The sequence below is a fragment of the Oncorhynchus clarkii genome, chromosome 10 (genome assembly GCF_045791955.1).
Source record: "Oncorhynchus clarkii lewisi isolate Uvic-CL-2024 chromosome 10, UVic_Ocla_1.0, whole genome shotgun sequence".
Taxonomy (NCBI): domain Eukaryota; kingdom Metazoa; phylum Chordata; class Actinopteri; order Salmoniformes; family Salmonidae; genus Oncorhynchus; species Oncorhynchus clarkii.
Window position 1 is genome coordinate 32,315,850 of NC_092156.1, and position 53,005 is coordinate 32,368,854.

The following is a 53,005-nucleotide window of genomic DNA, read 5'->3' on the forward strand; positions in this document are numbered from 1 at the left end:
GCGATTGGAAATTGCTCCCAAGGAAGAACCAGACTTGTGGAGGTCTACAATTTATTTTTCCTGAGGTCTTGGCAGATTTCTTTTGATTTTCCCATGATGTCAAGCAAAGAGGCACTGAGTTTGAAGGTAGGCCTTGAAATACATCCACAGGTACACCTCCAAATGACTCAAATGATGTCAATTAGCCTATCAGAAGCTTCTAAAGCCATGACATTATTTTCTGGAATGTTCCAAGCTGTTTAAAGGCTCAGTCAACTTAGTGTAAGTAACTTCTGACCCACTGGAAATGTGATAGTGAATTATAAGTGAAATAATCTTTGAAATTACTAGTGTCATACACAAAGTAGATGTCCTAACCAACTTGCTAAACTATTTGTTAACAAGAAATTAGTGGAGTGGTTGAAAAACTAGTTTTAATGACTCCAACCTAAGTGTATGTAACTTTTCGACTTCAACTGTAAACTGAACAAGTTCCACAGACATGTGACTAACAGACATTGAATATGTCCCTGAACAATAGGGGAGGTCAAAATCAAAAGTAACAGTCAGTATCTGGTGTGGCCACCAGCTGCATTAAGTACTGCAGTGCATCTCCTCCTCATGGACACCAGATTTGCCAGTTCTTGCTGTGAGATGTTACCCCACTCTTCCACCAAGGCACCTGCAAGTTCCTGGACATTTCTGGGGGGAATGGCCCTAGCCCTCACCCTCCGATCCAACAGGTCCCAGCCGTGCTCAATGGGATTGAGATCCGGGCTCTTCGCTGGCCATGGCAGAACACTTACATTCCTTTCTAGCAGGAAATCATGCACAGAACGAGCAGTATGGCTGGTGGCACTGTCATGTTGGAGGGCATGTCAGGATGAGCCTGCAGGAAGGGTACCACATGACAGAGGAGGATGTCTTCCCTGTAACGCACAGCGTTGAGATTGCCTGCAATGACAACAAGCGCAGTCCGATGATGCTGTGACAAACTGCCCAAGATGATGACGGACCCTCAACCTCCAAATCGATCCCGCGCCAGAGTACAGGCCTCGGTGTAATGCTCATTCCTTCGACGATAAACGTAAATCCGACCATCACCCCTGGTGAGACAAAACCACAGTGAAGAGCTCTTTTTGCCAGTCCTGTCTAGTCCAGCGACGGTGGGTTTGTGCCCATAGGCCACGTTGTTGCCGGTGATGTCTGGTGAGGACCTGCCTTACAACAGGCCTACAAGCCCTCAATCCAGCCTCTCTCAGCCTATTGCGGACAGTCTGAGCACTGATGGAGGGATTGTGCATTCCTGGTTTAACTTGGGCATTTGTTGTTGCCATCTTGACCTGTCCCGCATGTGTGATGTTCGGATGTACCGATTTTGTGCAGGTGTTGTTACACGTGGTCTGCCACTGTGAGGACAATCAGCTGTCCATCCTGTCTCCCTGTCGTGCTGTCTTAGGCGTCTCACAGTATGGACATTGCAATTTATTGCCCTGACCACATCTGTAGTCCTCATGCCTCCTTGCAGCATGCCTAAGGCAAGTTCATGCAGATGAGAAGGGATAATGGGCATCTTTCGTTTGGTGTTTTTCCAGTGTCCTAAGTTTTCATAACTGTGACCTTAATTGCCTATCGTCTGTAAACTGTTAGTGTCTTAACACCGTTCCACAGGTGCATGTTCATTAATTGTTTATGGTTCATTGAACAAGCATGGGAAACGGTGTTTAAAACCATTTACAAATTATCTTTGAAAGACAGGGTTCTTTTTTTTTGCTGATTTTGTCTTGGAGGTGCATAAAAATATGTATAGTATGCTTCGTATGGTTACGAGGCCAGGCAGCACTACTCAACATATTCAAGACATTACATAATAACCACGTTATTGAAACAGGAGTAATAACGCCATGTAGGAAGTGAAGAAATAAAAGTGACCACTGGGATAAAACAGTTGGAAGATGGAAGTGCATAGGCCTACAGTACAATAAGCAATTGTGAGAATGGACACATTTCCCTTTGCTGTATAGTTGTCAAGACCGGTTCATTATGTTTGATTGATTTGTCTTTAATAATATCCATTAAGCAGTAGACACCATCACTCAATGATCACTCATCACTTCATGACACTAAGATTGTGATATTCCCATTAAAGATGGTAAACCGGTAAGATATACAGCAAGCTTTATGGTTTATATGGCCTTGGATCCCATATCAAAGGTGTGGCAATTCTTACATTCTCCAATCCTCAACAGAGCGGACAGCTGTATTCAGCTGAAGTCTGACAACAACAAAAAACATCAAATTACTTCATTAAAACATGCTTTATAATCAAACATTTTCTATATGAATAAAGACAAGGGTACTCTTAATATAGCCTAAATTAAATGACAATAACATTTCCTCAAAATAATTAAGGCTTATAGCGCCCTCTTGTGACTCATGAAAATCAATTTAATCATTATGGTAGGCCTAACACTGCAATGTGATAAGTTATATACAATAAGAACATTGGGTCTTTTTATAACTTTTTATTATTTTTTTGGACAAATATATATGAATGTTTAACTCTTAAGGAGACAGTATTTGGATAATTCTTTACAGAAAATGAACTCTCCTAAATAGACAGAAAACCTAGGAAATCATCATAAAACATCTACATGATAGAACTAACCATTTCGATTTGTGCCAAGGAAGAGAATGATACAACTTATTCATTGACAGTGAATTGATGCACGTGATTCTTAAATTCAGTCCAATGTTATTTGGTGCTGACAAAAATAAAAGTTATTTCAAAAAGCCTGATGGGACTGTGTCATTTTCAGACATCTGAATTCTTATGGTTTATTGGGTTGACTGTTAGTTATGCATAAAGGCACACACGCATTGGTAACCCGCAGGTGAGCATTGCTATTTTTGGCAAGACATTGGTCCCATTAGGCAGTACAATTATCCAAACAACTTAAACAAAAAATATATATGCTTGCAGGAAAACAAATAAAATGATCAAAATATTTAGATCATTCATGTATGCAGGGAAATGTCTTCTAGTAAGTTAAAAACTGTATTGAGACCTAAATTAGGTTGGATATTTACTCAAAGATACAGTGGGTCAGCAGTATAGGACACCAACTCAGAAACCTGCTTTATGCTAATGAGAGCTTGAGGGAACACCAACTTTTTACAGAGGATGAAGTTCAGAAAGAGACCTGGTCTCCTGCTGTATGAAACCCTGGAGGCTTCTCTTTCCCTGCCTGAAGGTACTCTCCCTCCGGGAAAATGGTAATATGACAAGGAGCCTTAGGAGGGTTTCAACGTTACTAAAGCTCCTAATGTCTGATGCCTTCAGAGTGTCGAGTACAGTGGCTGGAAGATACCCAGACATGGGATCCAACCACTTCTCTCTCCAAGACTTCATCTCTGTGTGGAGTGAGGCTATGTCAGGCATGTCATCTTTATACATGCGGAAAAGGTGGGCATTTACACTGCTGTTTTCCACCTTTGACATGGCATAAGGCACAATCTCCAGGCACCTCAGGGTACTGAGGACCTTCTCTGTGAAGAGCTCACTGACCTCAACAATGGAGTGCTCTACCACTTTCTGACTCACCGCCATTTTGTAAAACTGACTCAGGGGTTCTAGTAGCCCAGAGTGCAACAGCGTTATCTGCAGCTTGGAAGCTAAAGCGACAGCTTCCTCATACCAGATCTTATGATGTGTGTCGATATCGCTCTTCAATTCATTGAGGGAAGTTAGGAGGTCAGGCAAGCTATTCATAGCTAGCAACACATCTAGAGGTTTGCCCTGAAGAGATTGGCTCAGCTTTTTGGTCAAACTCAGGACATTCTTCAGCACGACAGCCGAGAAGATGAACTCAAAACTTCTGACTTTATTGAAGTACAGCAGTGCTTGGCCACTTCCTGAGCTACTCTCCTCACTTTTCTGCTCATTCAAGCACAGCATCACTACCTCAAGAAGCTCTACCATCAACTCATGCATTTCATGACTTTTCTCCCAGTTCTTAATAAGCTTGTCCCTATGCTCATTACCCTTCCCCTCATCATGTTGGAACATGGCAATGATCATGTCCTCCAGTTTGGTCTGTCGTTCTGTGTCCTCTGTGAGCCATTGTAACATGTTTTCTACAGACGCTGCACAGTCTGCTGCTGCCACTGCAGGAGATGACCTGGCTAGCCACACATTCAGAGAGAGAGCAGCGCTGACTGTTCGCATGGCCAGGGGGTATTTCTGGGATATTACAGCAGAAACAGCCCTCATCTGAGACCCTACCTCACCTACACTTAGCAAAGCTTGCCCTCTACAGTACTCCATGTTGAGCCCCAATTTCTCTGATAAGGCTGTTTCAATAGCATCAGCCAAGACAGCAGTGTCCTGGCTGAATGGGATGAAAGCTACAGTCTCCTCGCACTGAGTGTCCTGTTTTTCCAAGTACCTGATGCACAGGGGGACGTAGAGCTGTCCCTCGATCTCAACTGCCCGTTCCGTTATTATTGTAAAGAACTGTGAGTCCCAGAGTTCCTTGAGGATTTCCTCACGCACAGGTGGGTCGTAGAAAGACATGGCCTGCTTCTGACCTATGACCCCATCCTCTACTATCACAATACTGTCCTCTGCCTTCACGCCGTCCTCAGCTAACACAATGTCCACTGCTTTTACATCGTCCTCTGCAAACATGACTTCCTCTGTTATCACGCAGACTTCTACTTTCCCGCCGCCCCCGGCACCCACAACGTCCTCAGCGATCACAATGTCTGCCTTTATCACAGCATCTTCCACTTTCACATAGTACTCTGCCGCCTCCTCTGCCTTCAGCTTTCCTGCAGGGAGTTGATCTGACGTACCAGCTTGGTGTTCCTCAACTGCCTGCTCATGTCTTCCATCAGGGTTTACATCCAAAGCTCTAAAATCTAAAATGCACACAGTTAAACCACCTCCCCCTTCCCCTCATTTGCTTTATGATATCATATTCTACATTAACCTTGTCATGAATGTTCATATGATTTAACATTTTCACTTACCACTTTCCAGCTTCAGACCTTCAATTTGTTTCTTCACCTAAATCATAAAACAGAAATCAGTACATTTACAACATAAAGTTTAATATGTATGTCTTGTCAAGGGGTGAGTGGTGTTGTTGATGTATTATTTCCTGTTATTATATATCTGTAACTGAAAATGTATTTATAAAATATTGGAAAAATTATGCATACCTATACCAATAAAAATCTGTCATAAATACATCAGCATTGGAATGATAAAAGGAGTATTGCTGTTAATGTACCTGCTCAAGACATGGGCTGCTTTCTGGGTCAACTTCGATGCACTTCTCAATGACCTCCCCTAGTCTTTGAACAGTTGGGTAATGCATAAGAAGCATCACAGTGTCTGTTTTACTGCCCTTGCAGACGGTGTTCTTCAGCAGAGCCCTCATGGAGTTCAGGGTGGTCTTCATCAGGTCCCACTCCATACTGACGCTCGGTAGAACAGCCACCAGTCTAAGCAGTCTGGTCACTGTGGGATGGCATTGAGACTCAGCGTGAAGCAGTATCTCAGAGATAGAAGCTGGTGGTGAGAGGTCTTGATATTTCTCTTTCCAGACAGAGGCCCAGTTACTGATATCCTGCTCTACTGTGTCAGGGTCAGGGAGGTCAGACAGGTAGAGACTGTATAGCTTGTCTGTTGACTCTGCGCGAATTGGCTCTGAAATGGGCTGTGGATTGCAGGTGGGGAGCAGAGACAAGATCTTCAGGGCTTTTAAGTGACTGTCGGAGAAGTTGTACTTCATTTCATCAGCGAGGCTTCTCAGTAGAGGAGCACTCAAGTTGTCCCTGTAGTAGATCTCTGGAGACCCATAAGAGTTAGCTTTCTCTGGGAAACATACTTGCTGAGGGGCCACCTTGGATGCTAGTTGGAATGCTTCCTCAAACCAAGGTGAATGTACAGTGCTTATGTTATCCAGCATCTTGTTCAGCGTTTCAATGATTGGTACTATCTTCTCCACTTCACAGATGATGTCAGCAGGGTTACCACAGCGGAAGACAGTGCTGCAGTTCCGAAGAGGAGAACAGGCATTCTTCAGGATCACAAGTGTGATGACAAAATCTGCATCTCGCAAAGCAGTGGCGAGAACCTGTGCATGTAGCGACATAGTTCCGGCATCATGGGCACTAACTGAATCCAAGCAACTCAAGACTCCCTCCAATGTGTCGACTAGGAGATCAAAAAAGTCCTCCCTCTTCTTCCACCTGGAGCAACAAGTTTCTGGAATCTCATCCAAGGCCTCCCGAGGTGTATTCAGTAACCCATCCACAGCCTGTGCTAGCTCTGCCTCTAGACCAGGTGACTGGTCAAAAAACAGTAGGAGGTCTTCCACAATTCGCAGCATCTTTGTGACAGGTGGGCAGTGTACGCTTCCTGCTAGCCAACAGGCAAGACCACAAGACTCACTGGGTGTGATGACAGACAGAGGATAGCTCTCAAGGAACTCCAAAGACATCTTCTTCAGGCTGTGACAACCTGAGCCCATGCGCATGATTGCTTGTCCACGACACTGACTCATCGGCAATCCCCAGTCTTCAGTTAGAGTCGTAGAGAGATTCTTGGCTTGAACATCAACGTCACAGGATTCAAAAAATCGCAAAAAACCAATGAGCTCTACCTTGGGGGCACATTGCCCAACATATCTGACAAAGACAGGCAGATAGCTCTTATTAGCAATTACAACAGGTTTATCTGTGATAAGAGAAAAGAAGGGGGACTCCTGTATTTCTGAGAGTATGACTTCCCTGATGGATTTTGTAAGAAGCTGTACCATTTCCTCCTCTCCTATTTTACATGTGAACTTCCCATCTCTTCCAAACCAGTGGCACATGCCGAGATCCTGGATGAGAAGGTCTTGATCTTCTTTGGAGAGTTCGGAAAGCTGGCACTTATTTTTCCCCAAACGTGCAGCCTGTCTGAACACTGCTTCTAAACTCTGTCGATTATCTCCAGTGTGCCCATTCTCATCCACTGCTTTCATTTCTTGGTCTTTTTTCTTGTCAGAAGACTGTTGATTCTCAAGCTCCTCTGTTCTATCTTTGTCATGATCCACTGAAAATATGAAAACGGTGAATTAGTCAATTGAATTGACTCCTCTACCATAGAGTTCAGGTCATTAAAGTGGAAAAATAATTGAGAATAAAATTAAGGTGATTGTAAGGTGAATGAGAACAAGTGTTTCTCTTGATAAAACGTGGGCCCATCCCTATTACCAACATATACTAAATGGTAACAGTGTCATTACATAGTTATTAGCTAATAAATACTTAATGATCACATGGGGATTAACTGAAACAAAGCTTTGCCATCACATACCTTCCATGTTGGCTTCAGAGTTCTTCATCAGACTTTTGGATTCCTTATCCTGTGAATTTGATTTTCAATAGACATTATTAAAAGGAAATCATTTATTTTAAAAGGACATCTCTGTATAGGATGCTCTGAAAGACTGCATAAAATATTAAAAACAATAATATTCATGGGGGGGGCTCCCGGGTGGCGCAGTGGTTAAGGGCGCTGTACTGCAGCGCCAGCTGGCCACCAGAGACTCTGGGTTCGCGCACAGGCTCTGTCGTAACCGGCCGCGACCGGGAGGTCCACAATTGGCCTAGCGTCGTCCGGGTTAGGGAGGGCTTGGCTGGTAGGGATGTCCTTGTCTCATCGCGCACCAGCGACTCCTGTGGCGGGCCGGGCGCAGTGCGCGCTAACCAAGGTTGCCAGGTGCACGGTGTTTCCTCCGACACATTGGTGCGGCTGGCTTCCGGGTTGGATGCGCGCTGTGTTAAGAAGCAATGCGGCTTGGTTGGGTTGTGTATCGGAGGACGCATGACTTTCAACCTTCGTCTCTCCCGAGCCCGTACGGGAGTTGTAGCGATGAGACAAGATAGTAGCTACTAAAACAATTGGATACCACGAAATTGGGGAGAAAAAGGGGTAAAATTCAAAAAAATAAATATTAATGGAAATGTATTTTGAAAACTTACCAAGCAGAAACCCTCTAAAGCCTGGGGAGTGACCTTCAAGCACTTAGTCACCATCCGGTCCAAATCTCTGCTGAAGTTGGTTCCCACCTGCAGCATGGCCAGACACGGGGACCTGTCCTTAGAGCTGGTGTTCCTCAGGTATTCCTGGAACATCTTGTGGCGCATCGCTTCCCCACAGTTCTCCAGTACTGTGCTGGGTAACACAGACATGATCCTCAGCAGTGTATTGATGTTCCCAAAGTATTGCATGAGTGGCAGACGGAGAGTCTGAAAAATGGTGTCTGGGATGGTCACTGACGCAACTTTGGTCTTCCACTTCACCCTCCAGCAGCACAACTCTGTGAAGAAGTTGTCAGAGTCAGGCAGATCACTGGCGTAGAGAGGAGGCTTTGACCTCAGGATCTCAAACATGTAACTCACAGTCACAGAGCAGGGAACCAGGGATAAGAAGTTTAGGGCCTCCTTGTGGTCCTCAGAGAAATGATCCTTAACAGCATTGGTGAGGTTGTCCACTAGGGGCACACTCAGTGAATCTTTGTAATACAGAGCTGGCTTGATCATGCTATCCCTGGCCGCAGATGAATTATCAGGCACTTTTATCTGCACAACCAGACTCTGGGCAAGGGCACAGGCTTCGTCGAACCAATTCTGGTGAAAGACCTTGATGTTTGTTTTGACCCTGTTGAGAGTAGCCACTATACCACTGATCTGGCAAAGCTGTGATGCTGCGCTAAAATGATCCTTCTGGAGTCCTGCACTCAGCTCCCTGGTAAAGGACGAGGCATTCTTCAGGGCTACCATGGGAACAATGAAATCAAAGTCCCTTATCAAACGCAGCAGTGCTCCAGCTTTTAGAGAGAGTGAGGATTTCCATCTCTGTGGGTTGGTCTTGATTTTCTCCAAACATTCAACAAGGGGCTCCAGCATCTGCACAAAGACTTCATAGGAATCGTGCTTCTCCTGCCAGACGGTACAGAACTTACCCTGCAATTCTTGAACCTTTTCATAGCTTTCCCTAAGACCAAATGCAATGACATGATCCAGCTGTTTCTCAAGCATAGGCGTGCTCCCAAAAAACATCAACACCTCCTCAAAAACATCCAGGGCCCGTTTGACTGACGGCACAGGGGTGGATTTTGACCACCATGTGTTAAACGAGTAACAAGAGCTGTGTGTGCATATTGCAAGGGGGTACTTTTCCTGGATTTTACAGGCAAAGGCTTTCAGCTTGTAGGAGACATCACCGGATCCTAGGTAGGCTTGACCTCTGCAGTAACACAAATCGAGACACCACTCTTTGGTGACAATTTCCAATATGCGCTCTGACATGGCATCGCAGTCAAGATCCACATCCAGAAAACCCATGAGCTCCAATCGCATGACATCAAAACTGTCCACAAACCTGAGGAAGAGGGGAAGATATTTTTTCTCCCCTAACTTCACAACGCGGTCGATGAACAGAGAGAAAAAGGAAGTGCCAACTTCCAAAAGTATTCCCTCCCTGACTGCATCCTCGCATACTCTGAGAACCTCTTTCATCTCAGACTTCGATACATATTTCAATGTGTCTTCAACCTCGCCATCCTGTTCAGCAGAGGCCTCACCAGGCTGTCTGCTCTGGCTGTTATATGCCGCTGTCACAGCAGCCTGTAGAGCAGATTTGAGCGCCTCCTTATTAGTCTCTGAGGCTACGCATTTCGGTTGCTCCACTCTCTCCATCTCTAAGACCATTTCCTGTGGTTCTTTTTGTGTTTCATCAACATTCTCCTTTAGAGTGTGTTTTCCATCATTCTCAGAGACTGGTTCTGAAATAAAGCAGTCAAGAGCATGAGCCATGAATGATGAATGAATAAACATGGGTATTAAGGCAAATATTTTTATATACACCATGGTGCAATAAATACTACATAATATATATGAATACTATTATTTCCTTACCAGCTGCAGAGTGCATCTCCATCACCTCATCATCCTATGAACATAGACAATAAAAGCATTAGCAAAATACAGCTTTTGTTCAGTTACCGGGACCTACAAATGCAAATATTAGTAAAATAACAACACAAAAATATTCAACATCCACTTAGAGTAACTTCATTTTATGTTTTTCAAATTATTTGAAATCTTCAGTTTGTGTGATTGCTAGGCAAATACTTTTATATTAAAATAAATTTACCATATGCAACAACTGCAATATGTCAGGATGCTTCTCCACATAGGACTCCACCATGTCTTCAACATTGAAGTGCACATCTTGATTGACATAGACAAATGCCATGTTGCACAGTCTCTGATCCTCCGGTGTGGCTTTCAGGTAAGACTGGTACCGCTCCAGCACCATGTTGTACTGCCCATAGACGTCTGCCTCTGCGTTCACACAGGGGATGGTGCCCAGAACTCTCAGCAGGCTCTGCACATTTGGGTAAAATGCAATGTCTGGGATTTTCAGTGTTGCAAACACTGTTGTGGGTAGGATCCTCCGCTTGCTAGCATGTCTCCACTTCACCTCCCAGCAACCAAGCTCATCGTAAAACGTGTCGGGTCGAGCGAGGTTGTTCAAGTTCGCATCCGCCACTTTATCCCTGCGGATACTGAAATTGTGGTCAGCCATATAAGACGGCACCAACGAGAGCCATCTCAGAATCCGAACCATCTCAGTGCTAAACACCCTCTTTACCTCCGCAACAAGGTACTGTAAGATCTGCCTGCTCAGAGTCTCTCTGTAGAAGTCCTCCAGAGAGGTTTCAGTTGCACCTGCCTCACCAGTATCAGGTGAGCTCTCCTCCGGCCTAGCGACCTCCACTCCCAGCTTTTTAGCCCTGCCCACTGCATCAGAAAACCACTTCCTGTGGAATATTGCTATTTCCTGCAGATGTTTGTTGACCAGCTTTAAGGCGTTGGAGATTGTGTACTGCAAGGTGCTGCTGATGCTGATGGCTCCCCTGAGACTCGGGTTGAGGATGCTCACACAACAGAGGGTATTCTTCAGGACAACCAGGGTGATGAGGAAATTGAAATTCTTTAGGATCGGCTTGAGCTTGGCCATCTGCTCACAAATAGCAGTGTCTGCCTTTGCAGCCGAGCACACCTCATTGATGCAGGCGAGGAATGGTTCAAGAATGTCCAACATGGTGTGGAAGGCATCAACACCATACTCCCAGGTGTTCTGGCAAGCCTCTGTGATCCTGTCCACTTCACCTTTAAGGTGGCCGTAAGATGACTTGATCTTCCCTTCCAGTCTTTCCCAAAGATCTGGGGACCCTCTAAGCATTGTGGCGACCTCCTCCACTGTGTTCACAACCTTCTGTATGAAAGGCATGGGCATGGAGCGGATGAGCCACATGTTAAAGGCGTATGGGTCACTAGGTGCTAGCACTACCTGAGGAAACTCCTGCAAAATCCTGCTGGTGAGATCCTTCATTTTCAGACATAGAATGCCTGTGGTCAGGTAGGTGAGTCCTCGACAATGATCCATCCGCAGCCCCCACTTATTCCGTATTTCTGAGAGCAGCATGTAAAACAGACCCTCAGAATCTGCATCACAGGGAAGGAACCCCATGAGGTGTTTCTGAGGGAACCCTGCCACAGTGACGGACCTGATGAAAACTGGGATCTGATCTTTTCCCTCTATGTTTGTGACATCTTGCAGCAGAATGGAGAAAAAGCGTGCCAACCTTAAACTGTTCCGGATCTCCTCCCGCATGAGGTTCTCACTGAACTGGAGGACATCTTTCTGGTCAATTCTTTCAACACAGATGGGGTTGAGAGACTGTTGTCCCCTGTGGCCTCCCATCGGCTCATCAGTGTTGGGGTTTGCATCGTTCCCTATGCTGAATCCAGTGAAGGCAAGAGTTTCCTTGAAGTAGACTTTAAGGATTTCCTTTGCTTTGGAGTTGGAGACATCCTTTCTCCTTTGGTCCTCTTGCGGTAGATCACATGTTGCACTATTCTCTCCTGGCTTATCTTTCACCTCAGTTGGAGCATCTTCTGAAGTAAAGGAGAAAACATGGACATGCGATTGAAACAAATTTATTGAATAAATAAGTTGAGACATTTCTACAAATATCCTATTAAAAGGGTGTACTTTTCTTAGAGGGCTATCCCAATACAGACCACATGACTATGCACTGCCATGAAGTTGTGAACCAATTACTTAAATGTCATTTTTGGTAGGAAAATGGATGGCTAAATATGGGAATCTTAAATTGTTATGGTAAAACAAACAAGAAAAATATACTGATTTACCAAACCAATCACCTTTAGCTTTCTTCGAGGTTGCAAACTCCGCCTCACTCTAAAGGAATAAAATATATAATTAGCTGTAGACTGGAGTTAATGCAATAGGATCAGATTATACACTGATCAGGTTAGGATGACTATATATACACACACACACACACTTACTGAGATCAGGTTAGGATGACTATATATATATATACACACACACACACACACACACACACACACACTTACTGAGATCTGGTTAGGATGACTAGATACAGACACGGAGATCAGGTTAGGATGACTATATGGGGTACAACATTGTGTGGTTTAAACATGACAGAATACTTACAGGTTCTCTTATTCTCTTATTCCCGTTGCGGCCTGATGGATTGTTCAAATGTGTTGTAAAATCAAATATGGTTGGCATAGCACCCTCTTTCAAGGATGTTCTTAAAGTGCTCTGAAAAAGAAACAAGCACATTCTTATTATGACTACTTTATTGCCACTGTTGCATGCCTGCCAGTAAGAACCTCCAGGGAGAAGCATGACCTTTTAATACGGATAAAACCTAGTTTTCAATGTTGACCTACCAGTGGCCTTCAGAAAAACCGAGTGCATTATGATTAAGCTAGTCCCAACAAAGGTATACATGACTTAAACCTCACATCACACAGCATGTGGGAGACATATTCTACTAGTTTTTTATTATCCTAAGCACGTGAGAAGACGTTATTTTGGGTGTGCAAGAGTTTGTGTTCTGAATCCATTAACAAAAAACAATATGATATATTGCACAAGCTAGTTTAGCTAGCAAGCTCGGGAGGCGTTTCAATGGCGCAACTTAGCTAGCTTGCTAATGAGCAATAGCATAACTTTAAATGTACAGTTAATAAGGGATTGCACACTATTTAAGCCTACATCCCAAATCTGCTCATTGGGTCTATTGGCTAATGCATAGATGAGTCACCTCCTGAATAGATAGTCTAACTCAAGTCCCCTCTGAACAATATAACAACGGAATGAAAGTATAAAAGGAATGCTTTTTGGAAATACAAATGGTTTCTTCAGTAGATACTTACATCACAACAGATCAAGGAAGGCTCAAAATGATTTGCACATATTTTGAAGGAATTGTGCAACTCCTCAGGGGTTTTTGGCTCCAAGTCAGTTCGATGACAATTATTCAACCATTGTTTACATCTGAAAGGAAGAATTAACAGGTTAAAATTTCATATCTGCAATATGGATAGGCCTGCCCCTAGCCCATGTTATTCACCTTGATGAACGAGGTCTATCTACATATCACTAGCAAATCATGTACCTGTTTAGCAAAAATGGAAGGTATATCCGTAATCAGTAGAACATTGTGCTTAAAAAGGCATCACCAGACTGATTTGTTCTTGCAATGTAGTCTGACATTTCAGATTTACATTTTAGTAATTTAGCAGACACTCTCATCCAGAAGATGTTCTCATTGCAAGTTAAAGCGTACTGTTTGCTAGCTTGATATGTGTAGTAATGTTATTCTAATCAGAAATGTATTTGCATTGTGTTCTGGATAAAGTGCAGAGGTTTGATGGCACAAGCGGGGAGCCCAGCCAACAGAGAATTGCTGTAGTCCAAACGGGATATGGTGAATGCCTGGATTTGGACCTGCGCAGCTGCTTGTGTATATTTGTAAACAACGGCTGGTTCACGAAATCTAATATTAAGCAAGTCTCGAGGTTTTGCTCGCCTGAGTATCTCATGATAAGCTGTAGACCACATTATTTACCAAGAGAGTTTATCTATATTTTTTCATAGCTGTCTATTCACCACCACAAACCGATGCTGGCACTAAGACCGCACTCAATGAGCTGTAGGTCATAGGCAAACAGAAAAACGCTCATCCAGAGACCGCGCGCCTAGTGGCCGGGGACTTTAATGCAAGGAAACAAATCCGTTTTACCTAATTTCTACCAGCATGTTAAAATGTGCAACCAGAGGGAAAAAACTAGACCACCTTTACTCCACACACAGAGACGTGTACAAAGCTCTCCCTCGCCCTCCATTTGGCAAATCTGACCATAACTCTATCGTCCTGATTCGCGCTCACAAGCAAAAACTAAAGTAGGAAGCACCAGTGACTCGGTTAATAAAGTGGTCAGAAGACACAGATGCTAAGCTACAGGACTGTTTTGCTAGCACAGACTGGAATATGTTCCGGGATTCTTCCAAAGGCATTGAGGAGTACACTACAGTTACTGGCTTCATCAATAAGTGCATCATTGACGTTGTCCCCAGTGACCGTACGTACATACCCCAACCAAAAGCCATGGATTACAGGCAACATTCGCACTAAGCTAAAGGGTAGAGCTGCCGCTTTCAAGGAGCGGGACTCTAACCCGGACGCGTATAAGAGATCCCGCTATGACCTCCGATGAACAAACAAACAGTCAAAGCGTCAATACAGGACTAATATTGAATCCTACTACACTGGCTCCGACACTCATCACATGTGGCAGGGCTCGCAAACTATTACAAACTACAAAGGGAGGCACAACCTCGAGCTTCCCAGTGACACGAGCAGGCCAAATTAGCTAAATTACTTCTATGCTCCCTTCAAGGCAAGCAACACTGAAGCATGCATAAGAGCATCAGCTGTTCCAGATGACTGATCACGCTCTCCGTAGCTGATGTGATTAAGACCTTGAAACAGGCCAACATTCACAAGGCAGCAGGGTCAGACGGATTACCAGAACTTGTACTCTGAGAATGCACTAACCAACGGGCAAGTGTCCTCACTGACATTTTTCAACATGTTCCTGGCTGAGTCTGTAATACCATGTTTCAAGCAGACCACCATAGTGTTCTTGGGCACAGGGACTAAGTTAACCTGCCTAAATGAATGTAGCACTCACATCTGTAGCCATGAAGTGCTTTGAAAGGCTGGTCATGGCTCACAACAACACTACTACCCCAGAAACCCTAGACCCACTCCAATTTGCATACCGCCCAAACAGATGATGCAATCTCTATTGCACGCCACACTGCCCTTTCCCACCTGGAAAAAAGGAACACCTACATGAGAATGCTATTCATTGACTACACCTCAGCGCTCAACAGCATAGTGTCCTCAAAGCTCATCACTAAGCTAAGGACCCTGGGACTAAACACCTCCCTCTGCAACTGGATCCTGAACTTGTGCCACATCTGCCACGCAGATCATCAACACAGGGCCCCTCAGGGGTGCGTGCCTAGTCCCCTCCTGTACTCCCTCTTCACCCATGACTGCATGGCCAGGCATGACTCCAACACCATCATTAAGTCTGGCAATGACAACCGTGGTAGGCCTGATCAGCGACAACGATGAGACAGCCTATTTGGAGGTCAGAGACCTGGCCGTGTGGTGTCAGGATAACAACAACTCTCTCAACGTGATCAAGACAAAAGGAGATGATTGTGGACTACAGGAAGAGGAGGACCGAGCACACCCGCATTCTCACCGATGGGCTGTAGTGGAGCAGGTTGAGGGCTTCAAATTCCTTGTTGTCCACATAACCAACAACCTATCATGGTCTAAAATCACACCAAGACAGTCGTAAAGAGGGTACGACAAAGCCTATTCCCCCTCAGGAGACTGAAAAGATTTGGCATGGGTCCTCAAATCCTCAAAAAAAAAAACACAAAAAAAAAGAAGCTCAACAGCTCCACCATTGAGAGCATTCATCACTGCCTTGTATGTCAACTGCTCGGCCACAGACCGCAAGGCACTACGGAGGGTAGTATGTACGGCCCAGTACATCACTGGGGCCAAGGTTCCTGCCATCCAGGACCTCGATACAAGGCGGTGTCAGAAGAAGGCCCTAGAAATGGTTAACGGCCCCAGCCACGGGCCTCCCGGGTGGTGCAGTGGTCTAGGGCACTGCATCGCAGTGCTAGCTGTGCCACCAGAGACTCTGGGTTCGAGCCCAGGCTCTGTCGCAGCCGGCCGCGACTGGGAGGTCCATGGGGCGACGCACAATTGGCCTAGCGTCGTCCGGGTTAGGGAGGGTTTGGCCGGTAGGGACATCCTTGTCTCATCACGCACTAGCGACTCCTGTGGAGGGCCGGGCGCAGTGCACGCTGACCAGGTCGCCAGGTGCACGGTGTTTCCTCCGACACATTGGTGCGGCTGGCTTCTGGATTGGAAGCAGTGCAGCTTGGTTTGGTTGTGTTTCAGAGGACGCATGGCCTTCGACCTTAGTCTCTCCCGAGCCCGTACGGGAGTTGTAGCGATGAGACAAGATAGTATCTACTAACAATTGGATACTACGAAATTGGGGAGAAAGGGGGGTAAATTCAAAAAATAAAAGACCCCAGCCACAGACTGTTCTCTCTGCTACCTCACAGCAAGCGGTAACGGAGCGCTCACAGGGTCCAAAAGGCTTCTTAACAGCTACCAACCCCAAGCCATAAGTCTCCTGAACAGCTAATCAAATGGCTACTCAGATAATTTGCATGGAATTGGGACTTTAAAAAAATCTGTTCCCAACAATCTGGAATTGCATGCTGCAAAGTGTCAAACATTTTAGGCCATGCAGGGTTTTCATTGGAGCTAGACAAAACAATGAATTCCTTTCTCTTGAGCAATTGTCTTGTCCATTTTTGTGGCAGAGCTGCAGTGAGTTGGTTATACTTTCGTATTGAGCACATACACACCTTGCTTGTGTGACAAATTTTACCATCCTTATTTACAATGCCATTCATAAACCTACCTTCCTTATAGTTTTCCCCCTCTATCAGTACATTGGAGTTTAGCCATATTATGTTATGTAATATTTGTTCTGTCTGGAGGATGAAATTGTAATTGTAACCAACTCTGTGTGGCTTCAATTAAAACACGGATCCATTATCAATCCACCAGAAATTGTTGGCTTTAAATCTGTATAACATAAAAGGGCTACATTATGAACATTGGATGTGCTGCTGGAAAACCAGTTTGGATTTAGATATACAGTGCCTTCGTAAAGTATTAACACCCCTTTACTGTTGAACATTTGTATTGTGTTAGACAGAATTTAAAATGTATTAAAATGTAGATTGTCACTGCCCTAGACAATAGCCCATAATGTCAAACATGGATTTTAAAAATGCATTATATAGATTTTTTTTTTTAACTATTAAAAAATGAAAAGCTGAAATGTCTTGAGTCAATAAGTATTCAACCCCTTTGTTAGCAATCCAAAATAAGTTCAGGAGTAAACATTTACTTAAGTCACATAATACATAATAGATGCATCTATAATAATAGATGCATGGACTCATTCAGTGTTCAATAATAGTGGTTAACATGATTTCTGAACGACTACCAGGTTCAACCACAAAGACCAGGGAGGTTTTCCAATGCCCCCATTGGTTGATGGGTAAAACAAAAATGATAAAGACATTGAATATCCCTTTGAGCATGGTGAAGTTATTAATTACACTTTGGATGGTGTATCAATATACCCAGTCACTACAAAGATAAAGGTGTCGTTCCTGACTCAGTTGACAGAGAGGAAGGAAAACGCTCAGGGATTTCACCATGGTGAGGCCAATGGTGACTTTAATACAGTTACAGAGTTTGTCTGTGATAGAAAACAGAGGATGAATCAACAACATTGTAGTTACTCCACATTACTAACCATATTGACAAAGTGAGAAGAAAGCCTGAACAGAATACAAAAGATTCCAAAAACATGCATCCTGTTTGCAACAAGGCACTAAAGTAATAATGAAAAATGTGGCAAAGAAATTAACTGTCCTGAATACAAAGTGTTATAGTTGGGGTAAATCCAATTAAACACATTACTGAGTACCTCTCTCCATATTTTCAAGCATAGTGGTGCCTGCATCATGTTATGGGTATGCTTGTAATAGCTAAGGATTGGGGAGTATTTCAGTATAAAAATGAAACCGAATTAAGCTAAACGCAGGCAAAATCCTAGAGGAAAACCTGGTTCAGTGTGCTTTCCACCAGGCACTGGGAGATTAATTCACTTTTCAGCGGGATAATAACCTAAAACACAAGGTTGAATCTACACGAGTTGCTTAACAAGAATACAATGAATTTTCATGAGTGGCCGAGTTACAGTTGACTTAAATCGGCTTGAAAATCTATGTCAAGAATAGAAAATTGTCTAGCAATGATCTTGCAGAATTTTGAAAAGAATAATGTGCAAATATTGTACAATCCAGGTGTGCAAAGCTCTTAGAGACTTACCCAGAAAGACTGTAAAAAAAACTGTAATCTCTGCCAAAGGTGATGTATTGACTCCGGGCTGTGAATACTTATGTCTATTTCATTTTCAATACAGTTGCATAAATTTATAAAAACATTTTTCCACTTTGTCATTATGGGGTATTGTGTGTAGATGGGTGAGAGAAAAAATAAATATTTAAATCAATTTTGAAATCCGGCTGTAACAAAATGTGGAATAAGTCAAGGGATATGAATAATTTCTGAAGGCACTGTAATTTTGGAATAATGGAGGCTTTAGCAGTTTAATGCCTTAACATGTTCAACATAATAAAAAACTGGTTTTCCCCAACTCCTAAAAAATATATGTATACTATAGTAAGCGCCTATTAAGTAACAGGTTTCATCTTAAAATCACCCATAAATCCCCCTTTGAGATGGGGAGTGTTTTGAGTGCAACAGTGAGTTGCAATTGAAAGCATGCTTCACAAAAAAAGATGAATTGTTAAAATATTTCTAGTCTGACTATCTATGGGTAAAACTAACAGGGTTAGTTATCCACCAGAAAACCTCAAATTGCCAAAAAGAGTAGAACTCACCTTCTTTTATGCGATGATTTGACAATTAGATGTTTAATGTTTCTTTTGAAAAATATATTTTAAAAGGAATAGTTTCACTATATTAAAATGAGTTCAGTTGACATAACAGGGTTGACCTTAAATTTAAGGAACAGATGGAAACGCTAATCACAATAGATAAATAATAATCTTGAGAAATGACTGTCAAATCAACAAAATAACTATGGCTTTACAATGATGGATAAATGCTGCGGTTAAGTGGATTAAAATCGTCAGAAGTCACAGAGGGTGCACGGAGGGACATAAAAAAAATGTTTTACAGCTAATTTCCTGCAATCCTACACATTTTGCCATAGGGTGGAGAGAAACGTCTGCAGTTTTCAATATTAAAACTGAGTGAGACTGACTAACAAAATCAAATGGGGGAACCCCGGCCGGTATTTCAACCATGATTACAAAGTTCTGGTAGCTGGCTGCTAGACTAATTTACCAATCTCAAAAATGTTAGCTGACATGGTCTAATTGAGTGACCATCAGTGAACGTAACAAGAATAAAACAGATGACGCACAACCAAAGTTCTAAATTGCACCTTGTGTATACTAATATTCTAACTTGCTACTATTCTAAGTTGAGAACCCGACTGAATTGTTTTGTTGTTGTTTTTTTACCCAAGGGCCTGGTCTATACTTTGGCGACCCTTGGGGCTGTCCCACGCAAGATTTCTGTCCCCAACACTAAAACTAAATAATAAAAACAATACGTATTTTTATACAATTGAAAATAAATTTAAAAAAAACAGCAAATCAGCTCTGAAAACAAACTGAAACTAAACTTAATATCAAATAAAAATAGAAAAACGAATAGAAAAAAATGACAACCTTGGCCCCATGAACTTACTTCTGTAATATTCCATTTCTAATCACTATTTTCGGGGGACTTACATTCATGAACCTCACAGCATATTTGGACCATAATCAACATGGGGAGGTTGTTATTACCTGCTAGCTACATCAAGCCAGATGGTCTGCTAGCCAATTGTGTTATTTACACAATTGCAAGAGGAAGTTGTCAGATTAAAGTTTTCATAACTTTGTGGGCTCAACAGAGACTACCCTCCCACTAAAATAGACGTTTCATGGATCCTTTGATAAATAATAGTGTATCCGATTCCTCAACCAGAATGTAGCCTTTTAGCAAGCTAATTGGCTAGTTCCATCTTTGACATTAACTATTACCATCAACGCTAGCACAAGCTAGGTTAGCTAGCTAGCTGACTCCGTACTGTTTCAATGCCAATGAGGAATACAACGATACATTTAAAAAGTAGCTAGAGTTAATAAGGGATTGGAAACTATTTAACATAACTTACCCCTCCGGGTCCAAAGGGAATCTGAAAAAGGGGACGTCTGATTTATCTGTGTAGATATTACAATTTGGTGCGGCACAGCGCTTGGGCATTTTGGGATCCATGCACTCACTGGTCGTTCAGAAGTCGTGCATCGTGGAATTAATCAGAAATCCACCCGTTTTTAATCTTTAGCTCAATATTAGCACAACGTCTTGAAATTAACTTTGTAGCTAAATTCATTATTTAATTCCGGAAAAAGTTGATTTGTTGCGTGGTGTAGTTAGTTGCCTGTGTGTTCATAAATCAGGAAGAACATCAGTCTTGTCAGCCACACGAGAAAAGTACTTCCGGGTCACGGAATTTCGAAAACGTTCCAAATCAAAGTTCTCTACGTAGTGGCAGAAAAATATAATGAACATGTAATTATTAAGTTGAATGAAAACTAATAATCTTAACATTAATAATGATTCTTATTTGTTAATATTTAAGTGACATTTGCATTAAATGTGTGTTTTAAAACATGTTCCAAGGTCAAATATATGCCCCCAAAGCAAATTGTGCATACATTACATATTGGCTTTTAGAGAATTTAAAAAAAGTGTGTGCCTATGTAAAAGTGGGTTGGGGAGTACTCAGTGGGGACTGTAAAATCTATATATGGGGCTCTGAATAATATGGAGTGTTGCTGGATATGTACAACAAAAAATAAGAAGGTAACCTGCCTAAATGACTGCTGCCCCGTAGCACTCTCATCGGTTGCAATGAAGTGCTTTGAAAGGCTGGTCATGGCTCACAACACACCATCATCCCGGAAACCCTAGACCCACTACAATTCGCATACCGCCCAAACAGATCCACAGATGACACAATATCAATCGCACTCCACACTGCCCTTTCCCACATAGACAAAAGGAACACCTATGTGAGAATACTATTCATTGACTACAGCTCAGAATTCAACACCATTGTGCCCACAAAGCTCATCACTAAGCTAGGGACCCTGGGACTAAACACCTCCCTCTGCAACTGGATCCTGGACTTCCTGAAGGGCCACCCTCAGGTGGTAAGGGTAGACAACTCGCTGATCCTAAACACCCTTAGTGGTGCGTGCTTAGTCCCCTCCTGTAGTCCCTGTTCACCCACAAATGCGTAGCCAAGCACAACTCCAACACCATCATTAAGTTCGCTGACGAAAACAGTGGTAGACCTGATCAGCGACAACGATGAGACACCCTATAGGGAGAGGGTCTGAGAACTGACAGGACAACATCCTCTCTCTCAATGTGAGCAAGACAAAGGAGATGATTGTGGACTACAGTCAAAGGAGGGCCGAACAGGCCCCCATTAACATCGACAGGGCTGTAGTGGAGCAGGTCGAGAGTTTCAAGTTCCTTGGTGTCCACATCACCAACAAACTATCATGGTCCAAAAACACCAAGACAATCTTGAAGACAGCATGACACCTTTTCCCCCCTAAGGAGACTGAAAAGATTTGGCATGGGTCACCAGATCCTCAAAACGTTCTACATCTGCACCATCGAGACCACCCTGACTGGTTGCATCACCGACTGGTATGGCAACTGCTCGGCATCCGATCGTAAGGAGCTACAGTATAATCCAAGATGGCGCAGCAGTAAAACGTGTTTGTTTTTGTCCCATGTAAATATTGTCTTTTTCGTTTTTTTTGTAAACATTTCAATCTCTTTTTCCATTTTCAAAATAAATATACATTCCTGCAACCCGTCTCACCCAATGTGATAGATCAGCAATTTTTTTTAGACCTTATAACTGGAACCTCCATCAGGAAGCTGGCTAGCTAATTAGCTACTAGATATTTAGTTATTGTTAGCCTCTGCTAGCGGTCTTTACCTTTGCTCGGACTCCTGCCGCTTTAGCCTGTATAGCCCGGAAAATACCTGCCAGTCTGTACAGCGCGATACCAGCCATGAGTATATCGGACTGCTCTTTTCCACTACATCACCGGATTCCTGTCGCAAGCTCTGAACCATTACACCGGATGGTCATAGCTAGCTAGTTGCTACTGAGGAGCTATTGTGGCTAACGCCCTTGTCCAGAAGCATGCACCAGTTAGCCCCGAGCTAGGCCCATCTCCCGACTAGCAAACGAAATACACCAACTACAACACTTCTCTTGCCTATTGGCCTGGACCCTTTGTCGACACGGAGCCCCGCCGATCCATCACGACTGGTCTGCTGACGTAACTCGGCCAATGTGCTCTCAACCGGCCTCTGCGTCGTGGATGTTTGGTGATGATCCATCTGCTAGACTGTCAATTAACACGAACCAGAACCCCCAACAGAAGCTAGCCAACTAGCTGGAAGTCAGTTAGCCACTGCTAGCGGTCATCAGCTAACCTTAACCCGGTCAACTCCTGCCAGTCTGCACAGCGCGATTCAACCCAGACCATACAGGACTGCTATTTCTACACTAAATATCCATATCTCTGGATTCCTACCTCAAGCTCTGAACCTTTTCACCTGGATCATCGCAGCTAGCCAGCTGCTATCCAAGTGGCTACTCCTGGCTAATGTCTCTGTCCCGAAGCAATAACGAGTTAGCCTGGAACTAGCCTCATGCTAGGCCCATCTCCCAGCTAGCTGAAGAGGTCCATAAGCCACCCCTTGGGCTACAATACCTATTTTGCTAATTGGCCTGGACCCCTTTTACTGCCGACACGGAGCCCCACCGATCCAACACGACTGGTCTACCGACGAAATCCACCGAGGAGGTTTCAACAGGCTCCTCCGTCACAGCATCCCCTGAAGGCCCATCCCCTAGCCTCCTAGCTGTGGTCCGCTAGCTGTCGAGAGCATATCAGACTTTTAGCTTAAGAGGTCCATCAGCCAATTTCTTGGGCTACAATACCTGTTTTGTCAATTGGCCTGGACCCTTTTACTGCCTACACAGAGCCCTGCCGATCCATCACGACTGGTCTGCCGATGTAACTGTCCGAGGGGGCTACAACAGACTAACGTCGCGATGTCCCCCTAAGGCCTTTCTGCTATCCCCGGCCTGCTAGTTGTCTGAATCGCTGTGTATCCAGCTCGCCTAGCTACTCATTGGTCTCTATGATCACTTGGCTATGCATGCCTCTCCCTAATGTCAATATGCCTTGTCCGTTGCTGTTTTGGTTCTTGATTAGGGTCTTATTTCACTGTAGAGCCTCCAGCCCTGCTCAATATGCCTTACCTACCCCTTTTTTCCACCTCCCCCACATGCGGTGACCGCACCTGGCTTAAATAGTGCCACTAGAGACAAAACCTCTCTCATCGTCACTCAATGCCTAGGTTTACCTCCACTGTATTCAAATCCTACCATTCCCTTGTTTGTACATTATGCCTTGAATCTATTCTTCCACACCCAGAAACATGCTACTTTCACTCTCTGTTCAGAACACACTAGACGGCTAGTTCTTATAGCCTTTAGCTGTACCATTATCCTACTCCTCGTCTGTTCCTCTGGTGATGTAGAGGTTAATCCAGGCCCTGCAGCGCCTAGCTCCACTCCCATTCACCAGGCGTTCTCATTTGCTGACTTCTGTAACCGTAAAAGCCTTGGTTTCATGCATGTTAACATTAGAAGCCTCCTCCCTAAGTTGGTTTTATTCACTGCTTTAGCACACTCTGCCAACCCGGATGTCCTAGCCATGTCTGAATCCTGGCCACCAAAAATCCTGAAATTTCCACCCCCAACTATAACATTTTCCGACAAGACAGAACTGCCAAAGTGGGCGGAGTTGCAATCTACTGCAGAGATAGCCTGCAGAGTTATGTGATACTATCCAGGTCTGTGGCCAAACAATTCGAGCTTCTACTTCTAAAAATCCACCTTTCCAGAAACAAGTCTCTCACCGTTGTCGCTTATTATAGCTACCCCTACACAAATGGTGCCAAGAGAACTGGCAGCAGTTTTAAGTGCGCCCAACCAATTGTGCTATTATGTGTGTGTGTGGGGGAGGGGGGGTTGTACATAAATGTTTCTGCAACCGTATCTTACGGCAAAAAAAGAGATTCTGGATATCAGGATCACTCACCTCGGATTAGACAAATATTATTTTCTACAGCAAGGAGGACGCACAGGACATTCTCCAAACACCCGACAGGGCCAACATCGACGTTATTTGCAAAGTTATTTGCATGTACAGAGGACAAAGAGCCGGATGCCTCATCAGGACCCGGAGAAGGCAAGAGAGAAAGCTGCCATTACTGTCAATACTACTCAGTTGTAATTGACAACTTATTCTCAACTGGCCTACCTGGTTAAACAAAGGTGAAATAAAAAAAATACAGAGGGTAGTGCGTATGGCCTGTGACAATGAACAAGCATGAATGTTCATTCAAGAAAGCCCCTTCTTTTTAATGGGGGTGAGGGGTGCTGTGTGATTATTAAATATACTCTAAGGAGGTAGGGTTTTGGATGTTTTTGGAAGATGGGCAGGGACTCTGCTGTCCTAACGTCAGGGGAAGCTGGTTCCACCAATGGGGTGCCAAGACAGAGAAGAGCTGCCCTCTCGTAGGGGCGGGAGGGCCAAATAAAATAAAATGTTATTGGTCCATACACATATTTAGCAGATGTTATTACAGGTGTCATGAAATGCTTGCTCCAACAGTGCAGTAGTATCTAACAATACACACTAATCTAAAAGTAAAATAATGGAATTAAGAATCTAAATATGACAAACAATGTCAGAGTCAGGAGTATATATATATATATATATATATGTGTGTGTGTTGGCATGCCTAAGACCAGGGCTGGCAGATTTACTACTTTCTTATATAAAAAAGTAGTACTTTTTAGTTTTGATTTGTCCCCCCTAATTAGTTTACATAATTTTAACGTCATGTACTATGCAAAAAAATTTATATCATACGCATAGCATTTTAAGGCAAATTCCGTAAAGCGGAAGTCAAGCTACTCTAATTAGGATGAAGACATTTGCAAAACGAAAATCATCACACTGCTAGGTTTAATGGGGCATTGAGGGTTCTGACCGTTCTTACTTTACCTCAATGGTACTGACAAATAGGAGTACAGCTACGACCGGAAGTTACTTTTTCGTAGCGATTAGGATAATTAACGTGGCAGGTTAGAAGACTTCTTATTTAGGCTACGGTTAGCTAAAATGCTCTCCTAACCTGCTACGAAAAGTCACTTCCGGTCGTAGCCTTACTCTCTCTAAACAATCTTCATTGATCTCTGAATCTTGTAAAAAGTGTATATCTGCATATTTTCCCTCTATGTATGCAGTAGAGTACTGTAATATCAAATGTATTTTGATATCCTGAATTTTCAAAAATACAGTTATGACAACCGAGTAGGTGATATCGGAATACCACGAGGCTCATGAAATGTACTGCCTACTTCTCACGTTACATGACTAGAGTTAATGGTTGTACCAAAGAGCCTATGGAAAAGGTTTGAAAACTCCGTGGTTGTCAAAAATACATCTGGTTATAATTAGATAGGGATTATATTGGCTTCGTGTGATCAAAGTCAATGAGGAAAAACCTTCCATTTATTTCAGAGATAATGCTATCACCCAAACAAACAGGTAACCCAAATAAAATGGTGTAATTATCAAATGAATGACAATTGCAATTCATTAGACTGAATCAAAAACATTTTTTTCATTTCTAACGATCATTTTTACAAAATGAATATAATTTACATCAACTGTATTTCTTTCAAATTGGTTTTACAAGATGGAGCACTTCAACCCAGATTGCACAAACTGTACATCTAAACATAAGCCTAAAATGTAGTATGGAGAGTTTGCCAATTGACAAGACATCTTGCAGATGTATTTATAAATGTCTACATTTTAAATTGTTTATGTCTGACAAGCATCAACATGCTATTCTGATGTCTTGCAATGTGTAAACACTCCAAACTACATATTCCCTACGCATTTTGATAAATCGGCCAAAGGTGTTAGTGTCTACTGGGAACAACACCAGTTTACATATTACATTTCCAGTCGCATAAACATCAATTACCTATACATAAATTCAGTGGCATGTATTCATGGACACCAAGAGAAACCAGGAATCCCAAAACTGTTTTAAAAATATCATTACATTTTGTCTGTGTTTAATCATTTTCCTTCAATTTGCAAGAGACAATGCATCTCACAGGAGAAAGCATCAGAGCGAGCGAAACAGCGACCCTCTACGTGAAGACCATCTACTGTCTGGTTCAAACGAGTATGACATTGTTTCTTGGATTGACATATTAATTCAAAATGAAAAGCTGAAATGTCTTGACTCAGTAAGTATTCAACCCCTTTGTAATGGCAAGCCTAAATCAATTCAGGAGTAAAAATTTGCTTAACATGTCACATAAGTTGCATGGACTGTGTGCAACAATAGTGTTCAACATGATTTTTGAATGACTACCTCATCTCAGTTCCCCACACATAGATAACTGTAAAGGTCCCTCAGTCGATGAGTGAATTTCAAACAGATTCAACCAAAGACCAGGGAGGTTTCCCAATGGCTCGATAAGAAGGGTACCTATTGGTAGATGGGTAAAAATAAAGCAGAGATTGAATATCCCTTTGAGCATGGTGAAGTTATTAATTACACTGGATGGTGTATCAATACACCCAGTCACAACAAAGATACCTGCATCCTTCCTAAATCAGTTGCTGTAGAGGAAGGAAATCCCTCAGTGATTTCACCATGAAGCCAATGGTGACTGTAATAAAGTTAAGAGTTTATTGGTTGTGATAGAAAATTGAAGATGGATCAACATTGTAGTTCTTCCACAATACTAACCCAATTGACGAGTGAAAAGTTAGACTGTACAGAATAGAAATATTCAAAAACATGCATCCTGCTTGCAACAAGTAATTCTGAAAAAAAAATGCAAAGCAATAAACACTTTTCAGGGGCCTGTTGCACAAAAGTAGAATTAAGACATCCGGGATAAATGACTCAGCTGAGCTCAATGAAGCCAAAACATGTGCGTCCAGGCTTAATTGGTTGCACAAAGACCAAGCCAGGATGAGCAGACACGGATTCATTAAGCCAGGTGAAACCAATCCTGGATAGGTGCGCGCTCACGGCTCACTCAAATAGACCCCGCCACAGATCACAGATTAACTGATTTACCATGGCAACTAGAGCCGCGTACTTTTCCCCGTCGGAAGCACAAATCCTCATGGAGGCATACGAGGAGGTAAAAGATATAATTAAGAAGAAAGGCAACACCGCCACAGTGATAAAGCAAAGAGAAAAAGCGTGGCAAAGTATTGCAGACCGCCTGAATGCGTAAGTAGTGCACAATTACACACTCACCGCTCCGCTGAAACATCACAATTACAATTCAAATATTTAATTCACATCTCCAAAAATGCAGTTGTACTGTAATTATGAAACGGTTAATTTTTTTTATTGAAATGCACTGCAGATATGAGTGAAATTGTGTAAAGTAACTCCATCACACTGTATAAAGCTATGATAAAATTTTTGATATTTTTACTGAAAACAAGACAAAAATACCAAGTAATTTTTTGCAGTGTGACTCCATTAAGTGTGTGTGTGTGTGTGTGTGTGTGTGTGTGTGTGTGTAGATTAAACATGAACGGGCCAAAACGGACATGGCAGCAGGTCAAAATCAAATACAAGAACATTCTGCAGAATGGTATGGTCCCTGACTAATATTTAACAAAGCACAAGCATATATTGTACCCAGAAGGTGCCTGCTCACACATTGTCTGTACTGTTTTAGCAGTGAAAAAGAATACCCACAGACAAGGCACGGGTGGTGGGTCACCAAAGGCTGACCTTACCCCAGCAGAGGACATGGCCTTGGAGCTAAATAAAGGCAGGCCCGTCTTAGAGGGGATCCCTGGGGGGAAAGAGACGAGCATAGGTTCCTCCCAAGATGCCACCCGCTTCATTCAAGGTATGTCCTTCCATCTCTACATGGGATACAACCACATTCATATTGAATCAATTTGGACTGTCTGACTTTGGTTTACCTATTGCCTTGCAGTGTCTGGCAGCACTGTGTTCCTGTTAGAGCCACCAGCACAAGCACCAGACGATGCTGATCCAGTGAGTACTCCATCAAAGGCATACTGTAGGCCTGGCATGTCTTGTCTACTAGCTTCAATATGAATCCGATTAAATGTGATAGGGTAAAGGCCCCAGTGCAGCAGCAACAGCACATGATGGAGACGATGATGAGGAGGAGACCATCTCTCTGGATTCCAGAAGGCATGAGGTATCATGTTAAGACTGTGAAAGTACTATTTACTCTACAATGGTGAGGAGTCCTCATCAAAATCAAAAAATCTAATTTCTTTTACAGGACCCAGATGCTATACAGTGGGAAAACCAGCCTGGCAACATAGTGCGTATTAATAAAAGGACACCACATCCTGCCAAATTCCAGCTGCGCTAATTGTATTGTGTTCACAGAGCTCACAAGCTATCAGAAAGTTGTATGGCAACCACCTCCGGTGCCAAATAGAACTGGCAGACATAGACATTCAGTACAAGAAGAAAAAGATGGAAAATCTTGCACTGGAGTTCGAAATAAAAAAGAGGACAATTAGGAAACTGGACCTTGAAATAAAAAAACTTGAGAGGGAGGTGAGATATGCCTTCAATGTACACTGTATGCTAACTGTAACACAAATGTATTAATCATTATTTTTCTTTCCTCCCCCAGCTCCAAGAAGATGACACAGCTCAAAATAAAAATTAGGTATATTCTCGTAAAGTCAAGTGAGCCATGACATATGAGCTCTTATTGTGAGCACACAGGACGGTGGCATCTTTCTAAGGTTTTTTTTATTTTCCCAGCAATCAGTACAACCAAGTCATTGTTATAAGGCATCGCCCTCTTTTGCCCACCCCCCCCAGCACCAGGTGTGGCCACTAGCCTATATGAAGGCCCAAAATTGTGTGTTCCTTTCTGCTCTGACAATGGCATGCCCATTCGTGCGAGATGTGGTGGATGAAGAAGCACTTGTGCTGAGGAGAGCCTTCAGGTGAGAAAGGGTCTTCAGGGACCGGTTGGACCCACTGGCCTTCCCTGATGACCATCTATATGAAAGATACAGGTTTTCTGCAGATGGCATCAGGTATCTATGCAGACTACTGGGTCCCAGGATTAAGCACCGCACTGCACGGAGCCATGCACTGAGTGTGGAGCAAATGGTTTGTGTGGCCTTGCGCTTTTTTGCTAGTGGAGCCTTCCTGTACTCAGTGGGGGATGCAGAACAGCTGAACAAGGCCACAATTTGCCGCACAATAAGGAGTGTGTGTCTGGCTATCAAAGCATTAGCAGATGTCTTCATCTCCTTCCCTGGCCACAGAAGACTCTGTGACATCAAAGAGGAGTTCTATAGGATTGCAGGTAAGAGGATCTACAAATTACAGGACAACTGTTAACACATAGTAGGATACTCATTACTTTGTGTGACAGGTTTCCCCAATGTCATTGGTGCAGTGGACTGCACACACATAAGGATAAAAGCCCCCTCAGGTGCCCATGAGGCCGATTTTGTGAATAGGAAATCCTTTCACAGCATTAATGTTCAGGTGAACATAACTTTTTGATATTGTCCATTGACGAACACTCTGCATTGCCAGTGATGTGCATTGATTGGTGTAATATTCCTCATCTTATGATTTCAGATGGTCTGCAATGCTGACTGTGTGATCAGCAATGTTGTGGCAAAATGGCCTGGCTCAGTCCATGACTCCAGAATCTTTCGGGCCTCTGAAATCTATCAGTGCCTATCACAAGGTAAGCCACACAACCCCTATTTATAACCATCATGGCTGTGTCAAGAATATCACTGTGTTTATGAGGTAGTAATGATGAGATTTTGTGTTGACAGGTGAATTCTCTGGTGTGTTGCTGGGAGACAGGGGGTATGGCTGCCAGCCTTTTCTCCTGACACCTTTCACAGACCCCCAGGAAGCACAGCAGGCCTACAACCATGCCCATGCCAGGACCAGGGCCAGAGTTGAAATGACCTTTGGCCTCCTGAAGGCACGCTTTCACTGCCTTCACAAATTAAGGGTCAGCCCTGTTAGGGCATGTGATATTACTGTGGCTTGTGCTGTCCTTCACAATGTGGCCTGCCTGAGGAAGGAGAGGGCCCCCAGAGTGCCACCAGCCATGGACTGGGACAATCCGGCAATCTTCCCTGATGACGACAGTGGTCGGCTGCTGAGGGACCAATATGTGTTGAATTATTTTAGTTAGTATGTGTGCTTTCAATTTTGGTTAAATATGTCCTGCGGTGGCAGAGGAATTTGGGTTTTTTTGGGTTCGTTTTTTGACGAATTTGGCCTCTTATGATGTTTGTGCGGTATACTGTGTGTAATACAAGGCTGCAGGGAGGCTACTGCATCCATTCATTTGTCTGTTCAGTTGATGTGTATGGATTTGTCCTGCATTTATTTTAGTGTGCAGACATGCAGGGTGTGTTATACACATTCAAAGGTCTGTATATGTATAATTTTGTATAATATGCTTAGATTCTGTGCTTTCCATCTTGTAGAGTCACTGTGACTTCAGTTTTGAAAGGAGCTGATGGTTTACCTGCTTTGTTTTGTCCTTATTCAATAAAGGAACATAATGTTACACATTGTGTTTTTATATTCATATGGAATGTGTATTTGTTTATATGACAGAGTACTAGGGCCACACTGAAGAAAAAGGATAAAGTCATACATTTATGAGGCTGGTTCTTTCTGCAGAAAAGCTACATATTGTTTTTACAGTTTTGATACTTATGACAATGTGATACTTAATATTCTGGCACATCAGCATGTCTTTGTTTATGAAACCATACTGAAGTACAATTTCACGAAATGCCCCACATCTGTCATTTTAACAACTGTCCTCCTTTAAAACAACTGGTTACAATATTATGACTTGTGTTTTTTTCCCCTCTGTGGCCCTAATATTCTAGCATTTTATATATAGCCTTATAGTCTATGGGAAACTGTAAATTATCTAATGATAGCAACATCATCTAAAAATCATTTTTTATCCAAAATCATTGAAATTAATGATCACAAACGTTTAAATAACAGTGGGTCTAGTTATATGTGATAACAATGTATAGTGAGCAGTGAAATAACTATTGGTTTCCATTTGTGGTGACTGCTGACTGACATTAGGGATGAGATTAAATAGATCCTGGAATTTAGCCTGGTCTGGAGCAGGCTAGCTCCACAGAATAAATCTCCATGGTAATTTATACCATAACATATCCTCCTGCCCCCTATCCATCTTTAGTGCAACCGGATTACGGATCAATTGAGCCAGGATCACCAAGATATCCTGGCTTAATCCCTTATCCTAGTTTTGTGCAACAGGCCCCAGGACAAAAAGTGGTTTGGGACAAATCCAATACAAAAAAATACTGAGTACCACTCTCCATATTTTCAAGCATAGTGATGGCTGCATCATGTTATGGGTATGCTTGTAATCGTTAAGGACTGGGGAGTTTCTCAGGATAAAGAACCAGAATGGAGCTTAGCACAGGCAAAATCCTAGAGCAAAAACAGAATTTACATCTTTATTTAACTAGGCAAGTCAGTTAAGAACAAATTCTTATTTTCAATAACGGCCTAGGAACAGTGATGCCTTGTTCAGCGGCAGAACGACCGTTTTCTTACTTTGTCAGCTCGGGGATTCGATCTTGCAACCTTTCAGTTACTAGTCCAACGCTCTAACCAATAGGCTCCCGAGTGGCGCAGCGGTTTAAGGCACTGCATCTCAGTGCAAGAGGCGCCACTACAGTACCTAGGCTGTATCACATCCGGCCCAGCGTCATCTGGGTTTGGCCGTCATTGTAATAAGAATTTGTTCTTTACGGACTCGCCTAGTTAAATAAATCCACACTGGAGTTGCTTACCAAGAAGACGGAGTTACAGTTGGTTGTCTAGCAATGATCAACAACCAATTTGAAGGTGCTTGAAGATGTTGCCAAAGAATCAAAAATGTTGCACAGTCCAGGTGTGGAAAGCTCAAGTCATGTTCACATTGGCAGTTTGAAGTGACTGAAATTCTATTTATTTGCATATCCGATTCTGTTATTTGTCCTACAGTCTGAACAGCCAAAAAGCACATGGAATCTGATATTTCAAGCTACACTACAAACCACCTATGAAGGTCAGATACAAATCTGATTCCTGGCCATGTGACTTTCATCTGAAAGCTCAAATCTGATTTGCCCTTAAGTGGTTGACTGTTATTCGGCATATCTTCTTGCTAGCTACTCTGTTGACAGTTTGATAAGGACGTGTGGTTGCCAACTAGCTTGTTAATTGTTTGCAAACAAAAGTATTGAATGAGCTAGAAACCAAAACACCTACCTAGCTAGGATTCCTTTTTAAAGTTGAATCATCCTATCCTTTGAGGCTTTAAATGTAAGATCACTTTTCTATGATTTTGAACATTCAAGGCATTTGGGAAATGACCATGGCAGGCATTGTGATAGGGAACACCACCAATCAGCCTACACCACCGCACACACCCGTCGTATTATGACAACTAGCATAGCAGTGTCAGCAAATGACTGCTGTCTGAACACACACAAATAAATCAGATTTGGACACTTGTAACGTGCTGTCTGTTGTCCAAAACGGATTTAAAAAAAACTGATTTGAGCATTACGACCTGCAGTGTGAACAAGGCTTTAGAGACTTACCCAGAGAGACACAGCTGTAATTGCTGCCAAAAGGTGCTTCTAAAAAGTATTGACTCGGGGGTGAGGCAATAACCAGTAAAACATAATCAAAACCTATTTACTTCACTTACTTGCTGTGCTGTTTCGTTGTTCAGTCGTTCCATTCTCAACCAGGATTTCTATGGAATGCCATTTCCGTCTTTGCATGTCAAAAAATATGTCAAATAACAGGACATCCGTTTCATTTTAGATGACACGTACTACTATACAGTTAGCAAGCTAACTATATAGTAGTACGTGTCATCTAAAATAATCCTAATTATAAGACAGTTTTTATTTGATTCATGGTGGTCAGACCCATCTATGTGAAGCTAGTCACAATAGTGGACTTTGCGGTTAGCCTTCAAAATAAAAATGGCATAATTACATTTGTATTACTGTCAATGACATACTTTTATTTTGAAGGCAAACTGAAAATTCCACTATTGTGCCCAATCCTTATTGTGGCCAGCGTCACAACACGTAACCCGTTGTGGTCGAGCCTCACTAGCCAGCTAGCATAAGCTAGCTGGCTGCTTATTACGTTAGCTTTGGGCAACAGGGTTATGACTAGCTATTTATTTTCATGAACTGAAGTTCAATTTCAATAGCCGAACAAAAAGTGGCAACCTAGCTAATACTTACTCACAAGGATTCCTAAATCATTGCTAAGAATAATATAAATGACTGCAGGTTCTACTGGTCATTGTTTTCAGGCTGGTTGTATTGCGGTCGAACAAATTATGCTTTATTACCAACGCGGTATTGTAAACACATCGTTTGTGGCCTGTGTATGCAGATTTTTTTGTACAGCTTTGACAGTGCTACTGTATCTTTTTTGACACGCAGACCCAAACGGAGTTCCATTGTATGCATGTCATGAAGCTAATAGCAGTGACGCCATTACTGTGCAACTCCGGTAGGGAAACATCTGAAAAATAGCGCACTTGGTAGCGCTTGACCAGTCGCGAAAGCCAGTATCACCCACAACAGAGAACGATTGATTGTCAAGGACAATGAATTCCATTATCTTGGCTTTAATGGATTTCACCTTTGAGTTGTCTCGCTGACATTTTTTTTACTCTTTCAAATGATTGCTTGATCCACAGCAGACATTGTGAGCTAGTTTAGGAATGCTGTGTTGCACGTATAGCGCAACGTTTGTACGTGGCATCATGTACCTACGTTATATAGGTATGCACGTCAGCTTTGATATCGGGGCGTTTAGCTAAAAATGGCTAGTTTATATCAGCCGATTCCAATATGTTCACCGATACATCGTGCACCACTAGTGTGAATACTTATGCAAATTAAATATTAATGCATTTCATTTTCAAATGTGCTAACACTTCTAAAAACATGTTTACACTGTCATTATGGGGTATTGTAGAAGGAATAAACGTATATTTTTCACCCATTTTTTTTATTCAAAATGTGGAACAAGTCTAAGGGTATGAATACTTTCTGAAGGTGCTGTACACACAGAAGTATGTGGACACCCCTTCAAATGAGTGGATTTGGCTATTTATGCAACACCCGTTGCTGACAGGTGTATAAAATCCGAGCACACTGCCACACAACCTCAATAGACAAACATTGGCAGTAGAATTGCCTTACTGAAGAGCTCAGTGACTTTCAATGTGGCAAAGTCATAGGACACCACCTTCTCAACAAGTCAGTTCATCAAATTTCTGCCCTGCTAGAGCTGCCTCGGTCAACTGTAAGCGATGTTATTGTGAAGTGGAAACGTCTGGGAGCAACAACAGCTCAGCCGCAAAGTGGTAGGCCACACAAGCTCACAGAACGGAACCCCTGAGTGCTGAAGTGTGTAAAAATCGTCTGTTCTCAGTTGCAACACTCACTACCGAGTTCCAAACTGCCTCAGGAAGCAATGTTCAGCACAATAATTGTTCGTAATGAGCTTAATGAAATGGGTTTCCATGGCCGAGCAGCCGCATACAAGCCTAAGATCACCATGCGCAATGCTAAGCGTCGACTGGAGGTAAAGCTCAGCACCATTGGACTCTGGAGCATTGGAAGTGTGTTCTCTGGAGTGATGAATTACGCTTCACCATCCATTTAATGCCCATGATTTTGGAATGCGATGTTCGACAAGCAGGTGTCCACATACTTTTTGCAGTTTAAAACTAATGATTGATTTTCCCCAAAACAAAAAAATTATATATTTGCATTGGTCATTGGTAAACATATACAGCCATAATAAGTGGTTTAAACATATCAAACATCCAATAGGTGATAGGTAAGCTCAGGTCACAAATGCTAAGGACAGACTACTACTAACATAAAAGAACAAGTAATTTAGTCAACAGGCTGGCATACTTGCTCATGACTTTCATTTTCAGGGTACATCTTAATGTAACTATCAACCATGACATCCAGGTCATGTCTGGCATTATAATGTATGTTAAGAAACGCCAGAGTCTTGGACCTGTGTTTGTCAGGTGTGTTCTCCAGGTACATCTGAAAGCGTTTACGAGAAGCATCGCCATCAACATCAAGGCTCAGGACTGGCAGGTTGCAGAGCACCCTCAAGAAGGCAAGCACGTTGGGGAAGAACTTCACTTCAGCCAGCTGCAGTGTCTCATGGACGGTGGAGGGCAGGGTCACCTTGCCCCTGTGCTTCCACTTCACCCTCCAGCAGTGCAGCTCAGTGGGGAGAGTGTCTGCATTGGGAAGGTCGTTCCTGTACATCTCCACGTTGTTCTCCTCAGAAGTGTTGAACTTTAACTGCCCCATGACAGCAGGGACGAGCGTCAGACATCTCAGGGCATTGAGGTGGTTTTCAGAGAAGAGGTCGTTCAGTTCATTGATGACGTGGCTCACCACAGGGGCGGTCAGGTGTTCTTTAAAGTAGCTCTCAGGCTGGATCTCTGTTCCAGATTCTGCGTGGTGCTTTCTCAAGTAGAGCCTAGGAACCTTGACCGGGATTTCCAGCGCAGCGGCTAGGTTAACAGCCTCTTCAAACCAGAACTCATGGTATACATCAATGTTGTCAGAGACCTCGTTCAGCGAGTGCAACACAGCGGTCAAGCTGTTGGCAGCAAAGTAGACATCCATCGTTGGCCCTTGCAAGTTCTTGCCAAAGGCTCTTGTGAATGACAGGGTGTTTTTTAGCACAACCAATGTTGCAACAAACTCAAAATCAGCCAGAGCCTCTGATATCTCCAAGGCATCATTTGTGACTTGGTCACTCCACCTCAGATCTTCATTGTCATGAACACTATCCATGCAGAGCAGAAGAGATTCCAGGACATCGACTGCTACCTCAAACGCATCATGTCTCACTGTCCAGTTGGTACGGCAGGCCTCTTTCAGATCATTGGCCTTCTCTTCATTACCCTGGTAGAAAATGGAGATGGCATTCTCCAACTCCAATTGCAGTGAAGAAGCTTCATTGAAAAAAGACTCAATCTTCTTGAAAGTAGACATGACAATCTGAACGCCTGTCAAAGCCACTCCACTTGCCAGTGAGGCATTTAAGGCACAGGTGGATCTTGGTGTGTACACTGCTGTGGGGTACATCTCTGTGAGTTTGGTTGCAATGGTTTTTATTTTGCTAGAATGCACACCGGAGCTGAAGTGGGCCTGCCCTCTACAGTAGTCCATATTTAAACCCCACTTCCTTGTCACCTCAGTCAGCAGCCTCTCCATCAGGGTCTCATCTTCTCCCTCAAATAGAAGGAATCCCACAAAATCCTCCCGCAAGCAGTTGGCCTGGTCCAAAAAACGCAAGAACATGGGGAGGTGGCTCTCGCCAGAGATTTCAACCACATCGTCAGTGACTAATGAGAAGAAGCGAACCTCTCTGACTTCCCGTAAGAGCTCCTCACGGATGCAACTCTCACAAACCTCCATCATCTGCATCTGCTGGGTGAAGGTGCAGCACACTGCGTTCATAGCACTCATCTCAAACCTTTTCCTAAGAGCTTCGTCACCACCAGCATTCATTCGGTACTCCAACAATGCCTTGAAGTTGCTCGGAGTAAGGCACTTGCTCTCCTGCACCTCCTTGGTATGTCTATTCAGAGGTATGTTTTGTTTTCCCAATATTACAATAACTTCAAATAGTGATTTGAGGTATTCTCTATGCTCCTTCTCCTTAGAGGTCAGCTGGGTGGTGTCGTTTGTCTCAGGGTCATCTTGACCTTCCGCAAAATTTGTGTTAGCTTTTGACTGGTCCGCCGAGTCCTCTATAGACAAACAAATCAATATTGGGAAAAGAGGATTAAGGTAACTTTTTGCTTGTGGGTCCTGTGATCGTGCATTGTCTTATGATGGAGAGAAAGACAGCCTTCATTGCTGGTCATTAAATTAAAATCTTGATTATTATCATATTACATTTTAAAACAGCCTCAACAAAAACTGTTGTTCAACGTAAATTGGATGCACAACTTACTTTTCCTCTCTTTCATTTGTCCTGCTTCAGCTTTACTCTACAATAGAAAGATAGAAACAGTCAATACCAAGCTGTTAGAAGAAGCCTTTAAAAATTGTAAGAAATACACTGAATATTTCACTTCTGATTTGGTAAATGGAGAAGAAACCCATACCAGCTCTTTAATCCTCTTGCGTTGCCTAGATTGTGGATTATTGAGGTGGCTTGTTAAGTCAAAGATGGTTGGTGTGGCATTATCCTTCAGCTTTGTCCTGCAAGGACTCTGAAAATATGAAAGATAAGAGATTAACATAACCTATTTGATGGGAATGTAGCACTGGGGTGCACATCTCTGTTCAACTACATCCATTTCAAATATTAAAGCTACATATTTAACTTTTTGGGTGATGACAATTCACATAGAAATGTTAATCAATCTCATTGAACGCAAGTCTAAGAAGTAGGTCAGTTCTATGTGATATATTTATATGCTTCCTTTTCTTAAGTTTTGCATCTTTTACTTTCGGTATTGTACACCAGCTTTAAACTAAAAATACAATATTTTGGTTATTGAAAATATATTTCACAGCGGTTTAGATGGTACAATGATCCTCTACACTTTCATTGCTTGTTTTGTCAAACTTAAATTATACTATTAGAATTTTAGCCACCAGAAAATGGCAGAGCAATTTCTCCATGTTGCACCTTTATATGCTTCAGTTAGGCCAAAGAAACATTAAGCTCGAGCATCAACATCACTTACTGCTTTACATATCATGGATGGTTCAAAGTGGTTAACACAAAGTCTGTAGTGTCTGTTTAGCTGGTCAGGTGTTTTATCTTCAAGATCCTTGCAATGGCAGTTGTCCACCCACTGCTTGCATCTGTGCAAGACAAACAAAACAAAATTAAAATGTATACAATTAACTATCACTGAACATAGGAGACTAGTGAGGGGAGGACGGCTCATAAATGGCTGGAATGAAGCAAAGGGAATGGCATCAAATGTATGTATTTGATACCATTACACCCATTCCGCTCCAGTCATTACCACGAGCCCGTGCTCCCCAATTAAGGTAACACCAACCTCCTATGATGACTACCATAGACGACAATGGTATAATCACGTGTGCCACGTTGACAAGAACATGCAAACTAAAACATTGTGTTATTCCGAAAGCCATCTCTAGTAAACTAGCTTTCTGGTGTTAAAAATAAGCCCTACTGATTTACAAAACTCAAAAGGCTAGCTATGCAATTATCTCTGCAAGCATGCAGCAAAACTAACTAGTAGGCGAGATACTACTCGAAGCACATCTCTGGCGGACAGCTAACGTTAGGCTACATTTCCGTGCAATTAAAAGACAGTACATTACGTAATGTCAAGCAATGAACCACGACTTAGTCAGATTGGTACTATACCTTTCAGTGTCGCTTGGAAACCTGAATAATGGCGATGCTGACTCATTGCTTCTTGTGGTGCAATTCGGTGCGGCGCAAAAGTTCGACATTGTTAGTTTTGCTAATATGCTGCTCTTCAAAAGTAAATTTGAATATTCACTTTACCCTGAAATTACTAAAGAATAGACGAGCGTACTGCGTGGCCTTGAGTCCTGGAGGAAACAACAGGACGCGCGAAAAATCATCTTCCCACAATGCTTTGCTAACGTCACATCCCAGTGCGCATGTCTGTCACAATATTAAACGCTATTTGGGTCGTTGGGATGCCTTAACCGTTTTAAATGTCAACTTCAATTGGGTAGGGAGTCCACTCAACAACAGAGAAACACGAACCTTGTTTCAACTATACCTTATGCCTTATTGGAATGGTTTTATTGATAATGTCTTTTGGAAAAAAGTTTGGATGTTGCCACACACATACGTACTTATTAACAAAATGAAGGAACTTTCTTTTAAAATGATTAATAAATATTATCCTGCCAACCACTATATGAAGAAGTAAAAAAAAACGTTTTTTAAATTGTACCTTTTGTAATGACCACCCAGAAACAGTGTTGCATCTTTTTTGGCATTGTATCCATGTAAGGAATCTGTGGCAAGACATCAGGAGATTTACAATTTAATACATTTATGAAGATTTTACACTATTACAGATAAATGTGCTGCTTGGATTCTGTACTTATGGTAGAAATAAGTTGAAACAATTTTATGTAATTCATTTCATTATTATTTTGGCCAAATTGTATATTCACAAATGTAAATTGACAAGCAAAACACCACATTTTATTACCTTGCAAAAATAAATGGAACTATATTTTAAGACAATTAAAGACTCTGGCAACAAAAAAAGCTGTTAGAATTATAAATGTGTTCCCCCATGTACTTTTTGTATTGATTAGTTATGAATAAAATAAAAAAGACAGCCAATGTCAGCCAAAAAACGAAAATGTCAAACATTTCCGAATTAAACGTGTTAGCGCCATCTACTGCATGGAGGAAGCATGTTAGACTACGTAACATTTCTAGATGTGCGTGCTGGCAATTTTTTAATTTTTTTATTTAACCTTTATTTAACCAGGTAGGCCAGTTGAGAAAAAGTTCTCATTTACAACTGCGACCTGGCCAAGATAAAGCAAAGCAGTGCCACAAAAACAACAGAGTTACGCATAAACAAAAGTACAGTCAATAACACAAAATAAAATACAAATCTATGTACAGTGTGTGCAAATGTAGAAGAGTAGGGAGGTAGCCAATAAATAGGCCATAGCAAAGATACAAAAATTACAATTTATATTAATATTTCCGTTAGGGAACGCCTACTCTGTGAAGTGTGCATGTGCACTCTTTCTAAACAAAGCAATTTTTTAAAACTTAGGTTAAAGTTTACAAATCGTAGTCCACTCTGTTCTTAACATATTGTAGTTTTGGGAACAGAAAACTCTATTGTGATCAAATGTTTCATCGATGAGAAAATGTGCAGAATATTTGACAAAATCTATCTCGTTCGAACTTCTCCCACTAGTGAGAGGAGGTAATATGGTAGTGAGAGGTGGGCTCCCTCTCACTACCATACTTGGTAGTGAGTGGAATTGCCAAGCGGATGCTTCACATTTAAACATCCAGTGAAATATATGTCTCATTGTTCTACCTTCTTGTTTTGTATTATGTTCCATTTATTTTTTATTAAAACACTCACTCCCTGAGCTTGCTTCTCGACTCTCAGTGCACATCGTTACATAGTCCCACTAAGCCCAAACCAGATGGGATGGCGTATCGCTGCAGAATGCTGTGGTCTCCATGCTGGTTAAGTGTGCCTTGACTTCTGAATAAATCAGACAGTGTCACCAGCAAAGCACCCCACACAAAATCACACCTCGTCCTCCAATCTTCACGGTGGGAACCACACATGTGGTTATCATCCGTTCACCTACTCTGCATCTCACAAAGACACAGTGGTTGGAACCAAAATTCTCCAATTTGGACTCATCAGACCAAAGGACAGATTTCCACCGGTCTAATGTCCATTTGCTCCTGTCTCTTGGCCCAAGCAAGTCTCTTCTTATTATTGGTGTCCTATAGTGGTGGTTCCTCTCCAGCAATTCAACTATGAAGGCTTGATTCATGCAGTCTCTTCTGAACAGTTTATGTTGAGATGTGTCTGTTACTGGTACTGTATATCAGTACACTCTTAATTTAAGCATTACGAAACGTGTATTCGATCAAATAAACCTCACTTAGCAAGTAAGCCCTTGACCAAATTCGACACTCATTGACCTCCATACAAAAACTCCTTGCTTGGTGGGCGAAACAACGAAAGCATGCCACCTGAGGGACGGAGACAGATGGGCCTCTCTTCTTTTCTGGAGGTTCAAAACCGTATTTTAACCTTGGGTGGTTCAATCCCTGAATGCTGATTGGCTGAAAGCCATGGTATATCAGACTGTATACCAAGGATATTACATTTATTTTTACTGTTGCAATTACGTAGGTAACCAGATTATTATAGCAGTAAGGCTACCTCTGGGGTTTGTGGTATATTGACCATATACCACACCCCCTCGGTCCTTATTGCTTAAATGGATCATGGTTTAATTGTGACTGACTGACCTACAAATAATGACTAGTTATTTATGACGCAAGCGTTCACTGTTGGCTGCAATGTCAAACAAGCCCAGTGGCACTAAGAGAGGACGCCGTGGAGGTGTCCTGTGTGCAAGTATGTATTTGGTATTTTATTAGGATCCCCATTAGCTGTTGCAAAAGCAGCAGGTACTCTTCCTGGGGTCCACACCAAACACAAACGATTAATACAGAACGACATAACACAGAACATCAATAGACAAGAACAGCTAAAGGACAGAACTACATACATGTTTTTAAAGGCACACATAGCCTACATATCAATACATACATACAAACTATCTAGGTCAAATAGGGGAGAGGCGTTGCTTTATCTGTTTTTTGAAACCAGGTTTGCGGTTTATTTTAGCAATATGAGATGGAAGGAAGTTCCATGCATGTGATGACCATTTCCTAACTGTTATGTCAATAAAGTTATGTCTCCTCTTTGAATGAGTTAAAATAATGCCTCTCTCGGCCCCTCTTCCAGTTTTTTGACGAAATTGAAAATGTATCAGTTTTCCCTTTCACGAGGTTGGCAAACGTTTTACAGGCTCCTAACCAATTGTGCTATTGTGAGTGTTTTTTCAAGTTATAACTTACTTTGTACATAATGCTTCTGCCACCGTCTTGTGACTGTAAACAGCTTCTGGATATCAGAACAGCAATCTCGTACTGGACAAAGTTTTTTTATTTAACAAGTGGACGCAAAGGATTTACTTCAGACACCGGACAAGGCCTAATCCCTGTCCTTTGCATGAAGAAGAGACAGAGATATAGGGGTCGTAGGTCAGGGTGCATTGTAAGAATCCAACGGCGAGCTGTTAACCCGCCTCTACCATCAGTCCTATTAGCCAACGTGCAATCATTGGATAATAAACTGGATGAGCTCCGATCAAGACTATCCTACCAAAATACTGTAATATCTTATGTTTCACAGTCGTGGCTGAACGACGACATGGATAACATTCAGCTGGCTGGGTTTTCCTTGCATCGGCAAGATAGAACAGCTGCCTCCAAACAAGAAAATGCTCATCCAGAGACGGCGCTCCTAGTGGCAGGGACTTAAATGCAGGGAAACTTAAATCCGTTTTCTACCAGCCTGTTACGTGTGCAACCAGAGAAAAAAAAACTCTAGACCACCTTTACTCCACACACAGAGACGTGTACAAAGCTCTCCCTCCCTGATTCCTGCTTACAAGCAAAAACTAAAGCAGGAAGTACCAGTGACTCGCTCAATACGGAAGTGGTCAGACGACGCAGATCCTAAACTACAGGACTGTTTTGCAAGCACAGACTGGAATATGTTCCGGGATTCTTCTGATGGGATTGAGTACACCACCTTAGTCACTCACTGCCTTCAATACGTGCATCGATGATGTCGCCCCAACAGTGACTGTATGTACATACCCCAACCAGAAGCCATGGATTACAGGCAACATCCACACTGAGCTAAAGGGTAGAGCTGCCACATTCAAGGAGCAGGAATCTAATCCAGCTATGCCCTCCAACAAACCATCAAACAGGCATTACAGGACTAAGATTGAATTTTACTACACCGGCTCTGACACTCATCTGATGTGGCAGGGCTTGCAAACTATTATGGAGTACAAAGGGAAAAACACCGCCGTGAGCTGCCCAGTGACGGGAGGCTACCAGACGAGCTAAATTACTTCTATGCACGCTTCGAGGCAAGCAACACTGAAGCATGCATGAGAGCACCAGCTGTTCGAGACGACTGTGGGATCACGCTCTCCGGGGTCAGACGGACTACCAGGACGCGTACACCAAGCATGCGCTGACCAACTGGCAAGTGCCTTCACTGACATTTTTAACCCATCCCTGACCGAGTCTGTAATACCAACATGTTTCAAGCAGACCACCATAGTCCCTGTGCCCAAGAACACCAAGATAACCTGCCTAAATAACTACAAGTCTGTAGTCATAAAATTATTTGAAAGGCTGATCATGGCTCACATCAACATCATTACCCCCAGAAACCCTAGACCTACACCAATTTGCATACCGCAAAATGGACTTCCTGACGGGCCACCCCCAGGTGGTAAGGGTTGGTAACAACATCTGCCATGGTGATCCTCAACACAGTGGCCCCTCAGGAGTGCGTGCTCAGCCCCCTCTTGTACTCCATGTTCACCCATGACTGTATGGCCAAGCACGACTCAAACACCATCAAGTTTGACGACGACACAACAGTGGTAGGCCTGATCACTGACAATGAGACAGCCTATAGGGAGATCAGAGACCTGGCAGTGTGGTGCCAGGATAATAACCTCTCCCTCAACGTGATCAGGGAGGAGATGATCGTGGACTTCAGGAAAAGGGCCGAGCAAACACCCATATTCTCATCGACGGGGCTGTAGGGGAGCAGGTTGAGAGCTTCAAGTTCCTTAGTGTCCACATCACCAACGAACTGTCATGGTCCAAACACACCAAGACAGTTGGAAAGAGGGCACAACAACGCCTATTCCCGTCAGGAGACTGAAAAGATTTGGCGTGGGTCCCCAGATCCTCAAAACGGTCTACAGCTGCACCATCAAAAGCATCCTGACTGGTTGCATCACCACCTGGTATGGCAACTGCTCGGCCTCAGACCGCAAGGCACTACAGAGAGTAGTACGTATGGCCCAATACATCACCGGAGCCAAGATTCCTGCCATCCAGGACCTCTATACCAGTGTCAGAGGAAGGCCATAAAAATTGCCAAAAACTCCAGGCACCCTAATCATAGACTGTTCTCTCTCCATCCGCACGGCAAGCGGTACCGGAGGGCCAAGTCTAGGTCCAAAAGGTTTCTTAACAGCTTCTATCCCCAAGCCATAAGACTCCTGAAAAGCTATCCAAATGGCTAACTGGACTATTTGCATTGATCCCCCCTCACTGTTTATTATCTATGCAGTCAATTGACCTATATTTACCTACCTACCTACCTACATATTACCTCAACTAACCTGTGCCCCCGCACTTTTACACTGTACCAGTACCCCCTTTATAGGGCCTCATTATTGTTATTTTGTTGCTCTTCTTCATTTACTTCAGTTAATATAGTAAACACTTATTTTTCTTAACTGCAGTGTTGGTTAAGGGCTTGTAAAGTAAGCATTTCACTCTAAGGTCTACTACACCTGTTGTATTCAGAAACATTTGTCAAATACAATTTTATTTAAGACAGCGTTAATCATGACACTTATCTAAGGAATAATTTTTCACTTCTCATGGATTTGGTGTAGAAACTCTGCTTACACCTGTTTGGTTAAAGATATTCCTGCTCAATCTACACAACATTTTTAAAGAGTTCTGACATTGCTTATGTTTGGCCCTCTAAAACTTGTTAGGTAGCATTACTATTTAAGAGACAAGTTGCAGCCAGTGAGTTGGGAAATTCTGATAAATTGACATTTAAAATTGCAACATCAATAATTCTACCAGACACGTATTTAGCTTTTTTTTTTTTTTTTAATTTTAAAAATAATGTCACTTTTCCTTGATGAGCAACACAGATTTGCCGATAAAAGGTGGTGTACATTATTAAATCTATGGTAAAACTTTGTGGTAGATATTAATGTATCAACTCTGCCAATAAAAGAACAAACAATACAGTCATAAAAACAGAATATATACAATAACAAATAGAATAGGAGGTGTAGCAGATCAAGGTATAGCAAACCAGTCTTCCTTATGAGAAGTGACAACACAAAGAGAAATAAGAAACAGAAGAACAAAAAGGCATGCCTAATTGAGGCACCAGGTCTTAGTGGATCAGTAATATTAGTCTGCCACACAGTCCATATTATCACAATTTGGATTAACAAACATTATGTAAAATAGCAAATCTATTTTCATTATTTTAAATACCCCTTCTGTAAAGTGCCGATCAACTCCACATGTTTTATCTTCCTTTTCAGGCCTCTTCTTCACACTCAGCCAAAGACTCAGAACCTCTCCAGGTCTTTGGGATGGTCAGGCAGGTCTGCCAGAAGGGCAGGGTTCCTCCTGTAGATGTAGGCATTGGCATCGTCGTCCAGCTTCACCAGCTCAGCCAGCGAGGACACACAGGTGTCATGGTCTGTTAGCATCCCAGGCAGGCGGGATGCCGTTCGCTGGATGCGACAGGAACGACGGACTGGTGTCAGAAACTTCAGATCCTTGATGGTGCTCTTTCGCCTGGAACCACTTGCACATGCCTCACCGTCGATTTTTCTCTTAACACTAGAAAGGGGAAAGAGATAGACAGCATTCTGTGATTAGTTGAAAGCCATGTCAGTTGAATATACATTTCAATATAGAGATGTAAAGTAGTGCTGTTCTCCATGACCTCCAGAAGTTGCTATAAATGGAAGTGATGATTACAGCAGGTATTTTTAAAGACAAGAAATCTCACCTTTGCAGGTATGGAGTTGTCTTCACACTGTATTTCACCACCGATGTACCGTCTGCCTCTGGTGTCGTCTCCATCAAACAGTCGCCGTCGTCATGAACTTCATCAATATAACCCTTCCTTACTTTCTGCTCTGAAGCTCCCTCACCCACTTCACATTTCACTTCAACATCCTTATTCACAGAAGACTCATTTCTTTCTTCAAATTCCTTATTTGCCAGTCTCTCCACCATTTTCACTTTAGATTCATCCCTTTTCTCATTCGGGTCTTCTAAAACAGAAACACCAAAGAATATAACACGTTACTACAGTTAACAAGTTCATCTCACACTATTTGAGCCTGTGTTGCATAATTTCAAATAGGCAGACATCAAATGAGCAAGTAAATTTGTCTGCATTTGTGTTCGCTGTGAATGTAAATGCATTAACCACAAAATGTACCATCCACACATGCTGAGGGCTTCTCCAATGCATCACGAAGGTTGACCACAATCTGTGATGAGACATACGACAGAGGCAATTAGGTTATATTTAAGAGTTTTGATGAATAAAACAGTATATGGGTTTCTTACATCATTCATTCTGACCTCTGGATCAACAGGAAGAAAATCTGTATCAGAGTTGTCAAGCAGGTCCAATGTTATGTTCATTGTCAGTGGAGTTGAGGCACAGGCTGCCTCCTGTTCAATGACCACCTGGTCGTTTTTAAGCCGAACAGTCGGTTCAGGCTCATCAACGGGTTGTTGTGAATCCTGGTCAACGGGCAGAGGCGCAACATTGGTCTTTAGTTGAGAGACAGCTGTGGATTCTGGGTGCACTTCAGGCTCTGGCTGCACAAATAGTTTAGACTTTGGGGGTGCCACTGCTGATATGGGAGGCCTCTTCAGAGTCTTTCCCTTGGATGCCAGCCACTCTGCCAGCTTTGTCCTGGGAATCAAAAACATCAGTTAAAACAATTTTGATCACTTGACCCAGTTATTTGACAATTTCCAAGAATGTAATTTAAAAAATAATAATAATCGCAAACCTTCTCTCTTCAGCAGTCTCTGTGTTAGCCCTGTACTGGCTTCGGGTACTGGCAACTGGAATCTTATGAACCTTCTTGTCAGTTGCCACTGTCATCTTAGGCTTGGTGCCCTGCGGTAGCTCTTTCCCCTTAGATGTCATGGCAGACCTAGTGGAGCTTGGGCAAGCTGTGGTAAATGGAGCAGTTCTGAAAGGAGGGACTACAGAGTGAACGCCCGTGGGACGGCGTATAGCTAGGACTGGACACTTGGAGACTGGAGGAGGCCCATTGGACACAGACTTGGATCTTGAGGGTTGACATGATTGGGGGGGCTTAAACGTGCCACGCCCAGGCAAATCGGCAACGGATTTGGACTTTGTCAAATTTCCAGGCTTTTGGCTCTTAGCTTTGGGCACAGCGTTCTTCGCAGCTGCTTTGCTTTCTAGCCCTCCCCCCAGGCCACTAGGCTTCCTGAAGGAGCTTATTTTAGATTGGACAACCTTGCCTTTGTATGTGCCAGGTTTGACAGGGACGGTAGCTGGAGGCTTTGGGGCGTCTGCAACCAGCTTTCTCTGTCTGACAGCCTGTTTGGTGAGGAAGGCTTGGCTGAAGGTGTTGCGTCTCTTCATATCGCCAGTGGTTGTTGCCATCACATCTTTCTGCTCGGTCTTGACCTTCTTTAGAGCATCCTCTCCCTTTCCCAAGTCCTCCTTTTTATTGCTCTTGGAATGAAGAAGGGCAGATTGAGCAGCCACTGTTTTAGTAGGAGCAGCTCGGGTAATTAAACACTTAGTGGATCCACTTGTTGGTTTGGCATTCTCTTTGTTGCCCTAATAATAGCAGACAGGACAAAGAAACAAGATAGATAAATTAGACATAATACATAGATAAGGGGGGGGGGGGGTGTAAATTCAACCTGGAGTGCCAGAGTGTGCTCTGGGCGTTAGTAAATTCAGAGCGTTTAGCCTCCGGAACGATCAGAGCGCACACCGAACGCTATGGCAAATTGATCCAAGTGTTCTGACCTCACAACGGCAGTCAAGCACCCAAGCTAACTGGCTAACGTTAGCTAGCTACTTCTAGACACAAAATGAGAGAACACCACACTGACCATTTTACTCGCCCTAGCAGAGCTGGTTAGGCTGTTTTCATGTTATACAGACCGTTGGTGACTGTGCTGTGCTGCTGGAAACAATTTAATTACGTTTTTCCCCCGACGTTTACTGACACCCGCCATATTCAACGGGTGTTGAGTGTTCCTAAATTCATCAGTAATTCTGCTCTGAAATCGGATTAGATTGCCAGAGAGAATTTACGAACGCACCCATATTTACCTTACCGTTTTTAAATTGGTGTTCTTTCTTGTAACTGTGGCCATTTTCTTCGGGCACAAAAGGCAGATCCTCGATTGTCCTAAAAAAATATAAATATAGATGATCAGTAACAGATCTAGAATATTTGTGGGATTTTTTTTTTTTTTACTACGTCTCACTCTCGACCGCGTTGCCTACCTAACTAGCAGTTTACCTACTAGTAATACTATGTTATATATTATGAACGTTTTCGACCGCGTTGGCTTGCAACCCGTAGGAAACAGAGCGTAAGAGGTTGCTGGAAAAATAGCAGGTCGGGTGTACATTTCAACCAGAAGGTATAACTAGCGCGTACCTTGTTATTGAATGTATTGTAGACAGAGGAAAACCGAAGGGCACAGACAAAAGCTAAAACGTCTCTCACAAAACAAACCCATTCAACTTTCGCGCTGTATAACGGCAAATAAGATTGGTCCGGATGTTGTCAGGGAAAACTCATTTTAGCCAATCGAATGTCTCGAGATGAGGTCATGGGACATTTTGGAGGGTATGGGCGGTTTCATCTGAGAAGGCATCCATCTGCACTTTTGAATGTTTGAACCATAATATAATTCCTAAACTACTGGCTGCCTGCAACACCCCAGATGGGATAGGGAGGCATTTTATTATATAACTTATAAAATCACTTAAATACTACTGTATTGACCTAGGTTATTTGTGTTAGCAAATCACAAAATTCACTATTCTAAATAAGTTCCTCCATTTTTGAGAGAGAGAATTCAAAAACAAACCTGATTGGCAAACTCCAACATCTACTGGGTGAAATACCAGTGTGCCATCACAGCAGCAAGATTTGTGACCTGTTGCCACAGGAAAAGGTCAACCAGTGAAGAACAACCACCATTATAAATATAACCCATATTTATTTTCTCTTTTGTACTTTAACCATTTGTACATCATTACAACACACAATGACATTTGTAATGACTATTCTTTTGGAACTTCTGTTTCCCATGGCAATAAAGCCCCTTTGAATGAGAGAGCGAGAGAGCTCTATTTGTATGTCATCTGATCACAGCCCCACTGGAGTTTGCTAAATGGCATTGGCACTTGGATTGGAACCAGTGCTTTGGTCAGATAACATTAAAATAGAGCTCTTTGGCCATGCACACCAGTGGTGTGTTTGGCTTTGAAAAACGTTAGGTTACGACCGTAACCCCAGTTCTCTGATAGTATGAGTGAGGTATTTCACTTATGGGATACGCCCCCAGCGTATTTGTCAGAAGCCTTTATTACACTACGCCAGCCATGATTGGCTGGACATCGAGACGTGTGTGTCGGGGAAGGGTGTCCCTCCTACCCTATAAAAAAAGTCCAACACAGCGTCTCTGAGTCGTTTAAAAATAATACAGGAGTCAGTATACCCCATAAGTGAAATACCTCACTCATACTATCAGAGAACCTGGGTTACAGTTGTAACCTAAAGTTCTCTTACAATTATTAATTTAGTTATTTCACTTATGGGATATACTGACCCCTGTATTGCCAGACAAGCTTATCCTGACAACCAACTGCCCTGTGCAATGTATCACACAAATGGGTTTTGCCCCAAGATCCTACACGTATAACAGTACGCACCAGGGTCAGTGCAGTGACATCGAGCCTATAAAACTTTGCAAATGTATGAGGCGAAGCCCAACTCGCTGCTGAGAGAAATATCTTGGACAAATATGCCCTTAAATAAAGTCCAGGACGTAGCCATTCCTCTAGTGGAATGAGCCCGTTGGCCAGCAGGAGACTGAAGACCCTTACTTGTGTAGGCCAAGGCGATAGCCTCCACTATCCAGTGAGAGAGGCATTGTTAAGTGAGCGCTTTACCTGTGTGAGGTTTCGGCCAGGAAACAAACAACTGATCACATTTTCTAAATCCCTTAGTCCTGTCCATGTAGATGCGCAGAGCACAACATATAAAACCGTTGATGTTCCAGAGAGAAAAACAACAGGGAATAAAAAGCTACCAGCTCAAGGGGAAGACATATCAAAGATGGGTTAATAATCTTCGGGATAAAGACTGAGTTAGGCCGTAATGATACCTAATTACGTGTATGTGACCAATAAAATTTGATTAGATACCGGGTGCAAATTGTGCGTGAATGTCACTTACACGCTTGGCGGAGGCCAATGCTAGTAATAGAGCAGTCTTAAATGAAAGCATCTTTAGCTCTACCTGATTCAGGGGCTCAAAAGGCTGTTGGAATAGAGCATTCAAAACAATTGATAAATCCCATGACGGGGCAAGCTGTTTGGACACCGGACTCAAACGACATGCACCCTTCATAAAACAGGCGACAAGGGGGTGTTGCCCCACTGTCGTTCTCCCAAAACCCACACGACAAGCCGAAATAACTGCTAGATATACCTTAATAGTAGAAAAGGCATTTCCTTTTTCTAATAATTCCTGTAGAAACGACAGGATTACCGGGACAGGGCACTGGAATTGCACTGTCTGTGATTTAGTGCACCATTCCTCAAAAACACAGACCTAGAGAAGAGACCCATCATTGAAACCCTCTCATATCCAAACATCCAAATAACTACTAAAGCCGATGCCATCAAACCTAGTAGACTCAGGCATGTTTTCAAAGAGACCAGGTTCCTTCTGCTAGGCAATCTTGTAAAGTTACTATATGTTCCACTGAAAGGAAAGCTTTGAATGATACAGAATCTAGGATTAAACCTAGGAAAGAGATTGTCGGCGTGGGAATCAGAACACTTTTTACTGTGTTTATTCTGAAACCTAGAAATGTCAGGTGTTCCAAGAGAAGCTGACTATGTTGTAAGACCTCTTATCTCGATTGCGCACACAGCAACCAAACATCCATGTACGTCATCGGCTGAATGCCCCTCTCTGAGTGGGGCTATGGCTGCGTCGTACACTTCATAAAAACATGAGGGGCCGAAAGGGAGCACCAGAAATTCGTAGATTACGCCTTGAAAAGCGGATCTGAGAAATTTCCTGTGAGGAGGGTATATTGACGGATACGAACCAATCACCTGGGCACACAGAACATAGAGTAGTGTGTCAACATTCTGAATGTGTACTTTCTCATGTGCCTGATCACATGAGCACATTAATCTAGGATTAGGTGTATGCCACCCCCCTTTTTTGGAACCAGGAAATATTGAGTAAAAGCCGCAGTGTCTTTGCTCGGGAGGAACATTTCTTATTGCCCTTTTCCCTATTAGCGATGTGATTTCCTCCTGGAGTACACGCGGTGACTGGTAATAATTGCCTGGCTGCCCATTTAGCTTTGGTGGTCTCTACCTGGCCCAATGCAGTAGCAATCACCAGCTTATTCACAGCACGTTTGCACACGCCCTGTCGGTCTACACTGAGAACTGGTGGGGATGACGCCCACACTAGCCGTTACTCCATGATTCCCGGTGGGGATATCCATCGCCTCTGGTGAGCCATCGGGGACGCCGGCCCCCATGTTAGGGTCCTGTCGACTAAGGCTAGTTTGGTGTGTGCTAGCCTGCGACACAGGCTCTTCACAGTGAAGAGGGCACAGTGTGGACAGGAGCCGGGGAGATGCTAAGGCTACCTGGGCATGTTGCAGCATAAGGCGAGCGGAGCACACCAATATCTTGTTTGCACAGGAACAGATTGTGCGTATTGAAAACAGGTGACAATAATTGGGGTGACAATAATTGTTTTTGTATTACTTGTTAAATATTTCCCCTTTAAAAAAAATATATAAAAAACGTATTTTGCTATTTTTTTTTTATCAAGGGTGACAATCATTTTGGATCTGACAGTATATCCAAATGCCCAGCCAAAACATTGAAAACCAAATTACTGTAAGATGCCCCCCTTGCCCCTTCAGACAATTTCTTCACCTGAAATTACAACGCAATTAAGGTGTATCATACATAATGAAAGGTCATACATTCTAAAGGCTATTCAAAAAGAAAAACCATTAAGGATTTGATGAGACAAACCTTGCTGAACTGATTGAACCCTCCTACTCCAAAACAACAAAATATCTTTCAGGATGGACCAGCAGCAAGTCCAGCACCTGACTCTTCAGTTGACATATTGGAAACATTATTTTGGGATGGCATGTCAGTTACATGGGTGTTTGACGTACCTCAGGCTCTAAAAAGATGAATGCTTAATACAGCCAACCTTTAAACCAAGGCATCCTACCCACCACATTTGATTGACAGAGCACGAGCCATAACTAGGCCAGGCTTCACTTTGTTTCAGAGAAATTAGCAAACAAAAGAACCGTAGTTTTGGGGAGGGGAAAAAAAAAGGGTCATTATTGGAAGATCATGTTAAACTTTCAGTTATACTTGCTAATTTATTTAATAGATTCATTTTTACCACACATTTCGTCGACATCCTCACGATGGAATTCTAAAAAGAAATGTCTAATATCCAGAAATTGTGTTTAGTGAAAAGTTCTGACAAGTCTTGGATCTTGAGGAACCTGGTGACCCATTTATAAAAACTTGTTCCTTTTCTGTGAAACATGACCACAAGTACCACTACCTACTTATAGTTGAAGTCAGAAGTTTACATACACTTAGGTTGGAGTCATTAAAAAATGTTCAACCACTCCACAATTGTCTTGTTAACAAACTATAGTTTTGGCAAGTCGGATAGGACATCTACTTTGTGCATGACACAAGTACTTTTCCCCAACAATTGTAT

General features: G+C 42.7%; 3 protein-coding genes across 9 annotated transcripts; all 3 read right to left on the minus strand.

Moving 5' to 3' along the window:
- Window positions 1-1,748: 1,748 nt before the first annotated feature.
- On the minus strand, window positions 1,749-20,713 carry LOC139418272 (uncharacterized). 4 transcript variants are annotated; one of them, XM_071167608.1, is made up of 11 exons: window positions 20,392-20,713; window positions 13,324-13,444; window positions 12,593-12,703; window positions 12,265-12,313; window positions 10,196-12,006; window positions 9,958-9,991; window positions 8,020-9,824; window positions 7,352-7,400; window positions 5,277-7,087; window positions 5,014-5,050; window positions 1,749-4,902 (listed from the first exon to the last, which is right to left on the minus strand). In XM_071167608.1, the coding sequence occupies exons 1-11, from the start codon at window positions 20,490-20,492 to the stop codon at window positions 3,155-3,157; spliced, it is 7,677 nt and encodes a 2,558-aa protein (XP_071023709.1). In that variant the 5' UTR covers window positions 20,493-20,713; the 3' UTR covers window positions 1,749-3,154. The 4 variants fall into 4 exon arrangements, with proteins under 4 accessions (XP_071023709.1, XP_071023710.1, XP_071023711.1 ...); XM_071167609.1 differs by having other exon boundaries at window positions 12,277-12,313; window positions 20,392-20,690; XM_071167610.1 differs by having other exon boundaries at window positions 10,196-12,003; window positions 12,277-12,313; window positions 20,392-20,682.
- Window positions 20,714-25,869: 5,156 nt separating this feature from the next.
- Window positions 25,870-39,177, minus strand: LOC139418273 (52 kDa repressor of the inhibitor of the protein kinase-like). Of its 2 annotated transcripts, none has more exons than XM_071167611.1 (6): window positions 38,913-39,177; window positions 38,254-38,374; window positions 37,666-37,773; window positions 37,512-37,548; window positions 31,750-37,305; window positions 25,870-27,284 (listed from the first exon to the last, which is right to left on the minus strand). In XM_071167611.1, the coding sequence occupies exons 1-5, from the start codon at window positions 38,999-39,001 to the stop codon at window positions 35,414-35,416; spliced, it is 2,247 nt and encodes a 748-aa protein (XP_071023712.1). In that variant the 5' UTR covers window positions 39,002-39,177; the 3' UTR covers window positions 25,870-27,284; window positions 31,750-35,413. The 2 variants fall into 2 exon arrangements, with proteins under 2 accessions (XP_071023712.1, XP_071023713.1); XM_071167612.1 differs by lacking the exon at window positions 25,870-27,284 and having other exon boundaries at window positions 31,788-31,916; window positions 32,043-37,305.
- A 5,738-nt stretch (window positions 39,178-44,915) lies between these two features.
- On the minus strand, window positions 44,916-49,137 carry LOC139418274 (cytoskeleton-associated protein 2-like). Of its 3 annotated transcripts, none has more exons than XM_071167615.1 (7): window positions 48,641-48,700; window positions 48,312-48,385; window positions 46,994-47,802; window positions 46,554-46,893; window positions 46,408-46,459; window positions 45,970-46,237; window positions 44,916-45,797 (listed from the first exon to the last, which is right to left on the minus strand). In XM_071167615.1, the coding sequence occupies exons 2-7, from the start codon at window positions 48,348-48,350 to the stop codon at window positions 45,521-45,523; spliced, it is 1,785 nt and encodes a 594-aa protein (XP_071023716.1). In that variant the 5' UTR covers window positions 48,351-48,385; window positions 48,641-48,700; the 3' UTR covers window positions 44,916-45,520. The 3 variants fall into 3 exon arrangements, with proteins under 3 accessions (XP_071023716.1, XP_071023715.1, XP_071023714.1); XM_071167614.1 differs by lacking the exon at window positions 48,641-48,700 and adding an exon at window positions 49,077-49,137 and having other exon boundaries at window positions 45,046-45,797; window positions 46,539-46,893; XM_071167613.1 differs by having other exon boundaries at window positions 45,046-45,797; window positions 46,539-46,893; window positions 48,641-48,684.
- Between the last annotated feature and the right edge of the window lie 3,868 nt (window positions 49,138-53,005).

Excerpts from the sequence above, each read along its gene's own strand:
- LOC139418274 (XM_071167614.1), bottom strand. The coding sequence starts at position 48,350 with ATGGCCACAGTTACAAGAAAGAACACCAATTTAAAAACG. Across the intron at positions 46,894-46,993 it reads GAGACTGCTGAAGAGAGAAG|GACAAAGCTGGCAGAGTGGC; the intron begins GTTTGCGATTAT and ends TTTGATTCCCAG. Across the intron at positions 46,460-46,538 it reads CAGAGGTCAGAATGAATGAT|ATTGTGGTCAACCTTCGTGA; the intron begins GTAAGAAACCCA and ends GTCTCATCACAG.
- LOC139418273 (XM_071167611.1), bottom strand. The coding sequence starts at position 39,001 with ATGTCGAACTTTTGCGCCGCACCGAATTGCACCACAAGAAGCAATGAG. Across the intron at positions 37,774-38,253 it reads CATCCATGATATGTAAAGCA|AGTCCTTGCAGGACAAAGCT; the intron begins GTAAGTGATGTT and ends TCATATTTTCAG. Across the intron at positions 37,306-37,511 it reads ACAAATGAAAGAGAGGAAAA|AGGACTCGGCGGACCAGTCA; the intron begins GTAAGTTGTGCA and ends GTTTGTCTATAG.
- LOC139418272 (XM_071167608.1), bottom strand. The coding sequence starts at position 20,492 with ATGGATCCCAAAATGCCCAAGCGCTGTGCCGCACCAAATTGTAATATC. Across the intron at positions 13,445-20,391 it reads TTCCCTTTGGACCCGGAGGG|ATGTAAACAATGGTTGAATA; the intron begins GTAAGTTATGTT and ends TCTTCCTTTCAG. Across the intron at positions 4,903-5,013 it reads AGGTCTGAAGCTGGAAAGTG|ATTTTAGAGCTTTGGATGTA; the intron begins GTAAGTGAAAAT and ends TGTGCATTTTAG.